The sequence below is a fragment of the Salmo salar genome, chromosome 29 (assembly GCF_965601325.2).
Source record: "Salmo salar chromosome 29, fSalSal1, whole genome shotgun sequence".
Classification (NCBI taxonomy): domain Eukaryota; kingdom Metazoa; phylum Chordata; class Actinopteri; order Salmoniformes; family Salmonidae; genus Salmo; species Salmo salar.
In genome coordinates this window covers 11,050,072-11,116,672 of record NC_138319.1, presented here as the reverse complement: position 1 = coordinate 11,116,672, position 66,601 = coordinate 11,050,072, and the positions used below count along the sequence as shown (strand labels likewise).

The window sequence follows — 66,601 nt, the reverse complement described above, 5'->3', positions numbered from 1 at the left end:
TGCACAAAGGCGGAGGTAGCCGTCCTGCTGCTGGGTTGTTGCCCTCCTACGGCCTCCTCCACGTCTCCTGATGTACTGGCCTGTCTCCTGGTAGCGCCTCCATGCTCTGGACACTACGCTGACAGAGACAGCAAACCTTCTTGCCACAGCTCACATTGATGTGCCATCCTGGATGAGCTGCACTACCTGAGCCACTTGTGTGGGTTGTAGACTCCGTCTCATGCTACCACTAGAGTGAAAGCACTGCCAGCATTCAAAAGTGACCAAAACATCAGCCAGGAAGCATAGGAACTGAGAAGTGGTCTGTGGTCTCCACCTGCAGAACCACTCCTTTATTGGGGGTGTCTTGCTTATTGCCTATAATTTCCACCTGTTGTCTATTCCATTTGCACAACAGCATGTGACATTTATTGTCAATCAGTGTTGCTTCCTAAGTGGACAGTTTGATTTCACAGAAGTGTGATTGACTTGGAGTTACATTGTGTTGTTTAAGTGTTCCCTTTATTTTTTGAGCAGTATAGAAATAGAAATACTGGATAAACACATAGAAATAGAAAATGTAGAACAGAAACCAAAAAAACCGAACCACACAAAACAAACACCCCCTGCCACGTCCTGACCAAACTACAATAACAAATAACCCCTTTTATTGGTCAGGACGTGACAGTACCCGCCCCAAAGGTGCAGACCCCGAATGCACCTGAAAACAAAAACCCCACAAAAAATAACCCCAACTTAAAGGGAGGGAAGGGAGGGTGGCCACCGTCAACGATGGCTCCTGTGCTACACTCCCCCCCCAATCCTCCAACTACAGAGGTGGCTCTGGCTCCGGCCATAGTCCCCATTCTAACCTGCCCACCCCCGCTGAAGGCTCAGGGCTGTAGACCACTGCTGAAGGCTCTGGGCTGAGGTGCGTCGCTGGAGACCTCGGGCTGAGGAGCGTAGCTGGAGACCTCGGGCTGAGGAGCGTCGCTGGAGACCTCGGGCTGTGGGCCGTCTCTGCCGGCTCCGGACTGTGGGCCGTCTCTGCCGGCTCCGGACTGTGGGCCATCTCTGCCGGCTCCGAACTGTAGGACATCGCCGGAAGCACTGGACGGGGAACTGTCGCCGGAAGCTCTGGACGGGGAACTGTCGCCGGAAGCTCTGGACGGGGAACTGTCGCCGGAAGCTCTGGACGGGGAACTGTTGCCGGAAGCTCTGGACAGGGAACTGTCGCCAGAAGCTCTGGACTGGCTTTGGAGGCGCCAGACTATTGACACGCACCTCAGGGCTAGTGCGAGGAGCAGGAACAGGACATACTGGACTGGGCAAGCGCACTAGAGGCCTGATGCGTGGGGCTGGCTTTGGAGGCGCCAGAACAGTAACACGCACCACAGGGCTAGTGCAAGGAGCAGGAACAGGATCACTGGGTCTTGAAGACGCACCGGAGGTCTGAAGCGCACAACCTGCACAGCCCGTCCTGGCTGAGTTGTCACTATAGCCCTGCACGGGCGGAGTGCTGGCACAGGGCGAACTGGGCTGTGCTGAGGAATGATGGCTGCCGTGCGTAGAGCAGACGCAGGGTAGCCTGGGCCTAGGAGACGCACTGGTGGCCAGATATGCTGAGCAGGCATACTCCTTCCTGGCTGGATGCCCACTCTAGCACGGCACTTGCAGGGGCTGGTATCGACCGCACCGGACTGTGCGTGCGGATGGGCGAGATCGTGTGCACTTCCGCATAGCACGGTGCTCTCCACGCCAAACGCTCCCCATAATAAGCACGAGGAGTTGGCTCAGGTCTATTGCCTGACTTACCCCAACTCCCCGTGTGCCCCCCCAAAAACGTTTTGGGGGCTGCCTCCTCTCCTCCTGAAATGGAGGGTATAATGCCTCATAGCTCCGTTGTTCCCTTTTAGCTTCCTCCAGCTCCTCCTTCGGGCGCTTGTACTCCCCAGCCTGGTGCCATGGTCCTTTACCATCCAGGATCTCCTCCCATGTCCATGACTCCAAGTAGCTCTCCTGCTGCTCCTTCCTCCGCTGCTTGGTCCTTCTTTGGTGGGTGGTTCTGTCACTGTCGTCGTAAAGAGTGAACCAAAATGCAGCGGGAATATTTATAATCTTCTTATTTATTGAAGGTGAAGGTAAACACTTAAACAAAAGACAAAAACAGTCCCGTAAGGTGCACAGACTATACAGGAAACAACCACCCACAAACACAAGTGAAAACACACACAACTAAATATGGCCTCCAATCAGAGATAACAACAACCAGCTGTCTCTAATTGACAAAACTAACATAGAAATAGACAAGCTAGATAAACACATAGAACTAGATAACATAGAACATAAACCAAAAACCCAGAAACACACAAAACAAACTCCCCCTGCCACGCCCTGACCAAACTACAATAACAAATAACCCCTTTTACTGGTCAGGATGTGACAGGGCACACCTGACAGGTGTGCCTTGATGAAAGTTAATTTGTGGAATTTCTTTCCTTCTTAATGTGTTTGAGCCAATCAATTGTGTTGTGACAAGGTAGGGGTAGTATACAGAAGATAGCCATATTTGGTACATTTACATTTTAGTAATTTAGCAGACGCTCTTATCCAGAGCAACCTACAGTAGTGAATGCATACATTTCATACATTTTTTTTTTTCTGTACTGGTCCCCCGTGGGAATCAAACCCACAACCCTGGCGTTGCAAACACCATGCTCTACCAACTGAGCCACACGGGCTCAAGTCCATATTATGGCAAGAACAGCTCAAATAAGCAAAGAGAAATGACAGTCCATCATTAATTTAAGACATGAAGGTCAGTCAATACGGAATATTTCCAGAACTTTGAAAGTTTCTTCAAGTGCGGTTGCAAAAACCATCAGGCGCTATGATGAAACTGGCTCTCATGAGGACCGCCACAGGAAAGGAAGACCCAGAGTCACCTCTGCCTTTGAATCTCAAATCTAAAATATATTTTGATTTGTTTAACACTTTTTTGGTTACTACATGATTCTATATGTGTTATTTCATAGTGTTAATGTCTTCACTATTATTCTACAACGTAGAAAATAGTAAAAATAAAGAAAAACCCTTGAATGAATAGGTGTGTCCAAGCTTTTGTCTGGTACTGTACATGTTTCGTTGCAATGCTATAGGGCTTTCTCAGGATAGTTTGTATTGTTGTAATAATGATTCATTATTTGCACATACAAATGGCTTACATACAAAAACAAACAAGATGAGGTTGAGGCTTTGTCAAGTGAATCTACACAAGGCAAATTGACAGATTTGTTGCGGGAAGAACTTTTCTCCGTTAACTGAAAATGATAAATGATTGTCGCCATTGGCTTTGCACCCTCGCATTGTTATGGAAAACCGCTGGATTTGGAAAAGGGCACAGAATCATTCAGGGTGCCGTAATAGAATGTGACAGCTCCCTTCGGCACTTGCTATTGGAAATAACACCATATTCTTGGGAAAGACAATCAGGATGGAGGGATGAGTATATACAACCACTCAGCATTTAGTCGGGGGGGAAAAAAACATCACACAGCACCTTAAAAGCAGCTGTGTTCAGTTGTTAATATTTCTTAAGATGGTATCCCCATTATGTATATTAATATGCATAGCAATAATGTTGATCATGATGAAAGTACTTATTAGTTATGATGACATGGTTGTTTTGTATGTGTAAAATGTATGAAGTCAAAATAATTGTCTTATTTTCTGAAACTTATATCTCATCTATAATCTTTTCAATTCATGTTTTTACAGTTGTACCTTTACCATAATTGGTTACATGTTAGTACTGATAGCTAATGTTGTTCTGTGCTCATTGTATACTGGACATTGGACACACATTTGGAGTATCCTTGACAAGCCCCAAGGGTTTAATTATTCACTGCTTGAGGATTTCCTTTTGTACTTGCATGCATAAAGGCTTGTCTTTGTTTACAGACACTATTGGTGAGATATTGTTAAAAAAATGTGTGTCAGAAGGTAAGCCTACCTGCCAAACACCAAAATAAATGGCATGCCATGCTAAGGGAGGCAACAGACAGTCATGGAGAAATAGGGAAAAGGCTGTATGCTTTATCAATACACCACTCCACACGAAAGCAGGAAAACATTCACCAGCTCAACATCTTATCCTCCCAATCCCCACAGTCCATTATAATTCACAGACTGTCTTTCACCAGGAAAGTCCCTTTACACCTTCTCAAATTAAAAATCTCACGGCTGATCCCCTCCATCGCTCTGGCTTTCAGATATTGACCTTGTGGTGCTACAAAATGGCCTCTTCCTCACTGCGGGACCCCATAATAAGCCAATACAATGAGGCTTCACTTCACTGCTCACCTCTCTTTGGTGTCTCTAGGGGTCTTTGTTGACGTTTGTCAGCCCTAGAGGAATTTGGGGGTTAGACTTTAGCAGTAGCTGGGTCGTTCCACGAAAACAGTGCCTTTTGCATCTCTTTGATATTTTAAGTAGAAATTGTGCACCAACATTGCATTTTAAAAACATTATATATTAAATGAAGTGCCCTTTAATAAAGACCACATGTATAATTCAATAAATATTTTTTTCATATTTTATTCATGTTTTTAATTTGAAAAAAGTTTTGCTAAAGTGCCAAAATGTATTATTTTGACATGTCCCCCTTTGCACCCTCTGTGAATTCTAGGAAAATTTTAACCAACTTAACCCCAGATTTTCTGTAAGTTTTCACCATCTTTGTAAAGCCCTAGTCATTTTGTTTGATGTAGTCATTACTGAAGATTATCATTTATTTCATGTGATTAGTGATTCATTTACGTCTGTCCCTCAATTTAAGGTCAACCCTGTTACGTGAACTGAACTCTCAATTTAAAATGGTGAAATGATTCCTTTTTAAATATATTTTTCAAAAGAAACATTGAACATTAATAGTCAAATCATTGTGTAAAAGCAAGTGATCTGATTTTACTCTTTTTGGCAATTTTCTGGTGCTTGTGGTGGAAAACCGAGTGGGACAAGCATAACATGTCAACCATGTTACCCATAGATAGACAGGCTAGAAATGTTTTAACAGTGAAACAAATTGTGAAGCTTGCATTAAATTGCCACTCCCTGTTGCACACAACAAGCTTCCATTCCCCCTGTCACAAGGGGATTTATGGCTGACTTAAGAGAAAATCATTGACCCTGTTGCGGTCAACCTTGTTAAGACAACCCTGTTGCATTATTTGGCACTTAATAGGCACGTACTATAGTCATGTTTTTATTTAACCTCTTGAGATGGGAAAACTTGTTTTTTATTAAGATGAACATGTGCTCTTTATGACTAACTAGGTGAAATCCCCCCCCAAAATGGACCAAGTTACACTTCTCAAAAGGCACTAAATTGGTGAAACGACCCAGCTGCAAAGTCTGGCTGAAGAGTCAGACAGACAACTACTTGGATTCCTTCTTCAGAGCTTAATAGACCCCAGAATTTAGAATGGAAACCTTTGTAACGTTAACTGAAAAAGGCTTTGGTCCAAAAATTTTAAAAAAATCTAAGGACTGACTTGAATCACTTCAATAAGATTAACTCCATTTCTGGAATTGCATAATGACTAGACCTCAATGTAAATTGCGTGTGTTTATCTAGAAACATCAAGTAAAATACAATCTATTTACATTGGTCATGTTTACACCAGTCAGTTACTGTACTAAATAATATGTGTCTGAGAGTGATTGATAATCTCATGTTATTCCCAAGGGACTGAGTTCTTTGTTTCAAGGATACTTCATGTTTTATTCACAATTCCACTCCAACATCATTGTGACAAACTCATTATCCTCAAATAATTTTTGTGACATTTCCCCTCTCTTAATTCCTATAGCTGCCAGTGAGACTGATAAACCTTGTCTGAATCCTATCCAAACCACAATCCCAGAGGAAAGTCTCTATGCAGTCAGACCAGAAATTAAATTGATGCGATGCTTCAACGCAGCACAGCACTAAGCTTGATACAGAAAATAAGACAAGAGCAATGGTGCTACTGCATGATTTGGACGAGAAAGCATATTAATCAGTCACAATAATGCAACCAAGGAATAGTGAAACCTGATAGCATTGAAAAAAATATATTCAATATGTATGTTGGAAAACTGAAAGGTGCCATATCTTTGGTAGAAAAACAACATTGTTGAAGAATGGGTAATTGGGTTAGTAAAGTAACGTGGGGTAAACAGCCCCCCATAGTAACTGTCCCCCCCCCCCTTCTGAGGTAAATTGATCTAATATTTTGTCATTTAGAAAGAGTTATATACATAATATAAGTAAGTTAGATCTATAAACATTGTATATACAGTTGAAGTCTGAAGTTTACATACACCTTAGCCAAATACATTTAAACTCAGTTTTTCACAATTCCTGACATTTAATCATAGTAAAAATTCCCTGTCTTAGGATCACCACTTTATTTTAAGAATGTGAAATGTCAGAATAATAGAAGAGAGTATGATTTATTTCAGCTTTTATTTCTTTCACCACATTCCCAGTGGGTCAAAAGTTTCCATACACTCAATTAGTATTTGGTAGCATTGCCATTCAATTGTTTAACTTGGGTCAAACGTTTCAGGTAGCTTTCCACAATCTTGCCACAATAAGTTGGGTGAATTTTGGCCCATTCCTCCTGACAGAGCTGGTGTAACTGAGTCAGGTTTGTAGGCCTCCTTGCTCGCACACGCTTTTTCAGTTCTGCCCACACATTTTCTATAGGCTTGAGGTCAGGGCTTTGTGATGGCCACTCCAATACCTAGACTTTGTTGTCCTTAAGCCATTTTGCCACAATTTTGGAAGTTGGGGTCATTGTCCATTTGGAAGACCCATTTGCGACCAAGCTTTAACTTCCTGACTGATGTCTTGAGATGTTGCTTTAATATATCCACATAATTTTCCTGCCTCATGATGCCATCTATTTTGTGAAGTGCACCAGTCCCTCCTGCAGCAAAGCACCCGCACAACATGATGCTGCCACCCCCGTGCTTCACGGTTGGGATGGTGTTCTTCGGCTTGCAAGCCTCCCCGTTTCCTCCAAACATAACAAACATCTTCACAAGGTCCTTTGCTGTTGTTCTGGGATTGATTTGCACTTTTCGCACCAAAGTATGTTCATCTCTAGGAGGCAGAACGCATCTCCTTCCTGAACGGTATGACAGCTGCGTGGTCCCATGGTGTTTATACTTGCATACAATTGTTTGTACAGATGAACGTGGTACCTTCAGGCGTATGGAAATTGCTCCCAAGGATGAACCAGACTTGTGGAGGTCTACAATTTCTTTTCTGAGGTCTTGGATGATTTCTTTTGATTTTCCCATGATGTCAAGCAAAGAGGCACTGAGTTTCAAGGTAGGCCTTGAAATACATCCACAGGTACACCTCCAATTGACTCAGATGATGTCAATTAGCCTATCAGAAGCTTCTAAAGCCATGACATCATTTTCTGGAATTTTCCAAGCTGTTTAAAGGCACAGTCAACTTAGTGTATGTAAACTTCTGACCCACTGGAAATGTGATACAGTGAATTATACATTAAATAATCTGTCTGTAAACAATTGTTGGAAAAATTACTTGTGTCATGCATAAAGTAGATGTCCTAACCGACTTGCCAAAACTATAGTTTGTTAACAAGAAATTTGTGAAGTGGTTGACTCCAACCTAAGTGTATGTAAACTTCCGACTTCTACTGTATATACTATTAGGGGAGCCTAAAGATACGTAATACAGTTGTTTAGAGATAACAATTGTAATAAAGCAGTGACATTTAAGGTGAGTGTTGGGGGAAACTGCCCCTCCAGCAATCCAATGCAAGTCAATGTTTCCAAGTCATGTCCAAATCATCTACAAGTAACTTAATTGAGTTACAGCGTAATTTTTTTAGATACTTTAGGATGACTTGGACATGATTTGGTGCGGAAATTAGAAGAGGGACCTTACATCAAAATCTCATCATAGTGAGAATATTAATAGTGAGATGTGCAATACCATTTTGTAAAAAAGTTTAAAAAGTGTAAACTGTAGCCACTAATTTCCCTTCATAGTTTGTTTGCCTAAGCATTACCATCATCCACATACCATTTTTTTTCTCCAAACTTTGCTTTTTTGTGTCAGCAATTGGACATTGTTGTTAGGGGGGCTAGTTATACCACGTTACCCAAATTACTGATATTGTATAGCTAGTGTATTGTAGGCTATATTTCATGTTTCAGTATCTCCTACTCTAATTAAGAAAATATGTATACTTTTACAGTTTCATTCATTATGTATTGTAATTAGATATCGTGAATACTTATTGGGTCTCATGAACTGCAGAGGTTGACCAAAATATCTAGGACCAGTTTATCCTACACACAAATATTAAATGGATATGTTGTAGGTAAAATAAACTTTCTTCGGATCAGCGTTTAGGAAGGACATTATTCTATCCCAGAATGCATCAGAACTTATTCACTCTGTAATGGTTATGTTCAGGTTCTCTGCCTATTGTGGTAAACAACGTTAGCTTGATTTAAACACGAAGGAGTAAACATTTCAATGTATTCTTCAATTATATAGAATTTCGCCTACACTGAGGAAACCGGCTTGCGTAATGGCGGACAGCCCCGGAGGTATGGTTACCACAATTATTTCGGTAGACTTTTGGCTTTCTAGCTAACACGTTTGGTTTGCTAGCCAGACGAGATAGGCCTAAAATGTAGCTAGCTACGATCATTAATCCACAAAAACTCTAGGCATCGTGATACAAGTTCATTATGTGTTGTATTTAGTTCCAACGTTTAAATGTGCATGTTTACGTGTTGTGTAGTGTGCTGATATTTTTAGCCAACAACCAAGTGGTTAGCCAGCTAGCTACCGTTAGCTAACTAACGTTGAATTTGGCTAACGTTAGCTTGTTGCTACATTTTCATTGCTTTGAACTATCTAAAACAGCCTAAATATCATTAAAAGTACTAAACAATTGTTGCTTAGTAAACTGTTATAGCTAGTTGACCACATCATTCATTAATTGAAACAGCAGGGGTGGTCAATTGCGGGATTTCGTTTCTCTGATTGATTGGCGCGAGTTTTCACATCTGGTTTCCCACATCATCATCATCATCATCATTTGCCAATTAGAAAGCAAATATGTACAATGTTTGTGGCCCTCAAGGACTGGGGTTGAAGACCCTGCCATCAAACAAGTTAACAGAGCCTTGTCTTTTTGTTTTCAGATGATGACTTTGAAGATTATGACAAGCCAGGTGCAGAGAGATCACGCAGGAGGAGAGGCGAAGATGATTTAGACAGGTATCTCAGCTGCTTGGTGTAACATACTGTAGCTCTCAAACTCTAGGCGGCATTCTGCCTCCTCCTTACGGTTCTCAGCCATTCACTTCGCCCACGATTGTCTCATGGGAACTACGATCCCGACACTGTGTTTTAACGTTTAGAAACATCAAATCAAACTTTATTTGTCACATGCGCTGAATACAACAGGTGAAATGCTTACTTACAAGCCCTTAACCAACAATGCAGTTCAAGAAAGAGTTAGGAAAATATTTACCAAATAATCAAAAGTAGTGCAATAAAATACTGAGGCTATATACAGGGGGTACCGGTACCGAGTCAATGTGCGGGGGTACAGGTTAGTCGAGGTAATTTGTACATGTAGGTAGGGGTAAAGTGACTATGCATAGATAATAATAAACAGTGAGTAGCAGCAGTGTAACATCAAAGGGGGGGGGGGGGTCAATGTAAATAGTCCGGCTGGCCATTTCATTAATTATTCAGCAGTCTTATGGCTTGGGAGAAGAAGCTGTTAAGGAGCCTTTTGGTCCTAGACTTGGCGCTCCGGTACTGCCTGCCGTGTGGGAGCAGAGAGAACAGTCTATGACTTGGGTGACTGGAGTCTCACAATTTTTGGGGCTTTCCTCTGACACCGCCTAGTATATAGGTCCTGGATGGCAGGAAGCTTGGCCCCAGTGATGTACTGGGCCGTAGGCACTACACTCTGTAGCGTCTTAAGGTCAGATGCCGAGCAGTTGCCATACCAGGCGATGATGCAACCGGTTAGGATGCTCTCGGTGGTGCAGCTGTAGAACTTATGGATGATCAGGTGATCAATGCCAAAACTTTTCAGTCAAGGAACTTGAAACTCTTGAATTGGAGTGGGTCTAGGGTATCTGGGATGATGCTCATGTGAGCCATGACCAGCCTTTCAAAGCACTTCATGGCTACCGACGTGGGTGCTATGGGGCGGTAATCATTTAGGCAGGTTACATTTGCTTCCTTGTGCACAGACTATGGTAGTCTGCTTGAAACATGTAGGTATAGACTCGGTCATGGAGTGGTTGAAAATGTCAGTGAAGACACTTGCCAGTTGGTCTGCGCATGCTTTGAGTACACGTCCTGGTAAACTAAAGCAGGAAGAACCATCTGGCCCCGCAGCTTTGTGAATGTTGACCTGTTTAAAGGTCTTGCTCACATCGGCTGCAGAGAGCGTTATCAGACAGCCGTCCGGAATAGCTGGTGCTCTCATGCATGTTTCAGTGTTGCTTGCCTCGAAGCGAGCATAAAAGGCATTTAGCTCATCTGGTAGGCTCGCGTAACTGGGCAGCTCGCGACTGGGTTTCCATTTGTAGTCCATAATAGTTTTCAAGCACTGCCACATCCGACGAGTGTCAGAGCCGGTGTAGTAGGATTCAATCTTAATCCTGTATTGACGCTTTGCCTGTTTGATGGTTCGTCTGAGGGCATGGCTGGATTTGTCATAGGCGTCCGGATTAGTGTCCCACTCCTTGAAAGCGGCTGCTCTAGCTTTTAGCTCGATGCGGATGTTGCCTGTAATCCATGGCTTCTGGTTGGGATATGTACACACGGTCACTGTGGGGACGACGTCGTCGATGCACTTATTGATGAAGCCGATTACTGTGGTGGTATACTCCTCAATGCCATTGGATGAATCCCGGAACCTATTCCAGTCTGTGCTAGCAAAACAGTGCAGCATCCGCATCACAGGACTATCAGACCACTTTCGTATTGAGCGAGTCACTGGTACTTCCTGCTTTAGTTTTAGCTTGTAAGCAGGAATCAGGAGGATATAATTATGGTCAGATTTGCCAAATGGAGAGCTTTGTAAATATCTTTGTGTGTGGAGTAAAGGTAGTCTAGAGTTATTCTTTTTCTCTGGTTTGCACATATGGCATGATGGTAGAAATTAGGTAAAAACGGATTTAAGTTTGCCTGCATTAACTTCTATGGGCTACGTGGGACGCTAGCGTCCCACCTGCGGGACACAGCCAGTGAAATATCAGGGCGGCAAATTCAAAACAACAAAATGCCATAATTCAACTTTCTCAAACATACAACTATTTTGCACCATTTTAAAGATACACTTCTCCTTGATGTAACCACATTGTCCGATTTCAAAAAGGCTTTACAGCGAAAGCAAAACATTAGATTATGTTAGGAGAGTACATAGACAAAAATAATTACACAGCCATTTTCCAAGCAAGGACATGTGTCAATAAAACCCAAAACACAGCTAAATGAAGCAATAACCTTTGACGATCTTCATCAGATGACACTCCTAGGACATTATGGTACACAATACATGTATGTTTTGTTCGATTAAGTCCAAAAACAGCATTTTACATTGGCGCGTGATGTTCAGAAAATGTGTTCCCACCAAAACTTCCGGTGAATGTGCACATCAATTTACAAAAATACTCATCATAAACGTTGACAAAATATATAACAATTATTTAAAGAATTATAGATGGACTACTCCTGGATGCAACCGCTGTGTGTCAGATTTTAAAATGGCTTTACGGAGAAAGCACATTTTTCAATATTCTGAGTACATAGCTCGCCATCACAGCAAGCTATACAGACACCCGCCAAGTTCGGGGTCACCTAAACTCAGAATTAGTATTATAAATATTCTCTTACCTTTACTGATCTTCGTCAGAATGCACTCCCAGGACTGCTACTTCCACAAGAAATGTTGTTTTTGTTCGAAATAATCCATATTTATGTCCAAATACCTCCGTTTTGTTCGTGCGTTCAGAGCACTATCCAAAGGCATAACGCGCGAGCGAGGTATCAGAGACAGTCTAAATGTTCCATTACCGTACTTAGAAGCATGCAAACGCTGTTTAAAATCAATCTTTATGGTATTTTTAACGTAAAATTGCGTTAATATTCCAACCGGACAATAGCGTATTCATTCAAGAAGAAAAAGAAGGAACGGCGTGCTCGCGGGATCGCGCATATCCAATTCCTTTGTCCACAGGCAGTCCACTCATTGACTGAGCTCCTATTATCTGCCCAGTGACAGGAGAATGCTGAAATAACTTTCTGAAGGCTGTTGACAGCCAATGGAAGCCTTAGGAAGTGCAACGTGACCCCACAGAAACTGTAGTTTTGATTGAGAATCAAAAGAACTACAATTCTCAGACTTTCCACTTCCTGGTTGGATTTTTCTCAGGTTTTTGCCTGCCATGTGAGTTCTGTTATACTCAGACACCATTCAAACAGTTTTAGAAACTTCTGAGTGTTTTCTATCCAAATCTACTAATAATATGCATATTCTAGTTTCTGGGCCAGAGTAGTAACCAGTTTAATTTGGGTACGTTTTTCATCCGGCCGTGAAAATACTGCCCCCTACACCTCAACAGGTTAAAGTCCCCGGCCAGTAGGAGCACCACTTCTGGATGAGTATTTTCTTGTTTGCTTATGACCTAATACAGCCAGTTGAGTGCGGTCTTCGTGCCAGCTTCGGTTTGTGGTGGTAAATGGACGGCTACGAATAATATAGTTGTGAACTCTCTTGGTAGATAGTGTGGTTTACAGCTTACATAAGATACTCTACCTCAGGCGAGCATTGCCTCGAGACTTTGTTAGACATTGCGCGCCAGCTGTTATTGACAAATACACACACACCCGCCTCTCGTCTTACAAGATGTAGCTTCTCTGTCCTGCCGATGGTTGGAAAATCCCGTCAGCTCTGTTATCTGTGTTGTCGTTCAGCCACGACTCGGTGAATCATAAGATATTACAGATTTTAGGTCCCATTGGTAGGATAGTCTTGATCGTTTATCATCCATTTTGTTTTCCAATGATTGCATGTTGGCCTATAGAACGGATGGTAGTGGGGGTTTACTTGCCTACGAATTCTTAGAAGGCAGCCTGACCTCCGCCCCCTTTTTCTATGTCTTTTCTTCACGCAAATGACGGGGATTTGGGCCCGTTCCCAAGGAAAGCAGTATTTCCTTCGCGTTGGACTCGTTAAATAAAACATCTTTGTCCAGTTCGAGGTGAGTAATTGCTGTTCTGATGTCGAGAAGTTATTTTTGGTCATAAGAGATGGTAGCAGCAACGATATGTACAAAACAAGTTTAAAAAATAAATAAATGGCACACTTGGTTAGGAGCCCGTAAAATGGCAGCCATCCCCTCCTGCGCCATTCTCAACTATTAATAATCATTGCTTGTGTTACGGCCCTGATCTTTCATCAGCGAGAAAGAATACGTAAATAAAATAAAATATACACTTACTGTAGCAGTTTTGCACAGATCCATACAGCTATGGGTGCCTCCATCCGACGAAAGTACACTTCTACACTTCCCGAGTTACACTTACCCACAGGTGTTCGGGACATGCTAGATAGCTAATTAGCACAGGTGGTCGCCTCCTGTCTTCCTTCTGTTTTCCGTAAACAAGCTTTGTAAGATGGAGAAATGGCCGTGTGGGAACACTAACCTACATAAGGGACGCCGATGGCATTTCCCGTATGATTGATGAGGAACTCCATATTCCAAATGTACGGTCCCTTACTAGACGTCCGCAAATGTTTTTAAAATAGGCCGACGGCCTCAGGCCATGCCCCTAAATAGCTAATTAGCACAGGTGGTTGCCTCTTGTCTTCCTTCTGTTTTCTGTAAACAAGCATTGTAAGATGGAGATATGGCCGTGTGGGAACACTAACCCTATAAAAGTGTATCAAGTTAACCTTATCTTTTGTTTAAAAAAATAAAAATAAAAAATGCCACAGATATGAAAGATAAGGTCCTTACGCTTCTAAAACCGTACCACAAGCGATGGGTGTTAATGTTTAGAGCCCCGACGCTAGTTCTGAACAACACTTTCCCCATACAGAAGTCGCCTTCGTCCAATGACTCTTATGTGTGATGGAACTGAGAGTCATGATCAAGGGCTAGGTGTAACATGAATGTTTTAAACCTTTTTGCAAGTTTTACATGCCTTTTCCTTTTACTGACAGCAGTTTTGGGCTTGTCCTCTGACATTAGGCTATACTAGTACAGTAGTTCCTTACTCCAACTATGAAGCCCATAACTCATGCACAAAATATAGGCCTAAAATAGATTTTAGGCAGAGACTGTCTCTTGCGGAGACTTTGTCACAACGTGTGTTCATGAATGGAGCTTGGCGATTATGTACACAAAGTATACTGTTGTAATTTAGACTAAACAATTTTCACAACACTATAAGAAACAATATGACTATAATGAGCTTATGATCTGAATATGATGTAGGTTTATATGAGAAGACCTGGTAGGAGAGTAATTGAGGTGGTACATTTTGAAGTGCTTTCTCATGTTTGGGACCAACTGAACATGACCCAGGAGCGATACAGTGACTGCAGCCTATGAGAACAACATTTCTATCACTACTATATGGGCCTTGCAGAGTCGGGCCTAGTGTAAATATTGTGGAACATTGGCATCTGCTTATCGTAAACATGCCGTGTAAGAATGTAGCCTATTGCCCGGCCTTGCTCATGAGAATGACAATTTAGGCTTCATTAAATAATCTTGTCTAGGCTAGCTGTAAACGTGCGTGGAGAGTAGCCCAATATCTAGCTTTGTAAAAGGATCTACGCTAACTTGGTTGATCTCTTCTCTTAAAGTGATCTTGAGAGTGATTTGCTCGAGGAGGATTGGCTGACAGCCAAAAAGGTAAGACAAAGAACTCTCCCTGGCTTCTGTTTGTGATTATTTTCATAGCATTCATAGATGCCTCTGCCATGCTAACCTATTATGCATGCTGTTATTAATGTAGCCTACCAGCTGTAGGATAGGTGAAATAGCCTAGATCCCATAGTTAGTTCACAGTGACGTGGGATTTTGCAGTAGTCTTTTGACAGGGGGCTCTACCACAGGGGCGTTTATTGATTATTTATTAACCTGCCCAGATTGCCTTCACCACATGGGAAAAAACATACTTTTGGACTGGAGGAGACCCCCCCCCCCCCCCCCCCCATGTTTATTGAAACTCACTATTTTATTGATTCAAATATTGACTTAATCTGTTAGATTAGCAATCCGATTTGAACATGCCTAGGCCTGCACATTCAATCATATTGTAACTTTTGGTTGATATTCGAGGAGATGTGTTATAGTCGACCTTGCCATTTTAAAGCCTGGGCTTGCAAGGAATAAACAACATGAGCTAAAACATACTGATCCGTTCTGGCTTGTTTTTCTTTTTTTTTTTTTTTAGGATCCCTCAGAAGTGTCAGATGAGGAATTGAACGACGACCTTCTACAAAGCGATGAAGAAGATCAAAACATGTAAGTTAATTGTATCCACGTTGTCTGATCATGCTATTTGTGTTTCCATACTTAGTCTTTAGACAATTTATGTGGCAATTTTTGAGCTACAGTGTCCTTTGTTTATAATTGTGTGTTTTTGCCTTTCAGTGGCCAGGGCGTTAGCCTCAATGCTACTCTATGCGAATTTGACCAGCAGGTGAACCCCATAGACTACCAAGAAAAACTAGGAGATGTAGAGGGGGGCTACCAGCAGGAGGGGGGAGAGTACGTGGACGAGTACAGCCTGCCCAATGACATGGAGATACCAGACGGCCAAATGGAATACTCAGGAGAACAGGCTGGGGGCGACGGAGTGTTAGACATTCAAATCAATGAGCCTCTAGACGATGAATTTCAAGTGAGTCCTCGTCTCCCCTCTTTCTCTTTTACTCCATTACATCTTGAAACGATAACTTGGATTTATTTCCCTGTCTCAGGTTTCAGGGGGCACGTATCAAATATATTCAGGGGACGCTAAAGGAGATGTACGTTGGATAGGGGTTGAAGGTGGGGGGGGATTCATTATCACTCTCTGCCAGTTGATTTTTTTCCTTTCGTTGACAAAGTTGGTGTTGACATCTTGTTTGGCAGTAGGTAGGTAGCCCTGTATATTTGTCTGGCTAAAGAGCCATTTTGTGCGAGGAAGACGCGCTGCCAATCGGCAGAGGTTAACGCGGGGGGCTTTTATATCGGGCACTCGACTCGGATAAAGTGTCACATTGGTGGAAAGATTATTGACCTTCCTAAGGACACCCCATACAGTCCTGAAGTGGGATGAAATGATTGATGCGATTTCCTCTAGTTATTTCCCAAACCCCTAAGCCAAGAGTGAAGAGGGGAAAAGATGAAGACTAGATCAATGTGACATCTGTTATTGTCCTATTTACTAAGGCGTGATGGCTGACAAAAGACATCACTTTTTTTACACACTGAAGATAAAGCCTTTGATATTCTAAGTAGGGTTGCACGGTTCTACTTCATACTTACTTTGAAAACCCCAGTGAGTACGTAGAGCACGTTTGTGTGTAATAACTATGTTTACAAGGTCACTCGACTGCCCGTGCTTAAATACTTCTGTTTGCGGTGGTATTCAGAGGTAACATGTGGAACACTTTAAAGGATTAATTCCTTTCTGTTCCCTTGGGACAGTCTGTCCGTCTATCCTTCTGCTGCAACGGGTATTTGTCTGCAATATTATGTTTTGGGTTGGCAGGTTAATGGTGCGGAACACCAAACACTGTCCTGCGACCTACACACTGACCTCATTTGACAGTCATGAATCACCTAGTGGCTTCTCACTGGAAGTATGTTTTGAAATGAGTGTAATTACGTGAGTTGTGACCACATGGTATATCAAGTACACGTTGGAGAGCCAACATTTTTTTTTTATTATCATATAACTGGAATCCCGGGTTTCGGCACCGTGAAACTGTATTCAGCTTCCTGTGTGGGATGTTCCTCCTGGCATTGAGTCGTGAACTTCTAGAGGGGGCCATTAAAGCAGTAGCTAGCGTGATGATATTTTCACCACTGATCCAGAGGTTGTTTTTATCTCCCCCCACATTTCTGTATATCATGTCAAACATTTACATCTCATAGAATTTCAAATGCCGTCAGGAATTGGTAACAAAGCCTGCTCCCACTGTTATGTTAATTCAAGAGGCTCCCCCTTTCTAACCCCCCCCCCCCCCCATAATGTTTTCTCCTTTTATGCTTGCTGTTAATATTTTCATTAAAAGGAAACACAGCAGTATTTTTGGTTCAACCGTTATTCCTTTCACATTTCCATGGGGATAAAGTTAGGCTAAACCCACACAGGCTGTAATCTCAGGCCAGCGTTAATATCCTGCTAGCATTGATAGTAAATATGAGCCATAATAGGATGGTAGAATGTACAATACATCTATGACACTCTGGATCTCTCCACTTGTTGTTGTAGGTGGATGATTACTCACCAAGCTATGGAGGTGGAGAAAAGCAGGAGGAGCAGGCAGAGCAACAGGAAGCCCCAGAGGAGGAGGAAGTCTCTCAGCTCGCAGACACAGTGGTAGGAACAGAACGGGTCTCCTTCACTCACTGTGTGCGTCCTAAATGGCACCCTATTCCTTCTATATTCCCTATACAGGACTTTACGTTTTAGCCAGTTGTCCTTTGGACAAGTATTTTTATTATAACTTGTCGAAAAGCTCAAGTCGCTTGTCCCCTCAAAAATTAATGGTCTGTAACACCATTTTTACATCATTGTATGATGCAAGAAACCACTTTACAAAATAAAATGCATTACTATCTTTTTTACCATAGAGAAACAGATAAAAATGTAGGCTACACTATTGGGTTCTTATATTCAAACTTGTCTCAAAATAAAACACTGCCCCTTTAAGGCTCTCCTGGAGGATGGCTGGTCACCCTTGTTGCAATATTTTATAGGCTACCATTACAATTACAATCCCCCAAAAACATGTCTACGGTTCAAAACAGACTCTTGGACGACACATCTAAAATTCATACAACCACTGCACATAAACTCACCAAAAATAGAAACGTCCTCTCACTGTCAACTGCATTTACTTTCAGCAAACTAAATATTTGTATGAACACAACAAAATTCAACAACTGAGACCTAAACTGAACAAGTTCCACAGACATGTGACTAACAGAAATTGAATAATTTGTCCCTGAACAAAGGTGTGGGGTCAAAATCAAAAGTAACTGTCAGTATCTGGTGTGGCCACCAGCTGCATTAAGTACTGCAGTGCATCTCCTCCTCATGGACTGCACCAGATTTGCCAGTTCTTGCTGTGAGATGTTACCCCACTCTTCCACCAAGGCACCAGCAAGTTCCCGGACATTTCTGGGGGGAATGGCCCTAGCCCTCACCCTCCGATCCAACAGGTCCCAGACATGCTCAATGGGATTGATATCCGGGCTCTTCACTGGCCATGGCAGACCACTGACATTCCTGTCTTGCAGGAAATCATGCACAGAACGACAATGCCACCAGCCATACTGCTCATGCTGGAGGGTCATGTCAAGATGAGCCTGCGGGAAGGGTACCACATGAGGGAGGAGGATGTCTTCCCTGAAACGCACAGCGTTGAGTTTGCCTGCAATGACAACAAGCTCAGTCCGATGATGCTGTGACACACCGCCCCAGACCACGACGGACCCTCCACCTCCAAATCGATCCCGCTCCAGAGTACAGGCCTCGGTGTAACGCTCATTGCTTCGACGATAAATGCGAATCCGACCATCACCCCTGGTGAGACAAAACCGCGACTCGTCAGTGAAGAGCACTTTTTGCCAGTCCTGTCTGGTCCAGCGACGGTGGGTTTGGGCCCATAGGCGATGTTGTTGCCGGTGAGGACCTGCCTTACAACAGACCTGCAAGCCCTCAGTCCAGCCTCTCTCAGCCTATTGCGGACAGTCAGAGCACTGATGGAGGGATTGTGCATTCCTGGTGTAACTCGGGCAGTTGTTGCTATCCTGTACCTGTCCCGTTGAAAACAACCATTTTCAATCCTTGCCATAGATTTTCATGTAGATTTAAGTCAAACTGATAATCGACCACATTCACTGTCTTCTGTAAGCAACTGCAGTGTCAATTTGGTCTTGTGTTTTAGGTTATTGTCCTGCTGAAAGGTGAATTTGTTTCCCAGTGTCTGGTGGAAAGAACTGAACCAAATGTATTCCTCTAGGATTGTCTGTGCTTAGCTCCATTACGTTTATTTTGTTATCCTGAAACTCCCAAGTCCTTAACAATTACAAGCATACCCATAACATAATGCAGCCACAACTATGCTTGAAAATACGGAGAGTGGTACTCAGTCAGTAATGTCTGTTGTTGGATCTGCCCCAAACATAACACTTTGTATTCAGGACAAAAAAGTTAATTGCTTTGCCACATTTTTAGCAGTATTACTTTAGTACCTTGTTTTCAAAGAGCATACATATTTTGGAAAAATTGTATTATGTATAGGCTTCCTCCTTTTCATGCTCTAGCTTAGTATTGTGGAGTAACTACAGTGTTGACCCACCCTCAGTTTTCTCCTATCACAGACATTAAACTGTTTTAAAGTCACCATTGGCCTCATTATGAAATTGCTGAGTGGTTTACTTCCTCTCTGGAAGTAAAGGACGCCTGTACCTTTTGTAGTGACTGGGTAATGTTCATTAGGGATAGCGGGACACCAGCCAACAACATCTGGTGAAATTGGAGGGCGCGCAATTCAAATAAATAATCGTAATATTAAACATTCATGAACATACAAGTATCTTATATCGTTTAAAAGCTTAAATTCTTTATCTAACTGCGTTGTCTGATTTACAATAGGCTATATGGCGAAAGCATACCATGCGATTGTCTGAGGACGGCGCCCCACATCAACATATTTTTCAACCAGCACAGGCTTCATAAAATCACAAATGGCGATTTTTTTAATATTTTTTTTTTTGTATTTTTTTTGTATTTTTTGTATTTTTTTGTATTTTTTTATTTAATTTTTTTTTAAAATGTTTTAATTTTTTTAATTTTTATTTATTATTATTATTATTTTTTTAAGTTAATCACTTACTTTTGAAGATCTTCCTCTGTTTGCAATCCCAAGGGTCCCAGCTACAACACGAATGGTCGTTTTGTTAGATAAAATCCTTTATATCCCAAAAAGTCAGTTTAGTTGGCGCCGTTGATTTCAGTAATCCACTCGTTCAAGATGCAGACAAAGAAGTCCAAAAAGCTACCGCTAAACTTCGTCCACACAAGTCAAACGACGTTTCTATTTAATCCTCAGGTACTCTAAAATGTAAATAAACTATAATATTTCATACCAAAAGTAGTATGTTCAACAGGAAAGGAAAATTAGTAAGCGTGCGCCCCGAAAGACTGATATTGTTCTGGTGCTCTTCTCACCAAAACTCAATTCTTGCTTGTTTTTCAATAAACAAGCCTGAAACCTTGAATAAAGACTGACATCTAGTGGAAGTCATAGGAATTGCAATCTGGGAGACGGATTTACGTAAGAACAATAGGTTTCCATTATAAGAGCCGGGGACCTCAAAAAACAAATAAAATCATGTTGGATTTTCACCTGACATATCAATTCTGTTATAGTCTCAGACATTATTTTAACCGTTTAAGAAACTTCAAAGTGTTTTCTATTAGAGGTCGACCGATTTATGATTTTTCAACGCCGATACCAGTTATTGGAGGACCAAAAAAGCCGATGCCAAATTTTATTTATTTAATCAATTTAGCCTCAAATAAATAATGAAACATGTCAATTTGGTTTAAATAATGCAAAAACAAAGTGTTGGAGAAGAAAGTAAAAGTGCAATATGTGCCATGTAAAAAAATGGTGACGTTTAAGTTTCTTGCTCAGAACATGAGAACATATGAAAGCTGGTGGTTCCTTTTAACATGAGTCTTCAATATTCCCAGGTAAGAAGTTTTAGGTTGTAGTTATTATAGGACTATTTCTCTCTCTACCATTTGTATTTCATATACCTTTGACTATTGGATGTTCTTTTAGGCACTATATTATTGCCAGTGTAACAGTATAGCTTCCGTCCCTCTCCTCGCCCCTACCTGGGCTCGAACCAGGAACCGATTAATCGGTCAACCTCTATTTCCGATTAATCGGTCGACCTCTATTTTCTATCCAGTGCTACCAATTATATGCATATCCTGACTTCTGGGTCTGAGTAACAGGCAGTTTACTTTGGGCACGTCAGTCAGGCGGAAATTCAGGAAACTAGACCCTATCCCAGAGAGGTTTTAAGCTATTATTGCACACAGTGAGTCCAATGTATTATGTAAGTTGTTCAGCAAATTGTTAATCCTGAAATAATTTCTTCTTGCCATAACAAACGGGTTGAATACGTATTGACTCAAGACATTTCAGCTTTCATTTGTAAAAATTTCAAAAAACCTAATTCCGCTTTGGGGTATTGTGTGTAGGCCAGTGACAAAAACATTTTATATTCAGGCTGTAACACAACTACATGTGGAAAAAGTCAAGGGGTGTGAATACTTTCTGAAGAAAGACATGCTTCATAAAATGATATAAAATGTCCAGGTTTAAAACAATTAAGTTTATGGTTGAATCATTTTCTAAATGCTGACCGCCTCCGCTCAGATTCAAGGTGGGTGATGTGTGGTGCGCAACGCACTGTCCTTCTCACTCTGGTCTTGTGACCATTTAGACATTAATGTTAATTATCCTTCATTATATTTGTCAAACATGATTATGTAAAAATAGATTTGAATGTTATTCCAATGTTTGCTTCTCTGATCCAATTATTGTCTTCTCTGATCTAATAATTGTTAGATTGTTATGATTATTCTGTAAAAAAAAAAGTTTTACTTGTCCATACGGATAACTTAAATCTGTATTTTTGTCCGACTATTTATTTAAAATTGTACCTGGACAAGAGGACAAGCGTTAATGTCGAGCCCTGTTATATAATGCACTACTAAGACGCTCTGGTCAAAAGTAGTGCACTATATAGGGAATAGGGTGCCATTTGGGACACTAACCAATAAGTCAAAGCCACTCTCTCTCTGATGCCTCTTTGGTGCCTTGCATTGAGTCAATGGCTGACAATTCTGCTATGGACAATGCATAATTTATGAAAATGATAAATGTTGTTTGTAGCTTATTCAAGACTTTAGACTTACGTCTTTTGTAAGGGACCACCAACATAGTGTCTTAACAGGGCGTTGGGCCAGAACCACTTCAGTGTACCTTGGCATAGATTGTCTGGAACTCTATTGGAGGGATGCGATTAGTGTTGCATGGGTTTCCACATTTTTTATTTTACCTTTATTTAACTAGGCAAGTCAGTTAAGAACACATTCTTATTTTCAATGATGGCCTAGGAACAGTGGATTAACTGCCTTGTTCAGGGGCAGAATTACATTTTTACCCTGTCAGCTCGGGGATTCAATCTTGCGACCTTTCAGTTACTAGTCCAACGCTCTAACCACTATGCTACTTGCCGCCCCGGTATACCGGTATCACGGTACCAAAACGTCATGATACTTCTGACACCAATATTGATTTATATCGTAGTTCCGTTTCATATGATACTGCCATATTTTTCATCCCTACTGATCTAAAGATCCTGCTAGTGCATGTTTATAAAGTCAGTTTATAAATTCAGTTGAATTCAAGTAATAGCCACTAGTCTCTTGTATGCGCAGGGCCAATAATATCCACTTCACTCATGTGCATATCACGTGTGGCAGCTGTAATCAGCCAGCTACATGCTGTTTCAGCCCTCACTCACCTGCTTCTCTCTGTCCGCTCTTCATGCGCATCTGTTCTTCCATCAGCTTTTAAAATATACACTGAACAAAAAATATAAACGCAACCTCCAACAATTTCAAAGATTTTACAATGAAGTTGGTTACGACCCCGAACTGCAGTTGTCGAGCACACAGTTGAGCTTCTCTGAGACCGTTTCTGACAGTTTGCATAAATTCTTTGTTTGAAGACCCACAGTTTCATCAGCTGTTCGGGTGGCTGGTCTCAGACGATCCCGCAGGTGAAGAAGCTGGATGTGGAAGTCCTGGGATGGCGTGGTTACTTGTGGTCTGTTGGATGTACTGCCAAATTCTCTAAAAAGATTTTGGTGGCGGCTTATGGTAGAGAAATTAACATTCAATTCTCTGGTACAGCTGTGGTGGACATTCCTGCAGTCAGCATGCCAATTGCACACTCCCTCAACTTGAGACATCTGTGGCATTGTGACAAAACTGCATGTTTTAGAGGGCCTTTTATTGTCCCCAGCACAAGGTACACCTGTGTAATGATCATGCAGTTTAATCAGCTTCTTGATATGCCACACCTGTCAGGTGGATGGATTATCTTGGCAAAGCTGAAATGCTCACAAACAGGGATGTAAACAAATTTATGCACAGAATTTGAGAGATGCTTTGTGTGCTTATGAAATCTTTCTGGGATCTTTTATTTTAGCTCATGAAACATGGGACTGACACCTTTTTATATGTTTTATATTTTTGTTCAGTGTAATTTAGCCGTGATGGTGAGCGGGATGCAGACCCAGATGAGTCTGTTGGTAGATTTGTACATTTGTTACATTGGAGCAGAGCGCACAGTGAGCGACGTTGATACATTGTATCATTTCATCACCTGTTATAAGCAAGAGCAAAGATCATTCTGAGTAGACTTTGCAAGATCACCTTCATGTAGCCTCTGAGTGCCAAAGGGAAAAATTGACAGCCATGCTTGCAGCTTTACAGCAAAGAAAACTAGCATAAACGGTTCAAAACAACAGTATGACTCATATTTCCAGAGATGCCTTTTTTTCTATCGGGATTTGCGCGCATTTAATATCATTTCACAAACCATGTCGTGTTTTGTTTTTTGAACTAATCCCTGGTCGCTAATTATTGGCTTGATAACAAATTACGTTGTTCAGTCATGTTACCTAGCTAGCTAACAACCTGGTAACTTGACAGTAGGTTTAGGCAAATTTCATTGGCACAGGAAGAAAGGAAAAGGGTCTGCTACTCATGATATGCTTCAAAGGTAGGATTCATATTGGCCTAATGTGAGCCTAAACTATATAAAAAATCTATTTCTGGTGCTCCTTAAATTTTGTTCAGTGCCTAACCTTTTAAAAGTTGGGAGCAGTGTTTGTGGGAGAGCGAGAGAGTGATGTAAGTTTGAGAGCAAGGGAGACGGTGCGTGGGCGAGGAGGTTGTGTGTCTGTTAACTCTAGTAAAGCTGTCATGCCGTTTTTGTTTTTTAGTTTTACTTTTTAACCTTTTATTTAACTAGGCAAGTTTTTCCCTTACTGCCACAATGGCATGCATATATATTAATATATTTCTTCCTCCCATTCCTCCAGCCAAATCCCAGGTACGCCTTTGCAAATCTGGGCTATCAGCTCTCTGCAGTATTCTATTATACACTGAACAGTGTGAAGTTTAAATTCAAGAGTGAATTTCAGTGACAGGATTTTGTGTAGCACATGTACATGATGGGGCGAGCAGGATGCTAGGCCACAGATTTAAAAATCAATCATTTTCCCCGTGGTACTGTGATACTACTCTATATCGTGATACTTGGCCTGGTATTGTATTGTTAGTAAAGTGTTGGTATCGTGACAACACTAGATGCAACACCATTCTTCCACGAGAAATTCTATCATTTGCTGTTCTGTTGATGGTGGTGGAGAACGCTGAGACGGCCATGGCATATGGTTTACATTGTTTTCATGCTCATCAACCCATTCAGTAACCACTCCTGTCTTGTGGATAGGGGCATCGTTTTCCTATTGGGGGGGGGGGAATATGGGGCCAAAATAATGGCCTGCCCAGCATTTGTATACATAAGCCTAAACATGATGGGATGTTAATTGTTTAACTCAGGAACTACACCTGTGTGGATGCACCTGTTTTCAATATAACTATGTACCCTTATTTTTTGAAGTGTTCCATTATTTTGGCAGTTACCTGTATCTGATGGGTTGTTGATAATTGATGGCTAAGATGATCCCTATAATTCTAAAGACTGAGAATGAACCAGAGCCAAAGGAAGAAGTGAAGGAGGAGGAAGACGAGGATGAAGAGGAAGACGACGATGGAGAGTCTGGACGGTTGCGTTTCAAAACGGAGCGCAAAGATGTCACGTCTGGTGTTGTGCGGCTGGCGGATGCGGGAACCAAAAGACGGAACATTCCTGAAACATTAGGTACATTTATGTACAACCTTGCACTGTTATATAAACTAATAGATTTTTGTGCTTTGTTTGGTTACGTTGTTTGGTTGAAGGGCATTTCAAGTTTAACTCCTGTACCTAAACAATTTGGATCAAAAGAAAATTGAGCAAGTCTTACTGAATGGCTTGTATTTGAATGTTCTAATGTTAACCTCGTGGGGATGTGTTTTGCCCACCAGAGCTGTCTGAAGAGGCCAAAGCAGACCTGATGGAGTTTGAGGAGAAGGAGCGCCAAAGGAAGCAGGGCCGCTTTGGGGGCCGAGGAGGAAGAGGAGGAGATAGAGGAGGATTCAGAGGTCGAGGATTAAGAGGGAGGTTCCCCGGATTTGGGATGGGAGACTTCGGGGGAGGAAGAGGACGAATGAATGACCTGAGGCTCCCAATGGTGCCTCTACATATGGGCATGCAGGTAAATCTTATTAAAATAATCTGACACAATATAAAAGGATTATCTATCTCTTGATATTCTGTAATGTCACTTTAAATTAAAGAATTGTTTACGATTAGCTTGAGTGTATGTGTGCAAGACGATTTAAAGCTATGCTTGCTTAATATTGTCGCAATGTTTACTTGCAAAACTAATAAGGCACAGCTATGTAGGCAATTTTTTTCTTGTTTCTCGTTCGCCTATTGGATTTAATTTCTCGTAGCCTTTTTATTATTAGACATCTCTTGAAGCATATAATCCATTTATTTAAGATGTTCATCCATATACAGTTGAAGTCGGAAGCTTACATACACTTAGGTTGGAGTCATTAAAACTCATTTTTCAACCACTCCACACAAATTTCTTGTTAACAAACTATAGTTTTGGCAAGTCGGTTAGGACATCTACTTTGTGCATGACACAAGTAATTTTTCCAACAATTGTTTACAGACAGATTATTTCACTTATAATTCACTGCATCACAATTCCAGTGGGTCAGAAGTTTACATACACTAAGTTGACTGTGCCTTTAACCTGTCTGGGCAAACGTCCCACCCTAGTCAACAGCCAGTGGAATCGCGTCGCGCGAAATACAAAACCTCATAAATGCTATAACTTCAATTTCTCAAACATAGATACACCTTTATAGATACACCTCTCCTGAATCAAACCACGTTGTCCGATTTCAAAAAGGCTTTACAGCAAAAGCAAAACATTAGGTTATGTTAGGAGAGTACCCTGCCCAAAAGAAATCACACTGCCATTTTCAAAGCAACTAGATGCATCACAAATACCCAAAACACAGCTAAATGCAGCACTAACCTTTGACAATCTTCATCAGATGACACTCCTAGGACATCATGTTACACAATACATGTATTTTTTGTTTGATAAAGTTCATATTTATATATAAAAACAGCATTTTACATCGGCGCGTGACGTTCAGAAAATATTTTCCCTCAAATGCTTCCGGTGAATCAGCGCTACAATTTACAAAATTACTATTCGAAAACATTGTTAAAATTTTATATTGTCATTCAAAGAATAGTAGATTAACATCTCGTGAATGCAACCGCATTGCCAGATTTAAAAATAACTTTACTGGGAAATCACACTTTGCAATAAACGACGTGGTATGCTCAGAAAAATAGGCTAGGCGATACATGTTAGCGCCATCTTGGAACCATCTAAAATCAAAAATACTATTGTAAATATTCCCTTACCTTTGATTATCTTCATCAGAAGGCACTTCCAGGTCCACAACAAATGTAGTTTTGTTCGAAAAAGTTAATAATTTATGTCCCAATAGTTCCTTCTTGTTAGCGCGTTCCGAAGGCTACTCATAATGTACTGAAGCGCGAGGGACTTGTCGTCACGAATGTGCAAAAAAAATATATTTACGTTCGTTCAAACATGTCAAACGTTGTATAACATAAATCTTTAGGGCCTTTTTCAACCAGAGCTTCAATAATATTCAAGGCGGACGATTGCATTGTCTTACTAAACGTTTCGGAACAAAAGGTTTCCCATAGGCGCCCGTGTCCTAGTAGTAATAGCCCTCCCCCTGTGACCAACTTCCCAAGCCTCTCTGGGTCAGTTTCTACCATAGAAGACTCAAACCACTTTGTAAAGACTGTTGACATCTAGTGGAAGCCTTAGGAAGTGCTAAATGATTAATAAGTCCCTGTGTGTTTCAATGGCAAAGGTTTGAAGTGATTCCACACATCAGATTTCCATTTCCTGTTAGGATTTGTCTCAGGGTTTTGACTGCCATATGAGTTCTGTTATACTCACAGACACCATTCAAACAGTTTTAGACACTTTAGAGTGTTTTCTATCCAAATCTACTAATTATATGCATATTCTAGTTACTGGGCAGGAGTAGTAACCAGATTAAATCAGGTATGTTTTTTTTATCCGGCCGTGCAAATACTGCCCCTATCCCCAACAGGTTATTAAACAGTTTGGAAAATTCCAGAAAAATGATGTCATGGCTTTGAAGCTTCTGATAGGTTAATTGACATCATCTGAGTCAATTGGAGGTGTACCTGTGGATGTATTTCAAGGCCAAGCTTCAAACTCAGTGCCTCTTTGCTTGACATCATAGGAAAATCAAAAAAATCAGCCAAGTCAAAATTGTAGACCTCCAAGTCAGGCTCATCCTTTGGAAAATGCTCCCAACGCCTGAAGGTACCACGTTCATCTGTACAAAATAGTACGCAAGTATGAACACCATGGGATCAGGCAGCCGTCATACCGCTCAGAAAGGAGACGCATTTTGTCTCCTAGAGATGAAAGTACTTTGGTGTGAAAAGTGCAAATCAATCCCAGAATAATAGCAAAGGACCTTGTGAAGATGCTGGAGGAAACGGGTACAAAAGTATTTATATCCACAGTAAAACGAGTCCTATGTCGACACAACCTGAAAGACCGCTCAGCAAGGAAGAAGCCACTGCTGCAAAACCGCCATTAAAAAGCCAGACTACGGTTTGCAACTGCACATGGGGACAAAGATCGTACTTTTTGGAGAAATGCCCTCTGGTCTGATGAAACAAACAGAACTGTTTGGCCATAATGACCATTGTTATGTTTGGAGGAAAAAGGGGGATGCTTGCAAGCCGAAGAACACCATCCCAAGCGTGAAGCACGGGGTGGCAGAATCATGTTGTGGGGGTGCTTTGCTGCAGGAGGGACTGGTGAACTTCACAAAATCGATGGCATCATGAGGATGGGAAATTATGTGGATATATTGAAGCAACATCTCAAGACATCAGTCAGGAAGTTAAAGCTTGGTCGCAAATGGGTCTTCCAAATGGACAATGACCCCAAGCACATTTCCAAAGTTGTGGCAAAATGGCTTAAGGACAATGACGTCAAGGTATTGGAGTGGCCATCACAAAGCCCTGACCTCAAACCTATAGAAAATTTGTGGGCAGAACTGAAAAGGCGTGTGAGCAAGGAAGCCTACAAACCTGACTCAGTTACACCAGCTCTGTCAGGAGCTTATTGTGGGAAGCTTGTGGAAGGCTACCCGAAACGTTTGACCCAAGTTAAACAATTTAAAGGCAATGCTACCGAATACTAATTGAGTGTATGGAAACTTCTGACCCACTGGGAATGTGATGAAAGGAATAAAAGCTGAAATAAATCATTCTCTCTACAATTATTCTGACATTTCACATTCTTAAAATAAAGTGGTGATCCTAACTGACCTAAAACAAGGAATTTCTACCAGGATTAAATGTCAGGAATTGTGAAACTGAGTTTAAATGTATTTGGCTAAGGTGTATGTAAAATTCCGACTTCAATTGTATGCAACGCCTTTGAAGGTTGAATATCAGTTGTTGAACGCGGAAAGAGGTCGAGCTCGGTTTGATGTTTTGAATGTGTCTGAAAAAATTATTCTGGTGAAAAAGTTTGGTTACTAGTTCCCTTTTTGGGGGGGGGGATCCTGCAACTCAAGTTAGCCTCAGTTGCTTCGACCACTATATCTGTCCGGGGATCCTGCTTACCAAAAGTTAGAATGAAGAGCTGCTTGGCGTAGCATCTAGCCTAGCTGTTAACTAGCTATCAAGGTTTCTTTTACAGCTTGAACACAGCCCGTGATGCAGATAGTCCTTGTGGCTGGGACTGCTATAGTGGGCTGCAATATTTGACCTGTTTTTATACAGTATATTATTTATACATCACATGCGACTCGTAATTAGACTAAGGAATTAACATATTAACATTATCTGACTCAAGACATACAATAAAATATTCAAGCCAGCATTAGGCAATGAGTTGATGTTGACTAGCAAGAATTGGTCTGAAAATGGTCTATATCAAAGGCAGATATTTAATTAACAGTGTACAATGAATGGATTTACAAACAAGGCATAAGGCGTTAAGAAGCATTACAAGGCATTATTCTAAGCAATATAGATCCAAAGATTACAGAACAGGACAAAGCATGGACAAAGAGATGTTTACTAGGCCTGGAAGCCTAGGGAATGAGAATTGATCATGCAACCTTCCTCCATGGTTTTGAAACAGGATAAGAGAGAACAGAGGCATTTAATTCCGTTTTTATAAAATAAATAAAATTCACCTTTATTTAACCAGGTAAGCCAGTTGAGAACAAGTTCTCATTTACAGCTGCGACCTGGCCAAGATAAAGCAAAGCAGTGTGACAAAAACAACACAGTTACACATAAACATACAGAAAAGAAAAAGAGAAAAATCTATGTACAGTGTGTGCAAATGTAGGGAGATGGGCAATAAATAGGCCCTAGAGGCTGAAATAATTACAATTTAGCATTAATACTAGAGTGATAGATGTGCAAGTAGAGATACTGGGGTGCAAGAGGGTAAGTAATAATATGGGGATGAGGTAGTCGGGTGTGCTATTTACAGATTGGCTGTGTACAGTGATCAGTAAGCTGCTACGACAGCTGATGCTTAAAGTTAGAGAGGGAGATGTAAGACTCCAGCTTCAGAGATTATTGCAATTCGTTTCAGTCATTGGCAGCAGTGAACTGGAAGGAGAAGCGGCCAAAGTAAGTGTTGGCTTTGGGGATGACCAGTGCAATATACATGCTGGAGCGTGTGCTACGGGTGGGTGTTGCTATGGTGACCAGTGAGCTGAGATAAGGCGGCTCTTTACCTAGAAAATACTTTTATAGATGACCTGGAGCCAGTGGGTTTGGCGATGGATATGAAGTGAGGGTCAGCCAACGAGAGCATACAGGTCGCGGTGGTGGGTAGTATATGGGGCTTTGGTGACAAAACACATGGCACTGTGATAGACTACATCCAGTTTGCTGAGTAGAGTGTTGGGGGCTATTTTGTAAATGACATCGCCGAAGTCAAGGATTGGTAGGATAGTCAGTTTTAGGAGGGTATGTTTTGGCGGCATGAGTGAAGGAGGCTTTGTTGTGAAATAGGAAGCTGATTCTAGATTTAATTTTGGATTGGAGATGCTTAATGTGAGTCTGGAAGGAGAGTTTACAGTCTAACCAGACACCTAGGTATTTGTAGTTGTCCACATATTCTAGGTCAAAACCGTCCAGAGTAGTGATGCTAGTTATACTAGCATTTAAAAGCAGTTGGAGGCCACGGAAGGAGTGTTGCATGGCATTGAAGCTCGTTTGGAGGTTTGTTAGCACGGTGTCCAAAGAAGGGCCAGATGTATACAGAATGGTGTCGTCTGCGTAGAGGTGGATCAGAGAATCACCAGCAGCAGGAGCGACATCATTGATATATACAGAGAATGGAGTCGGCCCGAGAATTGAACCCTGTGGCACCCCCATGGAGACTGAGGTCCGGACAACAGGCCCTCCGATTTGACACACTGAACTCTATCTGAGAAGTAGTTGGTGAACCAGGCAAGGCAGTCCTTTGAGACACCAAGGCTATTGAGTCTGCCGATAAGAATGTAGTGATTGACAGAGTTGAAAGCCTTGACCAGGTCGATGAAGACGGCTGCACAGTACTGTCTTTTATTGATAGCGGTTATGATATTGTTTAGGACCTTGAGCGTGGCTGAGGTGCACCCATGACCAGCTTGGAAACTAGATTGCATAGTGTAGAAGGTACGGTGGGATTTAAAATTGACGGTGTTATGTTAATTAACATGCCTTTCGAAGATTTTAGAAGGGCAGGATGGATATAGGTCTATAACAGTTTGGGTCTAGAGTGTCTCCCTCTTTGAAGAGGGGGATGACCGCGGCAGCTTTCCAATCTTTGGGGATCTCAGACGATACAAAAGTGGGGTTGAATAGGCTAGTAATATGGGTTGCAACAATTTCGGCGGATAATTTTAGAAAGAGAGGGTCCAGGTTGTCTAGCCAGGCTGATTTGTAGGGATCCAGATTTTGCTATTCTTTCAGAACATCAGCTGGCTGGATTTGGCTGAAGGAGAAGTGGGGGTGTTCTGGCAAGTTTCTGCAGGGGGTGCTGAGATGTTGGCCAGGGTAGGGGTAGCCAGGGGCAAAGCATGGCCAGCCGTGGAAAAATGCTTATTGAATTATCGTAGATTTATCGGTGGTGACAGTGTTTCCTATCCTCAGTGCAGTGGGCAGCTGGGAGTAGGTGCTCTTATTCTCCATTGACTACAGTTTCCCCAAACTTTTTGGAATTAGTGCTACAGGAAGCACATTTCTGTTAGGAAAGCGAAGGCTAGCTTTTTCAAACTGACTGAGTATATTGGTTCCTGACTTCCCTGAAAAGTTGCATATCACGTGGACTATTCGATGCTAATGCAGAACGCCACAGGATGTTTTTGTGCTGGTCAAGGGCAGTCAGGTCTGGGGTGAACCAAGGGCTATACCTGTTCTTAGTTCTACAATTTTTCAATGGGTCATGCTTATTTAAGATGGAGAGGAAAACACTTTTGAAGAGCAACCAGACATCCTCTACTGACTTAATGAGGTCAATATCCTTCCAGGATACCCAGGCCAGGTCGATTAGAAAGGCCTGCTCGCTGAAGTGTTTTAGGAAGCGTTTGACGGTGATGAGGGGTGGTCGTTTGACCGCGGACCCAGTATGCACGCAGGCAATGAGGCAGTGATCGCTGAGATCCTGGTTGAAGACAGCCGAGGTGTATTTAGAGGGCAGGTTGGTCAGGATGATATCTAAGAGGGTGCCCATGGTTACGGATTTATGGTTGTACCTGGTAGGTTCTTTGATTTGTGTGAGATTGAGGGCATCTTGCTTAGATTGTAGGACGGCCGGGGTGTTAAGCATGTCCCAGTTTAGGTCACCTAACAGTATGAACTCTGAAGATAGATGGGGGGGTGATCAATTCATATATGGTGTCCAGGGCACAACTGGGGGCCGAGGGTGGTCTATAACAAGTGGCAACGGTGAGAAACTTGTTTCTGGAAAGGTGGATTTTTAAAAGTAGAAGCTCAAATAGTTTGGGCACATACCTGGATAGTATGAGAGAACTCTGCAGGCTATCTCTGCAGTCAATTGCAACTCTGCCCCCTTTGGCAGTTCTTTCTTGTCGGGAAATGTTATAGTTGGGGATGGAAATTTCAGGATTTTTGGTGGCCTTCCTAAGCCAGGATTCAGACACGGCTAGGACATCCGGGTTGGCGGAGTGTGCTAAAGCAGTGAATAAAACAAACTTAGGGAGGAGACTTCTAATGTTAACATGCATGAAACCAATGCTTTTACTGTTACAGAAGTCAACAAATGAGAGCGCCTGGGGAATGGGAGTGATGCTGGGGGCTGCAGGGCCTGGGTTAATCTCTACATCACCAGAGGAACAAAGGAGGAGTAGGATAAGAATACGGCTAAAGGCTAAAAGAACTGGTCCTCTAGTGCGTCCGGAACAGAGAGTAAAAGGGGCAGGTTTCGAGGCGCGGAAGAATAGTTTCAAGGCATAATGTACAGACAAGGGTATGGTAGGATGTGAGTACAGTGGAGGTAAGCCTAGGCATTGAGTGATGATGAGAGGTTTTGTCTCTAGAGGCACCATTTAGTATTGCCTGCTAACATGAATTTCTTTTAACTAGTGAAATTGTCACTTCTCTAGCGTTCTGTGCAACAGAGTCAGGGTATATGCAGGCCGCCTGGCTCGTTGCGAACTGTGAAGACTATTTCTTCCTAACAAAGACAGCCAACTTCGCCGAACGGGGGATGATTTAACAAAAGCGTATTTGCGAAAAAAGCACAATCGTTGCACGAATGTACCTAACCATAAATATCAATGCCTTTCTTTAAAATCAATACACAGAAGTATATATTTTTAAACCTGCATATTTAGTTAAAAGAAATTCATGTTAGCAGGCAATATTAAACTAGGGAAATTGTGTCACTTCTCTTGTGTTCATTGCACGCAGAGTCGGGTATATGCAACAGTTTGGGCCGCCTGGCTCGTTGCGAACTAATTTGCCATAATTTTACGCAATTATGACATAACATTGAAGGTTGTACAATGTAACAGGAATATTTAGACTTATGGATGCCACCCATTAGATAAAATACGGAACAGTTCTGTATTTCACTGAAAGAATAAACGTTTTATTTTCTAAATGATAGTTTCCGGATTTTACCATATTAATGATCCTAAGGCTCGTATTTCTGTGTTATTATGTTATAATTAAGTCTATGATTTGATATTTGATTGAGCGGTGGTAGGCAGCCACAGGCTCGTAAGCATTCATTCAAACAGCACTTTCGTGCGTTTGCCAGCAGCTCTTCGCAATGCTTCAAGCATGTTTATGACTTCAAGACTATCAACTCCCAAGATTAGGCTGGTGTAACCGATGTGAAATGGCTAGCTAGTTAGCGGGGTGCGCGCTAATAGCGTTTCAAACGTCACTCGCTCTGAGATTTGGAGTAGTTGTTCCCCTTGCTCTGCAAGGGCTGCGGCTTTTGTGGAGCGATGGGTAATGATGCTTCGAGGGTGGCTGTTGTCGATGTGTTCCTGGTTCGAGCCCAGGTAGGGGCAAGGAGCGGGACATACTGTAACACTGGCAATACTAAAGTGCCTATAAGAACATCCAATAGTCAAAGGTATATGAAATACAAATGGCATGGAGAAATAGTCTTATAATTCCTACAATAACCTAAAACGTTTTACCTGGGAATATTGAAGACTCATGTTAAAAGGAACCACCAGCTTTCATATGTTCTCATGTTCTGAGCAAGGAACTTAAACGTTAGCTTTTTTACATGGCACATATTGCACTTTTACTTTCTTCTCCAACACTTTGTTTTTGCATTATTTAAAACAAATTGAAATGTTTTTCATTATTTATGACTAAATTGATTTTATTGATGTATTATATTAAGTTAAAATAAGTGTTCATTGTTCGTTCAGTATTGTTGTAATTGTCATTATTACAAATATATGTATAAAAGTCGGCCGATTTTAAATCGGCATCAGCTTCCGAGTTTCTCCACTTTACTAGTGAAATAGTGATTGAAATGATTGGCAATATCAAATCTAATTTTATGTCTCACATGCGCCGAATACAACAGGTGTACACCTTAACGTGAAATGCTTATTTACAAGCCCTTAATCAACAATGCAGTTAAGAAAATATTTACTAAATAAACTGAAGTAAAAGGAAAAAAGTAACAAAATAGCAATAACTGAGTCAATGTGGGGGTACAGGTTAGTCAAGGTAATTTATACATCTAGGTAGGGGTAAAGTGATTATGCATAGATGATAAACAGTGAGGGGGTAGTTTCCGTACCAGGTGGTGATGCAACCAGTCAGGATGCTCTCGATGGTCCAGCTGTAGAGCTTTTTGAGGATCTGGGGACCCATGCCAAATCTTTTCAGTCTCCTGAGGGAGAATAGGTGTTGTCGTGCCCTCTTCACGACTGTCTTGGTGTGTTTGGACCATGATCGTTCGTTGATGTGGACACAGTCAGACTGCTCTATCAAATATCAAATCATAGACTTAATTATAACATAACACACAGAAATACGAGGCTTAGGTCATTTAATATGGTCAAATTCCGGAAACTGTAATTTCAAAAACAAAATGTTTATTCTTTCAGTGAAATACGGAACCGTTCCGTATTTTATCTAGTGGGTGGCATCCTTAAGTCTAAATATTGCTGTTACATTCCACAACTTTAAATGTTATGTCATAAGTATGTACAATTATGGAAAATTAATTACGGTCTTTGTTAGGAAGAAATGGTCTTCACACAGTTCGCAACGAGCCAGGCGGCTCAAACTGCTGCATATACCCTGACTCTGCTTGCATGGAACGCAAGAGAAGTGACACAATTTCCCTAGATATTCATGTTAGCAGGCAATATGAACTAAATATGCAGGTTTAAAAATATATACTTGTGTATTGATTTTAAAGAAAGGCATTGATGTTTGCTTTTTTCGCAAATGCGCTTGTTAAATCATCACCCGTTTGGCAAAGTAGGCTGTGATTTGATGATAAATTAACAGGCACCGCATCGATTATATGCAAAGCAGGACAAGCTAGTTAAACTAGTAATATCATCAACCATGTGTAGTTAACTAGTGATTATGTTAACATTGATTGTTTTTTATAAGATAAGTTTAATGCTAGCTAGCAACTTACCTTGACTCCTTGCTGCACTCGCGTAACAGGTAGTCAGCCTGCCACGCAGTCTCCTCGTGGAGTGCAATGTAATCGGCCATAATCAGTGTCCAAAAATGCCGATTTATCAATTGTTATGAAAACTTGAAATTGGCCCTATATAATCGGCGATTCCGATTTTTAATCAGTTGACCTCTAATATGTAGTAATGAAAGACTAGGATTGCTGTTTTCAATTTGGTCAAGTTTAGTGTGGGAGAGGTGGAAAAACTATTATCCATCATTAATGATAAGCCACCAGGTATAGAAAACCTTAATGGGAAACTATTGAGAATGGTAGCAGACTTTATTCCCACCCCTATTTGCTACAGTGCCTTGCAAAAGTATTCATCCCCTTTGGTGTTTTTCCTATTTTGTTGCATTACAACCTGTAATATACATTTATTTGGATGTCATGTAATGGACATACACAAAATAGTCAATTGGTGAAGTGAAATTGAAAAAATGACTTGTTTCAAAAAAAAATTGAAAAAATAACAAACGGAAAACTGGTATGTGCATATGTATTTACCCCCTTTGCTATGAAGCCCCTAAATAAGACACGGGCAACCAATTATCTTCCGAAGTCACATAATTAGTTAGATTGCACACAGGTGGACTTTATTTAAGTGTCACATGATCTCAGTATATATACACACCTGTTCTGAAAGGCCCCACTGAAAGGCCCAACACTCGAGTGGTTTATGGATTAACATTTAAATGTCTTGGAATGGCCTAATCAATGCCCAGACCTCAATCCAATTGAGAATCTGTGGTATGATTTAAAGATCGCTGTACACCAGCGGAACCCATCCAACATGAAGGAGCTGGAGCAGTTTTGCCTTGAAGAATGGGCAAAAATCCCAATGGCTAGATGTGCCAAGCTTATAGAGATGTACCCTAAGAGACCTGCAGCTGTAAGTGCTGCGAAAGGTGGCTCTACAAAGTATGGGGGGTGAATAGTTATGCACGTTCACGTTTTCAGTTTTTTTGTCTTATTTCTTGTTTGTTTCACACAAAAATATTTATCTTCAAAGTGGTAGGCATGTTGTGGAAATCAAATGATACAATCCCCCCCAAAATCTATTTTAATTCTAGGTTGTAAGGCAACAAAATAAGGAAAATGCCAAGGCGGGTGAATACTTTCGCAAGCCACTGTATATATTTAACCAAAGCCTAAAGGAGTGTGTCCCCACAGGTGTGGAATGAAGCTAAAGTAATTCCACTACCTAAAAATAGTAAAGCACTCATTGTTGGTTCTAACAGCTGCACAATCAGTTTGCTACCTGTTCTTAGTAAACTGATGGAGAGAATTGTTTGCCCAAATAAGTTAACTACTGCCTTTCAACATGCATATAGGGCACTCAACAGTACTGCACTGACTCAGATGACTGATTTGGTTCAAATAAATGGATAATAACATGATAGTTGGAGCTGTATTGTTAGAATTCAGTGCAGCCTTTGTTATTGATCATAAATTGTTATTGACAACTAAATTCATACATTGCTTGCCATCACATGGTTGGAGAGTTATTTATCCAATAGAACCCGGAGTGTGTTCTTCAATGGAAGCTTCTCTAATATCAGATATGTACAGTGCGTTGTCCCTCTGGGCACTTGCCTTGAGCCGTTAATCTTGAGCCGTATATAGCCTCTGTTACTCGACATATCTGACTTGTCGGTCTTCCCTCTCTCCATCACTTTCTCTCTCCATCACTCCCGTTACCTCCAATTAGCAGTCTCCCTCGAGAATGACTCCACCTCACCACCAACGTCATCATCCTCATCAGCAGCACCATCGCCAGGGTGGCCCTCGAGGGCCCTCCTTCCAGGAGCACAGTGGCGGCCTGCTGGCCCAGCAGCCCCTGCAGCCCCTCCTCCCCCTGCACATGGCCCAACGCGGGGCACCAGTCAGGCCCCAGATGGACCCACCACACCGCATGATGAGTCCCCCTCCCTCACACAACCACCAGCAGCCCAAGAACATCCACATCAACCCCCATTTCAGGGGCCCTGCATCCTCCCCTGCACAAGGTAGGTCTGCACTTTGGGCTGCTCCGCATGTTTGCAGGGCCAAATAGCACCCCATTCCCTAGATAATGCACTACTGTTGGCCCTGGTAGTGCTTTATATAGGGAATTAGGGTGCCATTTGATATGCACACCTGGTCCTCTTTCATTGGCTTCTGACTTATTATTGATAGTGCCTCTTCTGTTGGATGTTGTATTTGCAACTTAGGTGAAGGCATAAGATGCAATTTCGTTGGCAGTTATCAGTGCACTGCTTTGAAAAGTGTCATGTTTGGGTTGAATGACATGAGGATACTTCTCAAAGCCAGTAATGGGTTTGTTGTTTTTTCGGCAGCATCACCATTCCTCAATCTGTTTATCTGCCCTGTCTTTCCAGACTGCCATTAAAGTGTGTGTGTGTGACAGAGTGTGTGTGTGGAGGGGGACAGGACAACAGGAGTGTTATAAATAGGTTGGCAAATGTCCCTGAACCCATACAGTGCATTCGGAAAGTATTTAAACCCCTTGACTCTTTCCACATTTTCTTACGTTACAGCCTTATTCTGAAATGGATTAAATCATTTTTTCCCCCTCAATCTACACACAATATCCCATAATAAATAAATAACCATTTACATAAGTATTCAGACACTTTACTCAGTACTTTGTTGAAGCACCTTTGGCAGTGATTGCAACCTCGTTCTTTAGTTCCTATTTGCCTCTGTCCAGATGTGTACATTCAGAGATTTGTCCCACTCCTGCTTTGTCTTGGCTGTGTGCTTAAGGTCGTTTTCCTGTTGGAAGGTGAACCGTCACCCCAGTCTTAAGATCCTAACCTACTCCAGAGCGCTTTTCATCAAGGATCTCTTACTACTTTACTCCGTTCATGTTTCCCTCGATGGATCTCCCAGGCCCTGTCGCTGAATAACATCCCTACAGCATGATGCTGCCACCACCATGCTTCACTGTAGGGATGGTGGCAGGTTTCCTCCAGACGTGACGCTTGGCATTCAGGCCAAAGAGTTCAATCTTGGTTTCATCAGACCAGATAATCTTGTTTCTCATGGACTGTGAGTCCTTTAGGTGCCTTTATGGCAGGCTATCATGTGCCTTTTACTGAGGCCTGGCTTCCGTCTGGCCACTCTACCATAAAGGCCTGATCGGTGGAGTGCTGCAGAGATGGTTGTCCTTCTGGATGGTTCTCCCATCTCCACAGAGGGTCAGTGAAAGAGCTCCAGAGTTCATCAGGTTCTTGGTCACCTTCCTGATCAAGTCCCTTCTCCCCCAATTGCTCAGTTTCTCTGGGTGGCCAGCTCTAGGAAGTGTCTTGTTGGTTCCAAACCACTTTCATGTATGAATGGTGATGGCCACTTTGTTCTTGGGGACCTTCAATGCTGAAAACATTTTTTGGTACCCTTCCCCAATCCTGTCCCGGTGGCTCATGACTTGGTTTTTGCTCTGATGTGCACTGTCAACTGTAGGACCTTATATAGACAGGTGTGTGCCTTTCCAAATCATGTCCAATCAATTGAATTTACCACAAGTGGACTTCTAGTTGTAGAAACATCTCAAGGATGATCAATGGAAACAAGATGCTCAATTTCGTGTCTCATAGAAAAGGGTCTGAATACTTATGTAAATGAGTTATTTCTGTTTTTTAGATTTAATACATTTGCACAAATTTCTGAAAACCGGTTTTCACTTTGTCGCTATGGTGTGTAGATTGATGAGGAGGGGGAAAATTATTTAATCAATTTTCGAGTAAGGCTGTAATGTAACAAAATGTGGGAAAGTGGAAAGGGTCTGAATACTTTCCGAATGTGCTGTATATACAACATACTGTCCTTTACAATTTCTGCCGTTAAATTAATCCCTATTACCAGTTACAACAAACTGATTATGAATTGAAGATGCATGTAATATTTACTAAAGTCAAAAAACCCTAGCTAATAGTGTATGATGAAGTGGCCTCAGAGCCAAATGTACCTATCTACCTTAACCTGTGGTCCTTAAGAGAACTACAACATGATTTTACTATGTTCATTCTTTAATTCCTTTTTGCCTCATTTTGGAGGTGAAATATAAAAACGGTTCTCAGACGAACGCCAGATCCACATTCGGTGCGACGTGTGAGAGCCTTAAAACGTGCCTGTGTAAACAGCTCACAAAGGGGTGTCTAATGGACTGCCTCTCCTTCTCCCCACACTCGTTCTCTCTTCCTATTCCCATTTTCTTTCTCGACCCCCCCCCCCCCCCAATCTTCTACATCTTTCTCTGTCTGCAGTGCCCTTGCTGTCTCCTGCCCAGAGCCAGCCCAGACCTGCTGTGGGTCCTCAGAGGTTCCCTGTGAGTAGCAGCTGCTCCCCCGTCTCCGTTAACAGTGTGGACCTTTTTGTGAGAGAAATGTCATTATGGCAATTAGATGCCCACTCGGGTCCAAATACTGTTAGAGCAAATCTGTAAACTCTGATACCAAGTCTGTCTGCACAACTGGAAATGGTTGATAGGGGCTTTAGGCAGTGGCTATGGTGGCAGGCTTAGTTTAGTTTGCACTCTTCATGGATGCGCTAGGGCTCAGACTCTGAGGTTGGCATCATAATGAAATCCTGAAATCAGGGCGGCCTCCCAAATTGAACCTTATTCCCTACATGGTGCACTCCATCTGTCCAGAGCCCTATGGGAATGGGGTACCATTTGGCACGCAGCCCGGGATAAAGCCTACCACCGCCAGTGAAAATACCACTTTTTTTTGCCAGTGAAAATACCACTTTTTAGGACAAGTTTGTCCCAAAGCAGAACAGTCCTTTAGAAGGCTGTTTGAATGGGTAAAACATGGCCAAAACACAGTTTTTGTTTCATACTCTGAGCTAAAAAGATAGTCAGGTAGTCAAAGAAAGGAATATGGAGTCATTGAAGAGCCTCAGAGTAAACTAGAACCCATTACAGAGATAGCAGGAAAGGAATGCTTTTTAAAAAAGTGATTACAAACATTGTGGGGGAAGTGGATTGGCTAGGCAGCCAAATATGCCTCAAGTTACTCAGCTGCATCCCAAATGGCACCCTATTCCCTACATAGTGCACTACTTTTGGTCAGGGCCCATAGTGCTCTGGTCAAAAGTAGTGCACTGTGTAGGGTATAGGGTGCAATTTGGAATGCACACTCAGTTCTCCCAGCTAATGATGCCTAGGCATCAGGTGGCGCTGGTGCTGACTGACACCTTCCCGGGAAGAGCGTTTTATATGGATTTATGCAAATCAGCTTAAACATTAAAAAAATGGCTGCGTCCAATTGCATTTGGCAAAAGGTTTACAAATGAGCCAGGGTCTCGCGTTAGTCTGTTATTTGGAAATTGCCTACATTTTATTCAGTCTTCCTCGTCTCCTCTCCATTTCAATTTTCCAGTGCCAGTTTCCATCAGTCTGTGATGGCGGTGGACATTGATAGCAGAGAGAGTGCTTCAGTGTGTGTAGCAGAGCTGTTATACACATTTGTCAGAGTTTGAGGGAGAGGCTAAGCTGACGCCAAGCATAGTGTTGGTTTCCCCAGCTGTCAATCACTTTTAGGCTGCTGTTGCCACAGACGTGATTTGAAATGCATGTGACAAAAAGACCTGCAATATCCATGTACGACTGGGCACCAGATTACAGATGATTATCAAATGTAATTGTTCAAGGAGGCGGCGGAGATTATGAGATTATGCCCCTGTAATAGCGTTATATGAACAATATTGTTAATCAGGGGTTCCAATTAAGAGCTCATTAGGGGGCTATCATGATGAAAAAACTGCTAGTCAAGAATATATTTTTATGTTTGTAATTTGCATGTAGTTGAAATAGTATCCATTATATCAAGTGCTTGGTGGTGCCGTACCGTATATTAATTTAGCCGTAGCTGGCCACCGCTTCTAAATCGTTGCAGCCACGGCAAGAAATATACATTTTTTTTAAATTGCGACGGTAAAACTAAAACCAGATATTAAGTATATAGAAAAGATAAAGGAGCTATATGTCTTTGAGAACTAATGATCGGCAATAAAAACTAGTCAGAGAATCTAAAATAAAAATGTTATGGCATGGGGGCCCCCATTGATTTTGTTATGTTTTAGTCCCTCAGATAACATAAAACGCCATAAGCCATGGCCAAATGTGTAGAATTGCAGGAAATGTGTTTTTTATAAACTAACGTGGTCTCTGCCCCCTGGCAAAATGTGTAGAATTGCAGGAAATTTACTTTAAAGCAGCCAAAGAGGATAGCCTTTAAAATCTTTGGTCAGAGACCGCGCAATTGGCCATGCCCGCTATCACACCACCCATGCTAACTTTGCCACCGTTGCTGAAAAAAATCCTAGGGGAAACACTGTGGTGAAAGTATCATTATATTTAGCCATTTTATTCCAAGTATGAATACATTGTAATATCATCAGGTTAGATATTGAAAACATGAAAGTAGCCTTGGTTCCACATTGTCCAAGCTACAAAGAACTTTAAACGATGACATTGAAGTTCCATCGGGAACATTTTCTGTGCGACGGTAGAGGCACTTATCTAACATGTCTTTCAGACTCATTGGTCAACAGTACCATTGTCCTTAGAAAGGTGAAATCCCTCCCTCATCAGTGGCAACAATATGCAATTTGTACAAAACACTATGTCCAAAGAGGGAACGACCAAAAGAAATGTCACTTCTAATCCTCTTCGTTTCCATTTCTCATTGAATGGTTTGACATTTTGGCCCGGTCCATTGTATGACATTTGTCTTAGCTAGCCCTCTTCTCTTTCCGAGGGGGATATCTGCAGCATCAGTTACACATTGAGCACCTCTCAGCCTGTTTATCGAGGATTAACACTCAGAGGATGAGCTGCGTTATCAAATTCATACAAATTTCCAGAGGTATTATGTAGACACCCAAGCCTCCATTGTGTATACCGGACTGACCTTTGCAACAGAGCTTTAACGTCCAAACTAACAATGTGATCCGCTCCCTCTCCTCCTCTGCTTCGTTAAGCCTCGTTGATTAACTTTCTGTTAAGCAACTTTGGCGACTCTCGCCAGTCCAGCATTCAAAAACACCCCTCGATCCCTCTCTAAATGCCGTCAGTCTACCGGCGAATCAGGATGGATTAAGCTTAGATAGCATCTTAAGTCATTTATAAAGCGGCAAGGAGGGAGGGAGGTCTAATCACCGCATTTGTGGAAGTGCCACATGTTGAGTTGAAGGTTAATTTTTCAACAGAGACTGATGTTTAAGAGGATAAAGGAGAGACGGGCTGTAAGGGGGGCTTCTTATTCCAAGGAGGGATTAGAGGATCGTTATCTGCTGCTTTTCCTTGAAGGTAGATTAGACGCAGCACGGTGGGGGGGATTGTGTGCTGTGTGGAAAGCTGTTGTACATACAAAATGGGTGGCTGGGACAAAGAAATTAGCACTGATTTAACCCAAGCCCAAAATGCTTTGCCATCCTTGTTCCCGGAACGCGAGCAGGTCACGTCAACTAAATGTATATGTTGGCTTTAGTGCAGGTTTACCATAGCGATCCTGTAGTTCACATTGTTTCATACGATATTTTACAATATTGGAACTGTTTCTCAAATGGACGTTTTCCTGACCAAAATGGCAGATTTGTCATGTTGCTATGATCCAATGACTACTCTAGTGAATTAGAGGTATTTGGTATTTTCTCTGAATATTTGTGTGCACAAATATACATTTCACGCAAGTCAACATCGTGCCTAATGAGAATAATCCTAGCCATTACATTTTGAGCACTCACTCCCTTTCTAGTATAATATTATTACCCGAAATGTCCATTTTGGGGGGGGGTTTAATTAGTTTGTGATTACAGTGGTTCCCAATGTGGAATTAAATGCATGAGCGTTTGTGTGCTCCTCTCCCCCCATCACAGGGACAGGGGGACTTCCAGCAACAGCACGTGCCGGGTAATTTCGGCCAGCCGCCCCAGAGGCCCCCCCATCACATGGAGCCCTGGAGGAACCAGCCTCCCCCCACCCCCCAGGACAGAGAACCCTTCTTCATCGGGGGTGAGACCACAGCTCTGCGTCCCATACGGCACCTTAATTCCCTTTTTAGTGCACTATTAGTGTGTCCCAAATGGCACCCTATTCCCTACATAGTGCACTAATTTTGACCAGGGAGCTCTGGTCAGAAATAGTGCACCACATAAGGAACAGGGTGCCATTTGGGATGTCGCCCTGCTTACCTAGCCCCACACACCCAACTCACCCACCCATGCCTCCTTCCCTGCCTTTAAGGGGTTACGTCTTCTCTCTTAGCATATCTAACCCTTCTGGGTATTAACCCCTAGCAGTACACCTTCAGGGTACGCTGCAAGGGTAATTGCGGAGTTCCATTAACTCAATTAATGTTATGCATGTGCTCATGCATGCATTCGAAATGAGTCGGGGCTCCTAATGTACATGCGTATCACTTCTCCATTTACTGCTTATGTGGAATGAGAATACCATCAAATATTTGTGTCGTGTCTATGTATTGGCAGTCGCTGTCTGATGTATTGAAAGTGAGTGGAGATGCGGCAAACAACTTGACGTCTCAGTTGTGGTTCTTTCCTCCCTCCTATTTCCCCTCCTGTTCTATAGAGCCAGGGCGGTTCCCAGGGCAGCAGCTGCTCATGTTCGATCACCAGAACCCCGGCTTGCTCATGAACAGTAATAACCACCAGCTCTCCAGCCAGGGCCACATGGCCTTCAACCAGCCAAGCCCAGGAGGGTTCAACCAGCCAGGCCAGGGTCCAGGGGGCCAGCTAGGGATGTTCCAGAGAGAGCCCCCCAGACCTAACCTGCCTCCCCAGGGCCACCCCCAGAGCCTGACTGGGCACAGCGGACCCACCAACACCAGGCTCTTCATGGGCCACCGTCAGCCCGGCTTCCCCCAGCAGCAGGGGACTCCCGGGCCGTTCCCCTCACAGCAGCTCCAGTTTGGGATGCAGGTACGGATGAGAGTAAGTGAATCTACTACCAATAACATGTGTGGTGGTGGCCTGCACTCTGCCTGTGCAAGAGGCGTGCGGAATGATTAAAGCGTTGGTCCACAAATGGGAATGTTATCTTTTTGTTAATTCGTTTGTTTAGTATTTACTCTGCATGAAAGGGAATTTGTTCAGTTTGTATTGTAAACTCTGGCTTTTTCCAGGCTTCTTCACGATCCGCAATTAAACAGTACCTGTTGAGATGCATGTCATGTGAAATATGGGCCTTTTCTTATTTTATAAACCAATCGGGTATTTCACCCAGTTTTCACTGGATTATTAAAATGTTGGAAACCCGAGTAATGATCACATAAATAAGTCAAGCTCGTTGAATATTCCCTGTTAGTGAAGCAGTCATAAAAGCTGTTCGTATTTCTGAGACCTCCCTCCCATGTGGTATGTATGGTGAGCCACAGACAAGAGTGCCCTCTAGTGTACGACTCATAGTTCTACCTCGGTTACCGCGGCTATATGAGGACACCGATTGGAGGTTAATCAAATGCATGTAACAGTTTCTCCTTGAAGCTTGAGTCGTGTGCGTACGACAATTCAGAACTGTGGCTTTTTCCATGTTCAAGTTATTTGTCAAAACAGTACGTCTTAAAATCACTCATTCTGCCCGCTTTGTCTTTTTTTGATAAAAAAAAAAAAAATTAAACTAGGGCTTGATGCAGCACGGCCTTCTCCACTCGCAGCTCCAGCATCATGACTTGCCTCTATCCCATCAGCAGCAACAACATCAGCAGCACCACAGACAGGACCTGTCTCAGCCGCCCCTTCAGCACCACTCTCACCCCCATCCCAATGAGCAGCGGCAAGGCCCCATGATGCACCGCGGCGGGCAGGGCCAGCCCCCCTTCCACCAGCAGCAGATGCAGCAGCACGGCAGCCCCAGACAGATGCACCCTAGCGGGCCCCGCCCCCAGAACCTCCAGCAGCGTAACGCCCCCATCAGGCCGAGGATGGTGAGGAGCCGCGTTTTAGTTTTTCCCTTTTCGTTTCAGAATTGTGAAATGATTGTGCTCACAATCGGTCATAGGACTGTTTAGGTTTATGGCAAGTTCCAAACGATTTTTGAATGAATTGACATGCTTTACTTACTAATCAAAAACCCAAACGGGCACAAAAAGAAAATCACATTGGTTATATAGGCTACGCATATCAAGCAAATGTCAATACAAATCATCCCTCCCCTTTCCACAGAGCCCTCCTGCCCCCAAAGTCATTCCCCAGCGCAACAGCAACCTCCGCGAGCTCCCCGTGGCACCTGGCAACCAAAACGCGAACAACGTCCGCCCCGCCTCTGCGCCAAACTCCTCCAACGTCAGGCCCGTTTCCAGGGCAATGCAAGGAGGGGCGCGACCGGGCCTGAACCCTCGGCCGGTACCCGGCGGTGGCAGAGGAAGAGCCCAGCCTGCTGCTGCCAACATGGCTGCAGCACAGCTCCCTGGGCCACCTGGAAGAACGGTGGTTCGCAGGGATTCCACAAGCACTCGGCCAAACACAGCAGTACAGGTCAGTTCTGCACCACATGTAAATGGCACCCTATTCCCTATATAATGTAATAAAGCTCTGGTCAAAAGTAGTGTGCTATGTAGGGAATAAGATGCCATTTCGGACGCACCTAAAAGGACTGTCTAAATTAAACAGTGTTATGGCTACAACGGGAAAACAACGGGAAACGGCTGGGATTTCCATGTGCGACTCATTTGCAATATTGGAAGAATTTAGAAAATGGGCTTTAAGTTTTATTTTGTTAATCATTTTCTCTGTTTTATCACATATTCAAGGCATGAAGCTAATTTGAGAATGCTTTATTATTTTGACAGACGGTGTGCCTGTAAAATTCAGTAACCTGAGATAAGCCGAGCGAAGCCCGCCGCGATCCTAAATGAGGTAGTTCTATTTATTTAATGGCCCAATCATAAGGTTAGAAATGAGATGAGACTCGTTCACAGAGGAGTCCATTAGAAGATGAATCAATACCATCGTAGTATATTTCTCTGGGGGGTATTGCTTCTCATTGCTACTGTGAATGTCACTCCAATTTAGACGGTCCCAATGGTAAACACTGTATAACTCTATGGTTGCGTCTCAAATGGCACCCTATTCCCTATAGTGCACTGCTTTTAACGAGCGCTGGTCAAAAGTAGTGCACTATAATGGGAATAGTGTGAGGAAGGGCTGGGAATTGCCAGGGACCTTACAATACGATTATGTATTGCTATTATCACGATTCTATGTATTCACTGAGGGTACAGAACATTAGGAACACCTGCTCTTTCCATGACAGAATGACCAGATGAAAGTTATGATCCCTTATTGATGTCACCTGTTAAATCCACTTCAGTCAGTGTAGATGAAGGGGAGGAGACCGGTTAAAGATGGATTTTTTTAATCCTTGAGACATGGATTGTGTGCCATTCAGAGGGTGAATAGGCAAGACAAAGATCTAAGTGCCTTTTGAACGGGGTATGGTAGTAGGTGCCCGGCTTACCGGTTTGGGTGTGTCAAGAACTGCAACACTGCTGGGTTTTTCACGCTCAACAGTTTCCCGTGTGTGTCAAGAATAGACCACCACCCAAAGGACATCCAGCCAACTAGACACAACTGTGGGAAGCATTGGAGTCAACATGGGCCAGCATCCTTTATAGAATGCTTTCGACACCTTGTAGAGTCCAGGTTCTGAGTGCAAAAGGTTGCTGCAGAGGGACAAGAGAGAGCCATGAGAGAACCAGTTTTGATCAATCGTGGAAATAAAAGTGCTGAAAACAAAATGTGCTCTCTATTTAAAAAGAGCAAGATATGAAGGAAAAACACTGGAGTTTTGGTGCAGGTACAGCAAGCTAGCGCAAAAATATCAATGCAATATTGTCAGAAAGATATCGATTTCTTTCCCCATCACTAGTCTGAGGGCCCATTGGGCTCTGGTCAAAAGTAGTGCACTATATAGGGAATAGGGTTCCATTGGGGAAGCAAGTCTGTGTTGCTAACACATTGTGAGTTTGTGTCTTTGTGATTTTTCTCGTATTGTTCGATTTGTTGTAGGATCCGGACGAGGACGAGGAGACGCGGCAGTACCGTCTGAAGATCGAGGAGCAGAAGCGTCTCCGGGAAGAGATCCTGAAGAGGAAGGAGATGAGGAGGCAGATGCAGGCCAGCGTCCGCAAGAAGGAGCTACTGGAACGCATCAACGGCCAGGGTGACCCACAACAACATCAACAACCGCCCCAACAACAACTGCAGAGGCAGTTTCCTCCTAAACCTCAACAGCCCCAGCAAGGCACTTCTGCCTTCCCTCCCAACGGCACCCCACAGACGCCCCCCGCACTCCGCCAGAACGTCAAGACCCGCCTGACCAAGGGTGAGCAAGCCCTGGCTCCAGGCTGGCAGGGCAGCCAGCAGGGGCGTGGCCCTGGTCCCAACCCTCAGCAGCAGGTCCAGTGGCAACAGCAACACGGGCAGCAGAGGAGGAACGTTACCCAGCTGAACCCTGTCAGACCAGGTGGGGCCCCTCTCATGGGGAACATGCCCATTCAGGGAGTCCCGATGGCGGGTCTGGGTTCAGGCCAGGCCCAGGCTCTGGGGCCTAAATCAGGGGTGAAGAGAACTGTGATGCAGCGAGCCAACAGTGGAGACGGAGCGGGGCCACAAGTCCCACAGAAAGTAAGAGTGGTCAAGCTTCTAGGAGGGGTGAGTTCCTGGTTTAGTGATTTGCTTTTGGACTGACAGAAATAGGGTTGCAAAATTCCGGGAGAATTACCGAATCCGAAGGGAATAAACAGGAAAACCTGGGAATTTGGGGAAAATGTACCGGAATTTTGCAATCCTAAATTAACAGCATCTTTGTTTCGTTTTGCCTTTGTCCTGCGGTTCGTTCGGTACCCTCTATTGTTTCCTTGAAAGTGAATTCAACCTAAGAATTTCCAGATACTTTTAAATGTCACCCACTCCCTCGGACCACAGGTTTTGTAACCTATTTGGAATGCTATATGGCTCTCTGTGTCATTTTGGCAAGATGTATCCATAAAGTGTCCCATTTCCTTTGTTTTTGTGGTGGTATTGAAAATGAGGCGCTTCCACACCCATCTTAGCTTTAAAATACTAATAGGAACCAGTCATTAATGTGAACTGTCTGGCATTTCTCTGACATATATTAAATGTATTTGGTGTTTGAGACACCACTGTCCTTTTTGAAGGCATACCCATATTGTTTTTAAAAGATCTAAACGGCGGAACTTTTAAGTGCAAAACAGACGGTTATGAGCCAACTCGGTCCAGATTCAGAAATCCCTCCTTTGTCAGCGTTGGATCATTTTATTCTCGTTGGTTCAAATCACTACTGCCGCCGCCTTAATTATGAATTAATCACGGTTGTAAATTGGAAAAGGCTTTGTGTATAAACATTCGTATCTGTCGTTGATGAGGCAGTTGTGAGATGTGATGTATTTTGGAGTAAGCTGCTTTGCTCACATCCCAGAGGATAAGGCTGTAAAGGCTGCATCGCAGGCTCTCTCTCTCTCTCTCTGATGCCCTAAATGAAGATAACGGAGTGTCAGCCACGTTAATAGAAACCTGTTCCTAGCTATCTGAAGTGCCGCATCTCCGAGGGAGAGAGGAAGCCCATAGCTGTGCTGAAAAAGCAGATTCTCCAGATGCTCTCTCCTCCGCCACACATTGTTCCGCTGTCATCGGCAGCCTGACAATGTTATCTCGCTCCCTCCCTCCCTCTCTCCAGCAGCCGCCTCTCAGGTGTGTGAGCCATAGAAACGTCAACCCACGACTCGCGTCAATTAATCTTCCCTTAGCAGGGCGGCTCTGCGCCATAATACCTGTGTAAGAAAGAGTCGCCACTTTTGAGGGAATTGGATTTGTATAGCTTAGGCAGTGCAGATAAGGGGTGGGGGGGGTTTAATCAGGCAGAATAGGGCCCTACAATGCAACATGCGCTACAAAAGCCAGGGGGGTGGGGAGGAGACGGGGTGGGGTAAAGGGACGGGGAACATGTGAAGCCGGTGTCACTCGGGTGTAATGCAGCTTAGCATCTGATGGGTGCAATCAGCAGCTGTAGATTTCTATAGGAGGATTAATCCATTTACTGTGGGATGACAGCAGGAGACCGGTCCGAGTCAGATAGCTCTGCTGTCTTTCTCTCTTTTCCTAGTATTGATCTGTCACATTAAGAGGAGGAGGAGGAGAGAAGAGACAGCCTTCATCTCGTTACGCGTGTGGGTGTGCATGTGTGTAGGCTGTACGGCCCTAGCTATCTAACTATTTAATAACGAGAGCGTAACCATGTTGGATCCATTCTCAGCATGAGGCCCACAGTGCTCCGCCTCAAAGCTAATGTCTTCATGGGTATTGTGGTGTGAGAACAGGAAAGCCAGACTGGCTCATTTCAACAGGACCTTTTTTGACCGTTTTGATGTTCGATTTGATGTCTGGAATCCGTGATCGGTCTTGTGTTCTCTGCGTCGCCAGGCCCTTGCATCCAATCGAAGGACTCCATCCGGACCACACTGTAACAGTTAAAACCGAGAAATGAGTCGAAAGTCTGGTTAGCGAATGCGCCCCAAATGGCACCCTATGGCCTGCGATAGTGCACTACGTTGGCACCCTATTCCATACAAAGTGCACTACTTTTGACCAGAGCCCCCCATAGGACTCTGGTCAAATGTAGTGCACTATAATGGGAATAGGGTGCCATTTAGGACAGAGCCCTGCAGTCTATTTACTTTCCCTGTACTGTGTGATCTCTAGGGAGGAGATGTGAGTGGTGCCAGCGCCCCAATCCAGCAGCAGGCCACCAGGCCAGCCCCCCAGCTCCGCCAGGGCCCAGTGAGGAAGGTAACCCTAGCCAGCCCCCCCGGAGGACAGCCCATACAGGGCCTGGTCACACAGGGGGGCAGAGGGGGCATGGGCAACAGGGTAGGTTATATCCACTCACACCTATCACCATTACGAGCACTACACAAAAAAATGTGTTTGTGTCCCAAATGGCACCTTATTCCCTACATAGCCATTTGAGGTGCCATTTGGGACGGAACCGGTGGACTCTAAACAGGGCCGAGCTAACACGCTATAGCGTTACTTACCAGGGCCTGAAACTGTGTTTTTGGTCCACCAGCCAGTACTGTCATATTAAGGGCAGGTGTATTTTTGACAGGAGAGCTACCTAGAACTCATCTTTTAAATATAGATGTAAGAAAATCCTCTCTTAATACATTGCTATTCGCTATGTTTTTCATGCCTCTGGCGTTCCCCTGACGTTTATGTTAGCAGCTGTACCATTTGGAGCAGGTCTGGTAATAACTTAAGACAGGACAGTATGCCAGGTGTAGTAATGTTGACAAGCTGAGAGTCGGCGTGACACGACTGCTACATGGGGTCCCCTGGCCTCTGCACGCTTGTCACCAGCCCGCCGTCTCGGCGGACAGGACGGACGCTCTTGGCTCGGCGACACTGACAGGGAAAGGCAGCCACCATGACGCCTGGTTGGCTGGCTCTCTCCTTCTTTGTACTCTGGGGTCGCTCCCCCTTTCCGCCGCGGTGGCTGACGAACGAACACACCACTCCCTCCCTCGCTCTCGTATGAAGATACAACAGATGCGTGTAGGCAGCAGTCATGTTTTGACGTTGACACTGTATGTAGAAATATAATAAGTCAATCAAGCTAAAGCACCAGCTCAGCAGCCTGGAGGTGTTTATGAGAAAATGGAGAAAAAAACAGCAGGTTTTTGAATTTTCAGTCATGCTGAAAACAGTAGACTCTGGTAGATGTAAGTCTCTCTGGATAAGACTGCTAAAGGATGTAAATGTACAGTGTATTCCGACTTTTTCCACATTTTGTTACGTTAAAGCCTTATCCTGAAATGTATGAAAGTTTTTTTCCTGATTAATCTACACACAATACTCCATAATGACAGCGAAAACATGTTTTTAGAAATGTTTGTCAATTTATAATAGGAATATTCAGACCCTTTGCTATGAGACTTGAAGTTGAGCTCAGGAGCATCTTGTTTCCATTGATCATCCTTGATGTTTCTACAACTTGATTGGAGTCCACCTGTGGTAAAATCAATTGATTGGACATGATTTGTCTATATAAGGTCCCACAGTTGACAGTGCATGTTAGAGTAAAAACCAAGCCATGAGGTTGAAGGAATTGTCCGTAGAGCTCCGAGACAAGATTGTGTCGAGGCACAGATCTGGGGGAAGGTTACCAAAACATTTCTGCAGCATTGAAGGTCCCCAAGAACACAGTGGCCTCCATCATTCCTAATTGGAAGAAGTTTGAAACCACCAAGCCTCTTCCTAGAGCTGGCCGCCCGGCCAAATTGAGCAATCGGGGAGAAGGGCCTTGGTCAGGGAAGTGACCAAGAACCCGATCGTCACTCTGACAGGGCCCGGACTTGAACCCAATCGAACATCTCTGGAAAGACCTGAAAATAGCTGTGCAAAGACACTCCCATCCTACCTGACAGAGCTTGAGAGGATATGCAGAGAAGAATACAGGTGTGCCAAGCTTGTAGCATCTTACCCAAGATGGCTTGAGGCTGTAATCGCTGCCAAAGGTGCTTCAACAAAGTACTGAGTAAAGGGTCTGAATACTTATGTAAATGTGATATTTCATTTTTATTCTTTATAAATTTGCTAAGATTTCTAAACTGTTTTTGCTTTGTCATTATGTGGTATTGTGTGTAGATTGATGAGGAATAAAAACTATTTAATCCATTTTAGAATAAGTCTAATGTAACTGGAAAAAGTCAAGGGGTCTGAATACTTTCTGAATGCACTGTAGATATCACGCATCTCGTTGCCACTCGGCTGAATGCGGTATTAAAACAACATACCTGCATAAGAGGTTCAAGCAGTTTCCTCTCTTTCCCCCCTCCCCCTTTCTTTCCTCCCTGCCTGGTGCAGGTGGTTGTCCCGGGGTGTGGCAGAGCCAGAGGGGCAGCGGGGGCGGGAGGGGTGAGTCAGCTGGGCCGTGGGCGCCTGATTCCTACCAGACAGAGCCAGAGAGGGGCAGGGGACAGCCAGGCCTGCACTGTGTCCATAGACGGCCTCTCCACATCCACCACCGACGCGCAACTCCGAAACTTGCTCAACTCAATCGGCCCCATCCAGGTAGGCCTGCTTTCCTTGTCTCCATCTGTGTTTGCGTCTCAAATAGCACCCTAGAATGCTCAACTTTAAATAAAAAATGACATGTATTATAATTTTTTTGAAGTAGGGCATTCTAGGGTGCCATTTGGGACGCTTACCCTACTCTCCCTCCATGCTTCCCTGCTCCACCGGTAGAATGTCTTCTATGCTCCCTCTCATATTGTTGGACTCTTAACTAATGTGGATCCGATTGTGGTCTGCTAGCACCCCCTAGCTACAGAATGTAATATAACCACACCTGGCTGCCCCATCCACCCCTGCGCCCTCTTGTGGATGAGAGAAGCTTGCGATGGGGGTAGCAGCAACTGCTCTGTTGTAAACACGCCTGCTCTCCCCTTGTTCTGCTCATGCTGCCGCAGATGTTCAAAATGCTGCCCCAGCAGAGGAAAGCCATTGCCAAATTTCACAATCCACAGCATGCCTTGAGTTTCCAAGTCAGCTTCAACAGGTAAATAAACCACTTTGTTTCACTCTCCATTTTTAAAACACCCCAATCCTCTGTCACTACTCTGAAAATGTAGTGTGTCCCCCCCCCCCAAATGTATCATTATGAAAAGGGTTTACACCTAACACCAAATTAGAACGCTTACTCATCGATGCATCTTTCTTTTGGAACCATACAGGCATATGATAGATTTGTCCCATATTGATGTGTCACTGATTGATGTCTGAAGCGCGCGGTAGAAGGTGGCGGCGAGGGCCCAGCGCAGGACGTCACGCCTGACGCTCATGTGGCTTGGAGACTACGGTGTACAAATCCTTCAGCTATATGTAACCACAGCCCTATGGAACACGAACCTACACAGCACCCTCATCCTCCTCACAACAAGCACCCCCGACCGCCTTGCCTGCTGACTATCTACTGTGGGAAAACGTCAACACAAAGCAGCATGTTTTGCTCATGTTTGAATTGCCGTTAAGGGGGAGGTTCAATGCCGGTTTCATATGACAAATATGTTTATGGTCGCTGGTCTGGACACTTGGACAGACGTGACTAGAGGGAAGATGCTGGATAGTCTGTGATTTTTCAAACTTTGACAGAAGAAATTTGAGATGGGGAAAAGGTTTGAGTAAAAGGTTTGCATCTAACGACAACAAGAAGTAGTGGTTAACACTGGATAATGGTTGCTCCCACCCTCAGCTCAGTTGTGAACACCATCTATATCAACGATTAGGGAAAAGAGTTTAGGACATTTAACTTGTACCTGGAGATTTTACACATTTTCTGAACAGGTGTTTCTGATTCGAGGCAAGCTGCTGATGTAGGTCTTGACTGAAAGAAACCGGTGTAGAATAGGTGCGAAGCTTGCCACAACATATTTTCCTTTCTGGCAGTGCCATTTTCCTTCTACAGATGGCAGCATTTCATAATTATTGTGGGTTGGATGCGATGGGTTGACTTTTTGGGTAGAGCCCTTCCTCAAGTAGTGTTTTGTTTCTGAGTAAAGGGCACAGCCTAGTGGAGAATTTAAGCCATTTAAACATTTTTTTTTTAAAAATCTGGTTTGAGGGTATGATTATGGTGATTCAAACTTGCACTTGCATCAGGTAACGATTCCAAGGATTTTTATTCAAATAGAATTTCGATTGATTAGCCATGCAAAATACAGGACGTTCTTAACCTATTCCTTTACACAGTTCTGTTAAAGAAAGCCCTTTTTGACTGACCACCATGTCTTCACTTTTCACTTCTGGAGGAATACTAGGCTGGATGACATGGATAAATAGTGTGTATTTGTTAGGTTTTCTCTACATTTAAGTTCATTGACGTTACGCGGAAAGACTGGTTTAATTGCCCTTATGATGCTAGTGTGTCCATTTTGACCAGTAGCGTTACTTGACCATCGGAAAAACCGTGTACTTGAATAGGGAGCCGTTAGTTCTGTCTTTTAACTGGGTAAACATGAATAGGGCGTCTACGCTTGTGTGATCTCGGAATCCGTTTTAGACTTTATTTACATTTTTGCAACGCACTCAACTTTAGTTTTGTGTATTGTTGGCATATTCTTATTTCATTGGTACATGTCAAGTTTAGTGGGTGTGTGTTCGCTCCATAGTAAATCGTCATTAAAGTTCCATTTTAATGGTTTATCGGTGTTTCCCTTAGAATTTGTTTTAGCAGTGGTGGCAACTGTCGCAGAAGGGGGGTGGGGGGTCAGGCAAGGATCATAAAGGGGTTTATCTGGTGTTCGTGTTGGGGGGGGGGGCGTGGTAATAGGCGTGGTCAACCCGTTGGCGCAGCTTAATTCGATTCAGAATTGGCGGCGGAGAGACAAATTTCGGGTTTCTCAGCAAAATGTCCTGCAATTCTATGTATCGCGTTTTGCCATGGCTGTGTTATGCTCACACATAACAAAAGCAATGGGTACCCTAATCGGGCCCCTGGGTATGTGCCCGGTAGGTAATCCAGCCAGGCCAAAGAATACTCATAAATTCATAGGGAGAATCCAAAATGTAAAATATGAACTGTCTAGCTTTTATTTTGTGGATTTCTAGTTCTCAAAGATTAAATGATCATTTCTAAGTACTTTGTCTGGTTTTTGTCATTTAAGTTTACACAAAACATTTTTCCATTCCACTTTTTTATATATATATTTGGTGTGGCGGCAACAATTTAGCCGCACCGGTGCGCCGCTGTTAAATGAATACAGGGGAAACACTGGGTTTAAGATTGTCATGCTACATTGGTATAATGATTCAAATGCTGAGTATGGTTGGTAGTTTTATAGTTTGTCAACAAAATCTCTTACAGATTGATTGGGAAAAAAACTTTTTGAAGCGTCCAATTTTTGCAGGGTACAATTTTTACATTGCAGCAGATGTGTTTTAGTTGCCATAAATTTAGATTCTGTATTGTATTGCTGATATGATTATTGTTGGCTGATACGTTCAGAAGATTTTTGATATGGGTCATTTAGAAACAGTTGAGTTTTGTTTCTGATCATATAGAACTCTAACCTGAGCTACAACTTCTACTTTAATTTAATAGTAAACTTTAATTTAATAGTACATTTTACTTTGACTCAATAGTTAAACAAGGATACTGGTTTTTGCATTTGGCCACAATTCAGAATGTTCTAGCAGTCTTGCCAATCTATGTTTTTGTTGTTTATAATTCTGATTAGAACACCAAGCTGCAAAAGGAAAGCTCATACTTGTTTTTTTTACTTAAAAGAAAAAAAACATATTTACAAACTCATTCTACCTGAGTGATTATCTAGGTAATGAACGTGTGTATATATATATATATATATATATATACACACACGCATATATACATCATATTTTTTTTCATGGTGTATTTTATTTATTAATGATGGATTTCAGGTTTACTGAAACCTGGTATCTGGTGCAACAAATGCATATTTGTATCAGTGAACAACATAGTACCTTTCAGTGTTGCTGGATCAAAGCTTGGTTAGGTTTTTATTTTGCTTCCAAAAGTGACCAACCTCCCATAATAAGATATCAGAATAAAACAGTTGCAGTATAATTCCATTATTTTGTATAATTTAGTGCAATACCTGTTCCATTTGGGAAGGTGTGGGGGCAACCATTGTCAGTGTATTAGTAGTCATGTACATAACATCAAACAATTATAACTTTCACTGAATGTTTATCACTTTTCCAAACGTTTTGAGTTCTCATTATGTGCTTTGTTGTATCACGTTAACCTTTTTTTTTATTTTTATATATATATATATATATCTATATATAGATATGTGTGTCCAGACTTTCATTATTCTACAAGTATTTCATTTGTATGTTGAACAAAAACTTGAGAGCCTGGACCCTGTTTCTGTTTGTAGATATTTGAAGACGTTTTAAAGGGAAAATAAAATATGGCCTATATATACCATGGAAATATGGTTATGTGAAGCCGATTGAACTATTCTAGCCCGCAACTTTGTGTGTCTGATGTCTATTTGTCGTTGCGGTGAGGTAGCTCAATTCGGATGCCAGCTGTCATTCATTGTAATTTAATATTTTTCTTAAGGTATTGGTTAGTTTTTATCCTCCCTGGTTATTGTCTCTTACAGTATACTGACTCCCCTCCCTGTGCTGTTTTACCAAATCCTTTAACAATTTCCTGTTGCACAATTCAATTTGGGAACTAGGTGTATCAGTAAGATTAGGTAACTTGTGCTTTTGAATGTAGGCTACGTAGTTTGAATGTAGGCTACATAGTTCCATTACATGCTAATTGGGTACAATATGCCATTATTTCTGGCAATGAATCTTTTTTTTTTTTTGTCAAGTATTTGAGTATCTTTATTCATAGTGTATATATTCATAGTTTTACATTTAATTACCCCCATCCTCCCCAACACACAGCACTGATAATTAATTATTTGCGATGCCATAGTATTAGCTGTAAGCATAAGGAGCAGAGGAAGACTCATGTGTTACCTAGTGGTTTCCTGTACTCCTTGTAAGTCGCAAAGGGCTACATGTTACAATTGAGTACAATTTTAAAGTTTTTTTTTGTTTTTTTTGTCACTGTTCCCATTTTGTGCTTTCTCTGACTCTACTGAGGTTTTATTTTGTTTTGTTATATGTTTGAACTGGCCGCTTCTTTGCACGTTGTTCAATGTTTTTTTGTATTGAATTTGAATCCTATGGATTTGAAAAGTATTGGCAATGCCATTTAAGTCCCATTAGTAAAAGACATGAAGGTTATGTCTTGTAACAGAGAACCAGGTTCATATTGGACCTATTTTTGTACCTTGTTTCAAAGGTTTTTATTGCCGTTGTACTTGCATGTACTTTACGATGAACGTTATGCTTTTTGTGTCATCAGGTTTGGAGCACTCCACTTTAGCTGTTTCAATGTTGATAATTTTTTGGGAAAACTGCACTAATTTAGGTTTTAAACAGGATGCTACATCTACTGATTGACTGATCTGCTCACATCATCTAATTGTTTCCTATTGATTATTTTAAATGTCAATGGCTTTCTAAGATACAACTACTGTACATGCTGCTTAAAATGTTATCGTGGCCGTTGGGTTGAAGACGCGCCTGACGTTTAAAAGATCTCCGAACTTTGAAACTACTAACGTTTCTTATTCTTCACTTAGGTGTATTGGATGGGCTCCTGAAGCGCTTAGTTTTTTTGTTGCAGGACCACGGCTGAATATCCATAGTTGACTCCTTTCCTCTTCTTTCTTTTTTAGGTGTGATCCCGTGGACTGGCGGCTTGCCTCTCAATGTTAGCACGATTTGGTTGTTTGCAGGTCCTGTGAGAACACGATTGACTACTTTTTCCTCTTGATAATTCAGTTGATTTTGCAGCATGGTTTTGGGCCTCAAACCCCATTGGTCAGACTTACGCTTCTTCCATCAACAACTTTTCCTGTAACCCTATCCTCCCAACCTCCAAGGTTGGCATTGACTCAGTTGAGGTGTGTTGTTATTGTGGTTGTTGCTGCTCTTAACCCTCTGTATCAAGCAGGGGCCCTGCCTGGATTACCTTTGTTTGTTAGCCCAATGGATGGAGGTTAACATCTGTGACGACACCCGGGTTCACAGATCAGACACGCTTAAAGCCACACGCTTCCGCTCCACCCAAGTCATGCCAGCTATGCTCGGCATTCAAATGTTTGGTTGGATCATAAAAAAGACACCACTGATTTCTTATACCGTGTACGGTGTGATATTGTCAAGCACTGACAAAACTGACTTGAATTGTTGAAAATATACCAAAATGTATGTTTCACATTTGTGTTGAAAGAAATGTTGATCAATCAAGATTGTACAAACCAACGTTGTTCAAGAATTTCAGTGTTTGTCTGTGAAATGTTTGCTTGAGATGCCTTTGTAAACTGAGATGCAACATGTTGAAATATGCTATTAGTTTTACAAAATATACAAGATACAATGTACATTGTTGAATAATTAAGTGATTCCATACCTAAATAAACACCAATGTATTTTGTCTTTTGGTTTTCTTGAATTAACTTTGAAATTAAAGGCAGTGTGATTGATTTAAAAAAAAAAAGGATTTCACCTTTATTTAACCAGGTGAAATATCACAGTGCGATTGATGCCTAGTATGATGTGCTAACTATAGGTAGAAACGAATTATACTCAAGTCATTCTTATGATTATAAAAGTATGCCTATGTTCAGTTGAAGTTGGAAGTTTACATACACCTTAGCCAAATACATTTAAACTCAGTTTTTAACAATCCCTGACATTTAATCAGAGTACAAATTCCCTGTCTTAGGTCAGTTAGGATCACCACTTTTTATTTTAAGAATGTGAAATGTCAGAATAATAGTAGAGAATTATTTATTTCAGCTTTAATTTCTTTCATCACATTCCCAGTGGGTCAGAAGTTTATGTACACTTAATTAGTATTTGGTAGCATTGCCTTTTAAATTGCTTAACTTGGGTCAAATGTTTCAGGTAGCTTTCCACAAGCTTCCCACAATAAGTTGGGTGAATTTTGGCCCATTCCTCCTGACAGAGCTGGTGTAACTGAGTCAGAATTGTAGGCTTCCTTGCTCGCACACGCTTTTTCAGTTCTGCCCACAAATTTTCTATAGGATTCAGGTCAAGGCTTTGTGATGGCCACTCCAATGCCTTGACTTTGTTGTCCTTAAGCCATTTTGCCACAACTTTGGAAGTATGCTTGGGGTCATTGTCCATTTGGAAGACCCATTTGCGACCAAGCTTTAACTTCCTGACAGATGTCTTGAGATGTTGCTTCAATATATCCACATAATTTTCCTGCCTCGTGATGCCATCTATTTTGTGAAGTGCAGCAGTCCCTCCTGCAGCAAAGCACCCCACAACATGATGCTGCCACCCCCGTGCTTCATGGTTGGGATGGTGTTCTTCGGCTTGCAAGCATCCCCCTTTTTCCTCCAAATGTAACGATGGTCATTATGGCCAAACAGTTCTATTTTCGTTTCATCAGACCAGAGGACATTTCTCCAAAAAGTACGATCTTTGTCCCCATGTGCAGTTGCAAACCGTAGTCTGGCTTTTTTTATGACGGTTTTGGAGCAGTGGCTTCTTCCTTGCTGAGCGGCCTATCAGATTTTGTCGATATAGGACTCATTTTACTGTGGATATAGATACTTTTGGACCTGTTTCCTCCAGCATCTTCACAAGGTCCTTTGCTGTTGTTCTGGGATTGATTTGCACTTTTCTCACCGAAGTACGTTCATCTCTAAGAGACAACCCGTCTCCTTCCTGAGCGGTATGACGGCTGCGTGGTCCCATGGTGTTTGGAAATTGCTCCCAAGGATGAACCAGACTTGTGTATGTCTACAAGTTTTTTACCTGAGGCCTTGGCTGATTTCCCCATGATGTCAAGCAAAGAGACAGAGTTTGAAGGTCGGCCTTGACATACATCCACAGGTACACCTCCAATTGACTAAAATGATGTCAATTAGCCTATCAGAAGCTTCTAAAGCCATGACATTTTCTGGAATTTTCCAGGCTGTTTAAAGGCACAGTCAACTTAGTGTATGTAAACTTCTGACCCACTGGAATTGTGATTACGTGAAATAATCTGTAAACAATTGTTGGAAAAATGACTTGTGTCATGCACAAAGTAGATGTGCTAATCGACTTGCCAAAACTATAGTTTGTTAACAAGAAATTTGTGGAGTAGTTGAAAAACGGGTTTTAATGACTCCAACCTAAGTGTATAAACTTCCGACTTCAACTGTAAATTCCTTTGAACATTTGGAGTTATGTACTCATGCACATGTGCTCTTTGAGGAAGAGCCTCTGTAGCTTTTTCCTTCTTACTACCAACCATTTACAGTGTTGCAGACACACCTAATGGTTGTTGGTGACAGCAGATGCAATACATCAATACAAAATAAATTATGCAAACTTTCATTTTCAAGCAGCCATCATTGTCCCTGCCATTGCAGCAACTTGACCCCCTAAGAAACCCAAGTTGTGTTTTCCAAAATGCCAGATGACTGCTCATGTTTGCAAATGTCCCCAATTGTTGAAATGGTTGTTCAAACTGCAGCAGTCAAACACAAGGCCCCCACAGGGATTAGCCAGAGCTTTATTTACCTCCACTGCGGAATGCTTTCTCTCAGCCGCTTTTGTATCTGCCAGAGACTCAAGGTCAACGCTCTGGAGGAGACGTGCCGCTTTGTCTCTCCCAAGTTTCCACCTCACAATATCAACAACAATACACAATGTAGGTGACTCTAGAGAAGGAAGTGGAATTCCTAGTCGTGTTGCAACAATGTTCAGACTTCAGAAACCTTGCAGTGGCCCTACCTCTTTTCGAGACTTGTGGGGGCCATTTACTCTGTACTTCTAGTCTTCGTTTGCTCTTACACTCTGCTCAGTATAAGATGTAGAGAGCTACTCCGTAGTACAGCATTAAACATTGACCAACCATACCTTGGCTCTATAGACCTTTTTATCACAGTTCATTCATGTAATAGGTTAATAATCCTACCGCAATGTATTCAAGAGAGTGAAGCCTAAGTCTTAGTATTTGTGATCGATCGGTCTCTGAAAGTCATCATTCCTTGTTTACCTTTCGACAACACTTTATATGAAGGGGGTATACGTAACACCTTTGAATGTTGCAGTATCATTCATAACACATGAATTCAACATACTTTATAAGGACTATTCAAAATTAAAGTCCCCTCAAATAAAACTCGATTCATCCATTTTACAACTGAAATGTGTGTTCTTAGTGTCCCAGTAGCAAACCTTCTGAGAAACTATTCACACAGCATGTTCGGAGAAAGCACAAGGTCAGCCTTAAGGGCATTACCCTTGTAACAGTTTTGAGGGTTAAATTAATTGCTAAAGGCCACAATGGCTGTAGGGGATGGCACCAGCTCTGGGTGTATCTTTTAAATACACTAAACAAACAAAAAATAAACAACATACAAACATTTCAAAGATTTTAGTGACTTACAGTTCATATAAGGAAATCAGTCAATTGAAATAAATTAGGCCCTAATTGATGGATTGAATATTGTCACAGATAACTTTTTTAAAGGAAGGGGCGTGGATCAGAAAACCAGTCAGTATCTGGTGTGACCACCATTTGCCTCACGCAGCGTGACACATTTCCTGCGCCTAGAGTTGATCAGGCTGTTGATTGTGGCCTGTGGAGTGTTGTCCCACTCCTCTTCAATGGCTGTGCGAAGTTGCTGGATATTGACGGGAACTAGAACACGCTGTCGTACACGTAGATCCAGAGCATCCCAAACATGCTCAATGGTGACAAGTATGGTGAGTATGCAGGCCATGAAAGAACTGGGTACATTTTCAGCTTCCAGGAATTGTGAACAGATCCTTGCGACATGGGGCCGTTCATTATCATGCTGAAACATGAGGTGATGGCGGCGGAGGAATGGCACAATAATAGGCTTCAGGATCTCGTCACGATATCTTTGTGCATATAAATTGCCATCAATAAAATGCAATTGTGTTCGTTGTCCGTAGTTTATGCATGCAGATGAGCTTCCCTGAGATGGTTTCTGACAGTTTTTGCTGAAATTCTTCAGTTGTGCAAAACCCACAGTTTCATCAGCTGTCCGGGTGGCTGGTCTCAGACGATCCCGTAGGTGAAGAAGCCGGATGTGGAGGTCCTGGGCTGGTGTGGTTAGACGTGGTCTGCTGTTGTGAGGCCAGTTGGACATACTGCCAAATTCTCTAAAACAATGTTGGAGGCGGCTTATGGTAGAGAAATGTACAATCAATTCTCTGGCAAAACTTCTTGTGGACATTCCTGCAGTCAGTATGCCAATTGCACGCTCCCTCAAAACTTGACATCTGTGGCATTGTGTTGTGTGACAAAACTGCACATTTTAGAGTGGCCTTTTATTGTCTCCAGCACAAGGTGCACTTGTGTAATGATCATGCTGTTTAATCAGCATCTTGATATGCCACACCTGTCAGGTAGATGGATTATCTTGGCAAAGGAGAAATGCTCACTAACAGGGATGTGAACACATTTGTGCACAAAATCTGAGCTAAATAGCTTTTTGTGTGTATGAAACATTTCAAGGATCTTTAATTTCAGCTTATGAAACATTGGACCAACACTTTACATGTTGTGTTTATATTTTTGTTCAGTGTAAATATTTAAATATATAAGCTAGCTGTGCTTGATTGAGCTTGCCTGGCCCAATGGAATAGTCCCAAAAGTGAAAACCCCACCTGACCATCTGGCACTTCAGGTCAGGCTCATGGGAAAGCTCACAGTATTTGAAAGATTTTAAATACTATTGAACTGGATGCCTGGATGCCACCTGAGCAATTGTTTGCCATTGAAATGTGGTGCTAAGCAATCTTAACTGAGACCTGAAGACTTGTAATAGATTGACAAACTAATGCTTAGCCCTAGACTTTAAAAGACCAAGATTTTAACCCAGCCAGCCAGTAACACCAATAACCATTTGGCTTACTCACACCAGATTTTTCTACTAGCATAACTTTTTGTATTAAAATAAAAACTGAGTTTTATTTTGAAGACCACTTATGAATGAATAAATGTGTTAAGAATGTTGTATGAATGCTACTGCAACATACATAAAGGTGTTATAAATGCCTTAAACATACCCCCTTCATGTAAAGTGTTAACTACCTTTTACCTGGGGTGTGTATTTGATGTATACAGTCCTTTCGGAAAGTATTCAGACCCCTTGACTTTTTCCACATTTTGTTACGTTACAGCCTTATTCTTTTTTTGTCCTTGAGTGGCTGGGCCATTCAAAGACTTGTCCCGAAGCCACTCCTGCGTTGTTTTGGCTGTGTGCTTAGGGTTGTTGTCTTGTTGGAAGGGGAACCTTTGCCCCAGTCTGAGGTTCTGGGAGCTCTGGAGCAGGATTTCATCAAGGATCTTGCTGTACTTTGCACCGTTCCATCTTTCCCTCCATCCTGACTAGTCTACCAGTCCCTGCCGCTTAAAAACATCACCACAGCATGATGCTGCCACCACTATGCTTCACCGTAGGGATGGTGCCAGTTTTTCTTTAGACGTGACGCTTGACATTCAGGCCAAAGAGTTCAATCTTGGTTTCATCAGACCAGAGAATCTTGTTTCTAATGGTCTGAGAGTCCTCTAGGTGCCTTTTGGCAAACTCCAAGCGGGCTGTCGTGTTCCTTTTACTGAGGAGTGGCTTACATCTGCTCACTCTACCATAAAGGCCTGATTGGTGGACTGCTGCAGAAATGGTTGTCCTTCTGGAAGGTTCTCCCATCTCCACAGAGTAACTCTGGAGCTCTGTCAGAGCGACCATCCCTGACCAAGGCCCTTCTCCCCCGATTGCTCAGTTTGGTCAGGCAGCCAGCTCTACGAAGAGTCTTGCTGGTTCCAAACTTCTTCCATTTAAGAATGATGGAGGGCATTGTGTTCAGTTGGACCTTTTATGCTGCAGAAGTGGGACCTTATATAGACATTTGTGTGCCTTTCCAAATCATGTCCAATCATTTGAATTTACCATAGGTGGACTCCAGTCAAGTTGTAGAAACATCTCAAGGATAATAAATAGAAACAGGATGCACCTGAGCTCAATTTCGATTCTCATAGCAAAGGATCTGAACACGTATGTAAATAAGGTATTTCTGTTTTTAATTTTTAATACATTTTCTGAAATAAAAAGAACAGTTTTTGCTTTGTCATTATGGGGTATTGTGTGTAGATTGATGAGTTAAAAAATGTATTTAATCAATTTTAGAATAAGGCTGTAATGTAAAAAAATGTGGAAAAAGTCAAGAGGTCTGAATACTTTCCGAATGCACTGTATGTCAAATAAATGTAATATTTTATGTGTCCAATACCATTGCACCACTTTCCCAGCTAGAGCCTTTTACAGAACACGACCAAACATTTAGCATCAGCAATCTCATCAACAGTATTGTCTTCTGGGACATCCTACCAATTTACCAAAAGTGGTGTTCCTATTATTGCTGCTGGTCCGTTTTGTCTAGTCACTTCTTAATTGGAAGGTTAAAGAACGTTCAGACAATTGCACCCTAGATAGAACGTCATGGGTGTTGATGCTTGTGTCGCCCTCTTGCTCTGTCGCCTGAGTAAGGAAACATGTCAAGTGCCAGAACCACATGGTGTCGCGCTTGTACATGTTAACAGATTGACTTGATGCCGCCGTTTTCACTTTGTTGAGTTAAAATCAAATGGATTTGATGTGTATCGATAATCGAATGGTTCGTGATGACCAGAACACAGACGTTCAATAGATTTAGGCCGACAAGTAACCTAGCGGGTAAGAGCGCTGGGCCAGTAACCGAAAGGTTTCTGGAACGAATTCCCGTGCCGACCAGGTGAAAACTCTGTCGATGTGCCCTTGAGGAAAGGCACATCGCTCTGGAAAATAGCATCTGCTGAATTACTCAAATGTAAATAGAAGCTTAATCATTTGCCAGCTTATCTTTCATTTGTATGACCATAATGTGTGAAGTAAATACAGACCGTATTCCATGCGTTGGTGGGCATGCATCCAGCAGGACTTGGAATACTGCGCCATTATCTTAGCGCAACAGTCGCTGTTCCTTGGATGGACAGGCATTTGTGTATTATGTGGCAGTGAGCTCTTCATTGAGCAAATATTTGATTTAACTACGTTTCCTGTAAATGGAATTGCTCACAGAGTCTTCAAGCAGGTTTAGGGCTAACAAACACGGTTCTGTCTGTAAGTTTTTCAGAAGTTATTTGCGAAAGGCTAACCTCGTTAAATTTGACATGGGGTCTCTACATTTCACAAGCAGACATTATGCGGTTCAAAGCAGAGCGGAATTCCTGCAATTTTATCTCGATACGTTAAACTTCACATTTAATGTATTCATAGCTAAACACCAAACTATTCCATGGGTTGAGTAAAAAACGCGCTTAACTCGCATTTTTGACACAAGCATGGAGACTTGCGCCAAAGTTATGCAATTGAAGCAACAGTTCGAATTTTGATTTTAATTTTGGTAGTCTATGTTCCCTTATGGACCCAGAATGTCAATTTCCAAGAGCTATTAGAAAAAGACATGTAACAACTGCAGGTTTGAATATTTTCTTTATATCATTTTGTAATAAACATATAAATAATAAACTCTAGACATTTTTGACACATCGCCCTGTTATGAAAGTTAACTGGAACGCTATAAACTATCCAAACTGTGCATATGCCGCATGTAATTTCTATAAAACTATTTCCCTATTACAAAATATGAAAAGAAAAATACATTTTAGTAAATTTACAGGAGTTACTTATTCATTTATTAAACGAAACGTTTTTTCTATAGGCTACTACTTATACTGTTACTGAATTGTCAGAATGTGCATTTCACATTTTCTCAAAGAAATAGAAAAAAGAAATACAACAAAAGCAGAGGAAATATACACGAGGCAGAATATCTGTCCCACTCTGACAACTTAAACGAAACGTTTCCAAAATAATTGATTTCTTAATAATAAACAAAACAGTACAAGATTTCCAAGTCGTTTCCCAACTATTTAAATTAAAATATATTCTCGTATCTTACACTATTTCAAATAACGAAATGTGATTCGGTAACGATCTGTCAAAATCTAATTTACAATTCTGTGTATAAAAATATATAA

The 66,601-nt window shown here is 42.3% G+C and overlaps 2 protein-coding genes across 9 annotated transcripts in view; one reads left to right on the top strand and one right to left on the bottom strand.

Annotated features, from left to right (window-relative positions):
• Positions 1 to 8,450: 8,450 nt before the first annotated feature.
• Positions 8,451 to 58,960, top strand: rbm33a (RNA binding motif protein 33a). 8 transcript variants are annotated; one of them, XM_014180673.3, is made up of 19 exons: positions 8,451 to 8,619; positions 9,223 to 9,298; positions 14,922 to 14,970; positions 15,515 to 15,585; positions 15,715 to 15,964; positions 17,546 to 17,653; positions 25,142 to 25,322; positions 25,529 to 25,758; positions 37,580 to 37,874; positions 40,134 to 40,195; positions 43,753 to 43,888; positions 44,465 to 44,826; positions 45,516 to 45,818; positions 46,057 to 46,368; positions 47,902 to 48,546; positions 50,614 to 50,781; positions 52,777 to 52,983; positions 53,382 to 53,470; positions 53,646 to 58,960. In XM_014180673.3, the coding sequence occupies exons 1-19, from the start codon at positions 8,601 to 8,603 to the stop codon at positions 53,692 to 53,694; spliced, it is 3,612 nt and encodes a 1,203-aa protein (XP_014036148.2). In that variant the 5' UTR covers positions 8,451 to 8,600; the 3' UTR covers positions 53,695 to 58,960. The 8 variants fall into 8 exon arrangements, with proteins under 8 accessions (XP_014036148.2, XP_014036152.2, XP_014036151.2 ...); XM_014180677.3 differs by having other exon boundaries at positions 37,577 to 37,874; positions 44,465 to 44,814; positions 45,585 to 45,818; XM_014180676.3 differs by having other exon boundaries at positions 37,577 to 37,874; positions 44,465 to 44,814; positions 45,582 to 45,818.
• Positions 58,961 to 66,034: 7,074 nt separating this feature from the next.
• The window catches only part of shha (sonic hedgehog signaling molecule a), an 8,320-nt gene continuing 7,753 nt past the window's right edge, over positions 66,035 to 66,601 (bottom strand). Inside the window, exon 3 of the mRNA XM_014180670.3 lies at positions 66,035 to 66,601. This exon is cut by the window's right edge and continues 1,080 nt beyond it. The gene's annotated coding sequence lies outside the window, so the exon portion shown is untranslated.

Excerpts from the sequence above, each read along its gene's own strand:
- rbm33a (XM_014180672.3), top strand. Across the intron at positions 15,965-17,545 it reads CTCTAGACGATGAATTTCAA|GTGGATGATTACTCACCAAG; the intron begins GTGAGTCCTCGT and ends TTGTTGTTGTAG. Across the intron at positions 25,323-25,528 it reads GAACATTCCTGAAACATTAG|AGCTGTCTGAAGAGGCCAAA; the intron begins GTACATTTATGT and ends TTTGCCCACCAG.